Here is a 72,089-nt window from a genome sequence, read left to right on the forward strand (position 1 = left end):
AGAATGCCAGAAAGTTCAAACTGCACACCCACAAGCACCATTACACCCATGGGAGTGGCCATCATCACCATGGCAAAGAGTACATATTGATTTTTCTGGGCCATTAATGGATTCCATGTTTCTGATTGTAGTGGATGCTCATTTGAAGTGGCCTGAAGTCATACCAATGAAGTCAACTACATCAGAAAAAACTGTTTCCACCCTGAGGACTATCTTCTCCAGAAATAGCCTACCAGAATAAATTGTGAGTGTCGATGGACCATAATACACATCAGAAGAGTTCAGACTATTGTGAAAAAAATGGCTTCTAACATTTCAAGTCATCTCTCCACCAGCCAGCAACAAATGGGTTAATTGGAAGGTTTGTCCAAAGCTTCAAAAAGTCCATTAAAGCAATGGACAAGGAGGACATTTCTCTACAGCACAAGGTGGACAATTTCCTTTTTGTGTATCAGAACTCTGCTCATGTGATGACAAATCAAACACCTGCAATGCTGTTTATGAGTAGTAATCTCAGATTTCACATAGACTTCCTGAAAACAGATCTATGGAGGGACATGCAAAATAAATAGTTCAGCCAGTTACCAAGTAAATCAGCAAGGAACTTCAAGGCTAGACAGGAAGTCCTAGTGCATGATTACTGAGAAGATAAGTGGACACTGTGATGTACACAGTGGACATTAGAGATCATACATGGAGACATCATCTGGACCAGATACTGGATGCTCAGCTGAAGAACACAGCTGAGTCGAATGAATCCAACAAGATGGATACATTTCATCCACTGGACCTATCTCTCAGTGATGATCATGTCACTAACAACAACATGACAACGGCAACAGAGAAAGTTGTCTTTGACAAGACACCGGCCAACCCTGTTGCCAATCCACAGGTCCAAAGGCTATATCCTGAAAGAAAGAAGAGAGTCACCTAAAAGACCAAATCTTTGGTATAGTGTAGTTATGGACTTATTGTGAAGCATGTTTACTTGAATATGGTCTGCTAAAGAGAAATTGAATGTTTTGTTACATATATGGTTTTATGTTACATTACTCTTTGGAGAGAAGGAGGATGAGAGGAGATATGATAGAGGTCTACAAGATATTAAGAGGAATAGATAGAGTGGATAGCCAGCGCCTCTTCCCCAGGGCACCACTACTCAGTACAAGAGGACATGGCTTTAAGGTAAGGGGTGGGAAGTTCAAGGGGGATATTAGAGGAAGGTTTTTTACTCAGAGAGTGGTTGGTGCGTAGAATGCACTGCTTGAGTCAGTGGTGGAGGCAGGTACACTAGTGAAATTTAAGAGTCTGCTAGACAGGTATATGGAGGAATTTAAGGAGGGGGATTATATGGGAGGCAGGGTTTAAGGGTCAGCACAATATTGTGGGCCGAAGGGCCTGCACTGTGCTGTACTGTTCTATGTTCTATGTTCTATTAATCTAAAGGGGGGAGGAAGTGTAATGTATGTATCAATTTCTCTTAGAGCAATGACTCCCTTTGGCACTAATTATTCACTGATAAATTACGCGTGTGCATTGATTTGCTGCTCTTTCTGCAAAGTGAATACACACGTTAACTTCTTCTCCCAGTGCATACCTTTATTTATTTGATATATTGTTATACAGACACAACAAACATGATGATGATGAGACTTTCGTTTAATCTAATACAAGTCTACTTTCTCCTGGTAACCATGGCAAACCAATTTTCCTGTTGATTTTATTTTGCTTCAAAGGGATCTACAAGAATAATATGATAGTTTGGCACTTTGAGGCTTTGATAGGGCTGTGCAGGCAGCACTTCTAGGCTAACAGATAGCTCTACCCCAGCTACACTCTTAATTCACATCTTTTTATGAACGTGCAGAATGGTGTCATCAATTTTTCTGGGAACCAAGTGAGTTTAAAGAGAATATGGGAAACAGGGCTTCAGGCAGTGGAAAGGGAGCAGATATCTCAGTTGTTCTGATATCCACCAGCATGAAGTGATTTGACACGGCACTCATTAAATACACAGCCTCCCTCACAACCCTCTTTGAGAGGCTGGACATGTCACTCATTAACTTCAGACCCCCACACAAATTCACCCACTTTAATTCACCTACCATCGAAACAGGTCGATGGTAAATGCCATCTCCCTGGCCAGAAGGGCCATTTACCGTGCTGCATCTCTAAAATAAAATAAAACTCCCTGGTGGTATCATCGAACATTTCTTTCCCTAGCGCCAACATAGGCGTAATGGATGACTAGATAGTTAAAATGGTACTGTAAATAACATTATACTCTTCTCAAGCATTTAAGTAAATAATTGCAATTCATTCAACAGCTTTTATAACACTAACAGCTATCCACCAAAAAGCTTGTCATATGATTCTTAATATGACGCAAATATTATTCTGAACCTCTTGTTTTACAATTAGTCACTATTCTTCCTTGTCACAATCAGTGTCAATATGATATTAAGGATTTACTTGACAGGATTTTGTCTATGATTTATTGGAGTTCAAGGATTATAAATAATGGACTTTCTTCAAAAAAATACATAATTTCTGGCACCCGGCCGTTCCTTTCTTTGTTGCTACTTTGGGCAATTTTGATTGGGGCAGCCTGCAGATAACAAATGACACGGTGCTAGATTGAACTAAACTGAGCTGAAGTGAATATGCCTGGCTCTTTCAGTTCCCTCCTTTTTTTGCCGTTTGCACAATTCAATTTTTTTTTTGCACATGGGGGTGTGGGGCGTTGGAATCTGATGCTTTTCTTTGAACAGGTTCCAGGGTTTTCCTTGTTTTGTGGCTGTCTGTGGAAAGACGAATCTTAGGGTTGTTACTGCATATGTACTATGATAATAAATGTACTTTGAAACTTTGAAATCCAATCAGGTATTCAGAACACACATCAAAGTTGCTGGTGAATGCAGCAGGCCAGGCAGCATCTATAGGAAGAGGTACAGTCGACGTTTCAGGCCGAGACCCTTCGTCAGGACTAACTGAAGGAAGAGCTAGTAAGAGATTTGAAAGTGGGAGGGGGAGGGGGAGATCCAAAATGATAGGAGAAGACAGGAGGGGGAGGGATGGAGCCAAGAGCTGGACGGGTGATTGGCAAAAGGGATATGAGAGGATCATGGGACAGGAGGCCCAGGGAGAAGGAAATGGGGGAGGGGGGGGAAAAACCCAGAGGATGGGCAAGGGGTATAGTCAGAGGGACAGAGGGAGAAAAAGGAGAGAGAGAGAAAGAATGTGTGTATATGGCATGAACATTGACTTCTCTAACTTCTGCTAATGCCCCACCTCCCCCTCGTACCCCATCCGTTATTTATTTATATACACACATTCTTTCTCTCTCTCTCGCTCTCCTTTTTCTCCCTCTTTTTTTGCTTTCTAATCTATAATTCATGGGTTTTGCAAAATAAAAGCATGTCCTTCTTGTAGAGATACAGGAGACTGCAAACACTGGAATTTGAAGGAACTCTGTGGGTCGAGCAGCACCTGTGGAGGGAAAGGAATTGTTCTTGTTTCGGGTTAAAACTAAACATTAATAATTCCTTTCTTCCCACAGATGCTGCTCACCTTGCTGAGATCCTCCAGCAAATATCAACACTAGGGATTCTGCAGAATAACACACACAGTGGAGGAACTTAGCAGGTCAGGCAGCACCTATGGAAATGAATAAACACTCGATGCTTCAGGCCAACACCCTTCTTCAGGACTGGAAAGGGAAGAGGAAGTAGCCAGAATAAGATAGTTGGGAGAGGAGAAGGAATACAACCTGGCAGGTGATAAGTGGATATTTCTAACTTCCCGTCCCTCTTCTCTCTTCATTTTGGATCCCTTCTAATTCCTTCTTTTCTCCTCACCCACCCATCTAGCTCCCTATGGTTCACCTCCTCCTTCTCTTTTTCCCATGGTGCACTCTTCTCTCCTATCAGATTCCTTTTTTTTTAACCTTTTCCACCCATCCCCTTCTTACTTCATCAACCCACCCACCTTCACCCTCACCTGGTCTCACCTATCACCTTCCAGCTTGTACTCTCCCACCTTCTTAGTCTGGTTTCCTCCTCGTTCCTGTCCAATCTTGATGAAGGGTCTTGATCCAAAACAACTGGTTATTCACTTCCATAGACTTGTTGAGTTCCTCTGGCACTTTAGTGACTTTCCCCCCAGCAGATTGTTGGTTGCTTTCTAAACATAGGCCGTGACCAGTTTTTTTTTCACAGATCAGTGGTGATTTGGTACATTCAGTCCCCTTCCCAATAATAAGAACAAGAATTTTTAAACATCCACGACTTGTCTTTGAGGAGATTTGGTATGTCACCTAAAACACTCTTAAATTTCTACAGGTGTACCATGGACAGCATTGTAACTGACTGCATCACCGCCTGGTATTGGGGGGGGGGGCGGTGCAGAGCTGCTGCATAGAATTGAAATAAGGTGCGGAGAGTTGTAAAATTAGTCATCTCCATTATGGGTACGAGCCTCCATGTTATCCAGGACATCTTCAAGGAGAGGTGGCTGAAAAAGGCAACATCCATCATTAAAGACCTCATCACCCAGGTCATGCCTTGTTCTCATTACTATCATCAGGCAGGTGGTACAGAAGCCTGAAGGCACACATTCAAAGATTCAGGGATAGCTTCTTTCCCTCTGCAATCTGATTTCTAATGGACACAGAACCCATGAACACTACCTCACCACTTTTTCATTTCCCCTTTTGCACTTCTGATTTAATTGAACTATTTTATACACCTATATTTACTGTAGTTTACAGGTTTCTCTCTCTCTCTTATCATTGTACTGCTGCCTTAAAGTCAACGAATTTCACAACACATGCCGGTGATATAAGATGTGACTCTGAATCTGATTCTTGTGTGCTGTTTCTTTCTCCGGAAAATTAGAATACTACGGCAGAGTGCAAAATGGAAGTAGGTAATCATGGACCTCCAAAACAGGACAGTTTAGGTTGCAACACCAGACCAGGAAAATCAGGTCAAAATCGCAGAGCTGTCGGTCATTTTATTTTGTAGATTGTGAACTGTTTGTTGAACTGTGATACAATTTGTTGCTGTGAAAACATCGTTATCTCTGGCACGGATTCAGTTAATGCAGCTGCGATTGCCTAGTTTATCACTGCCTTGCAGGCTCTACTTTCCCAAGTGAGCATTTCATTTACCAGCAAGTCTGAATGTTCCCTAAAATTCTATAATCCCCGGGTTTACAAAAATATAATGAATATTATTTTCACGTGGGGGATGTTGGCCATGAAAAGCTCCATCATAGACCAACTGTATTAAATGTAATCCAGCCAATTCCCAATGATAAAGTCAGGAACTGTACGCTGAGTGGCCACTTTTTTTTAGGTATACCTGCTTGTTAATGCAAATATCTAATCAGCCTAACATGTAGCTGCATAAAAACACGAAAACATGGTCAAGGAGTTCAGTTGCAGTTCAAAGCAGATATGCGAATGGAGAAGAAATGTGTTCTAAGTGACTTTGATTGTTGGTGCCAGATGGGGTGATTTGAGTATCTCGGAAATAGCTCATCCCCTGGGGTTTTCATCTGCAGCACTCTAGAGCAATGATTCCAAATGGGGGTGTGAGGGGAACTAGAAGTCATCAGGGGGCATTCAAAACTCTTGAGGGGGGCGGTAAGCGGCTTCCTAACTTGATGCAGGAGACCTGACTATTAGCAAAGCAGGCACGTCCAAAAAAATGAGGCACAGGAACACAGAAAGAGCCATAGCTCTGCAGGTGGTGAGCACTTGACGTAACTTGGCAATCTTGTCCGACTTTTCCAACCGTACAGACATTATTGGGGATGCATAACTTAGCATCTAGGGTGCCTAACAGTTCCCCTTGACTCAGGGCGTGCAATGATTTCATGCAATTTAACAGTTGGTAAGTCAAGTACATCCTCTCAACTTTCTCTGCAGATCTACGGAAAATATGTTGTGCAATGATACCATACTAGCCGGAACCAAGTGGTGAAATAGAGCCAATCAGTGAACCTGCTGACCCCAAGGATTCCTCTTAAAGTGTTCAGTGACCTCGGCTTCCTATGTGCATTCAAGAACCATCTTTGGGGATTATGAGACCTTACGTGATTAGTCAATTGTGCTAATTGGAACAGTATAAAGGTAGCTTGCTGAACACCAGCCCTATCCCAAAGAGCATTCAGATTGTCAGCGTAATTTTTGCTGCTGTGATTGTCTTCATCTTTGCCTCACTATTCCTTTATTTGCCGCTATCATCATTCCATCATCAACATCCAATAGGTATTCCCAGTTCATGCTAATTTTTATTTTAATTCAGACCCATTAATGATGGATAAATACACACAGCGTGATCTATGAGTCTAAAGGTGGTGAAGCCTTGAATTCTAATCCTACTAAGAAACAGAAACTACAGGAAGTGTGTCAATACAATGTCACATACATACCTGGAGTATGGGTTGATTCCTTTCCCATCAGATCAGTGACACCCAATGTGTCTTATGTGTAATATTGTACCATCTAACAAAGCCATGAAACCCTCAAGATTGCAGGAACGCATCTATAAAAACACCCTGAACAGGCTACTTATGGTATTACTTAGTTCCAGAAGGTGAAAGAAGCATTTGAAAAGTGTTGCTCACTCGAATCATTTGCCAAGAAAGCGAAAAATGACCTTGACAGTGGTCTCATTGCTTCTTATAACATTTCCAAAATGATAGTAAAGTGTGGAAAATCGCATACAATTGGTGAAAGATTAATAATGCGTGCTCTATTTGAAGTACTTACCACTGTTTTCAAAATGGATACCAGCATTGTAAAATCAATTCCTCTGAGTAATAACTCTGTAGCTCGTCATATTGATGAAATGAGTATCAACTATGCACAGAGCTACTAAAAACAGAATTTGGGATACAACTTCATGAGTCAACTATGTGAGACATTGAGGCATTGCTAATGGCATCTGTATGTTTAATCAAAAGTTTATGAAGAGATTCTCTTTTGAAAAAAGTTAAAAACAAGTATCAATAGAATATCAATCTAGGGCAAGCTCAAAGTGCATACTGAGGATATAAGTATTCTGATTAAGAACATGATTTCTTATGGAACAGATGGAGCACAATATCCAGTGCCAATAAATGTATTCACTCCCTTGGAAGTTTTCATGTTTTATTGTTTTACAACATAGAATCACAATGGATTTAATTTAGCTTTTTTGACATTGATCAACAGAAAAAGACTCTTTCTTATCAAAGTGAAAACAGATCTCTACAAAGTGATATAATTTAATTACAAATATAAAACAATAATTGTTTGCATAAGTATTCACCCCCCCCCCTTAATATGACACACTGAATCATTACTAGTGCAGCCAATTAGTTTTAGAAGTCGGGAGGAGAAGGTGGCGACGCGACGCAGCTCACAGCGGTCACTCCAGTGGTGATGTCAATTATTTGTCAAGTAGGGTGCCGTGCACAATCCTGATTTGATGGAGACAGACGTGAAAGCAAGGAGGAACATCTGATGAAACTTCTGAAATGCCTGCTTTACTGCGGCTGCTACTGTGTGATCCAGAATCTCCGGAGGAGAAGGCCCCGAGTCCTTGGCTTTGCTTGTTGCTTGGTGGCCAGGGCGGGGTCAAAGCGCTCGGCAGAGGATGGTGCTTGGAGAGGCTCTGTTGGAGGGGCTGGTCGGAGGCGCGAAGTTTTTGGACGGACTCAGAGTCCGCTGCGGTCGGGTGCTTCCAATGTTGCTGTATCGGCAAGTTGGCGGCGCATGGAGGTTCATGGCAGGGAGAGTTCCTCCCTTCTGCTGCCTGCATGAGATGATGAGTCTATCGGGACTTTGAGACTGTTTTTTACTGTGCCCATGGTCTGCTGTTTGTCAAATTATGGTATTGCTTTTAAAAATGCAAACACGAGGAAATCTGCAGATGCTGGAGTTTCAAGCAACACACATAAAAGTTGCTGGTGAACACAGCAGGCCAGGCAGCATCTCTAGGAAGAGGTACGGTCGACGTTTCGGGTCACCTTATACAACACCTTATATTCCGTCTAGGTAGCCTCCAACCTGATGGCATGAACATTGACTTCTCAAACTTTCACTAATGCCCCAACTTTCCCTCGTACCCCATCCGTTATTTATATACACACATTCTTTTTTTCACTCTCTCCTTTTTCTCCCTCTGTCCCTCTCACTATATCCCTTGCCCATCCTCTGGGCTTTCCCCCCCTCCCCCTTTTCCTTCTCCCTGGGCCTCCTGTCCCATGATCCTCTCATATCCCTTTCGCCAATCACCTGTCCAGCTCTTGGCTCCATCTTGGCTCCCCCTCCTGTCTTCTCCTATCATTTTGGATCTCCCCCTCCCCCTCCAACTTTCAAATCTCTTACTATCTCTTCTTTCAGTTAGTCCTGACGAAGGGTCTCGGCCCGAAGTGTCGACTGTACCTCTTCCTGGAGATGCTGCCTGGCCTGCTGCGTTCACCAGCAACTTTGATGTGTGTTGCTTGGTATTGTTTTGCACTGTTGTAACTATATGTTATAATTATGTGGATTCGTCAGTTCTGGTCTTGGTTTGTCTTGTGTTTTCTTGTGATATCAGTCTGGAGGAATGTTGTATCATTTTTTAATGCATGCATTTCTAAATGACAATAAACGAGGACTGGATGTCTTCATAATCCAAAAAGTCACATAATTAGAGTTCTGTTTTACAAGACCTATGAGCAGTCAAGGTGTTTCAAATGATTGTGGTAAAAATATACCTGTATCTGGAAGGTCCGACTGCTGGTGATTCAGTATCCTGGCAAAAGTTACACCATGAAGACAAAAGAACACTCCAAGCAACTCCGCGAAAAGGTTATTGAAAAGCACAAACCAGCTTTTCAATAATTTGAAAGTTTTGAAAAGCACAAGTCAGTTTTTCTTGTATACGTAAAAACTTCCAAGATATAGGAAAATTTCCAAGTCACTGACTATCCTTTGCAGTACAGTGAAGTGAATCATGAAGAAATGGAAAAAATATGGTACACCTGTAAAACTGCCTAGAGCAGGTCGTCCTCAAAAACTGAGTGACAGTGCAAGAAGGGGACTAGTTGAGGAGGCCACCAAGAGACCATGATCCCCTTTCCTAGGCCCCTTCCCACTCTCAGTCCACAATAGAGACCCATATCAGAATCAGGTTTATAATTAATCACATATGTCATGAAATGTGTTTTCCTAAATTTTCCATGAAATCTTGTACCATTTATCTTCAATTAGTGCCCCCTGGTTATAGACATCTCTGTAGGGGGAAGGTTTCTCGCTATCTACTCTATGCAGCTATCTCAACCAACATAATCAAAGACCCTGCTTTGTAAATACAAGCTTCAAGGTAACTGCTATATACCTCCTTTGGAGCAAATAATGATGAGAGGACACTTGATAAAGATATATAGATTATAAGAGGCATTGATACAGTGAGTAGCCAGTGCCTTTTTTACCAGGATGCCAATGGCCAATACCTGAGGACATAAGCAGGGTGACCTGCCTTAATGACTATCATCTTGTGCACTTATATCTACGGTGATGAAGTGCTTTGGGTGGTTGGTTATGGATAGAATTTACTCCTGTCTCAGCAAGGACATGGACCCACTGCAATTAGCCTCTTGCCGCAATAGGTCTGCGGTTAATGCAATTTCATTGGCTATTCATGTGGCTTTGGATCACCTGGACAATACAACCACCTATGTCGGGGTGTGGTTTATCGACCACAGCTCAGTGTTTCACACAATCATTCCCACAATTCTAATTGAAAAGCTACAGAACCTAGGCCTCTGCACCTAACTCTGCATCAAGTTCTTTGACTTCCTAATCGAAAGACCACAATATGAGCAGATTGGAAATAACATCTCCACCTCACTGATGGTCAACACTGGTGCACTTAGCCAACTGTTCTCCTCCCTCTACACTGATATCCACATGGCTAGGCACAGCATACGTGCCAACTATAAACTTGTAGATGACACAACCATTGTTAGCAGAATCTTAGGTCATGACAAGAGGACGTACAGGAGTGAGATATAACAATTAGTTGAGCAGAGTCTCAGCAACAACCTTGCACTCAAAGCCAGTAAGACCAAAGACCTGATTGCAGACTTCAGAAAGGGTCAGGCAAGAACACTCATCATTCCTCATAGAGGGACCAGAAGTGGAAAGGACGAGCAAATTCAAGTTCCTTGGTGTCAATATCTCCGAGGAACTAACCTGGACCCAACCTATTGATGCAGCTACAATGAAGGCAACACAGTGGCTATATTTCATTAGAGGTTTGAGGAGATTTGGTATGTCACCAAAAACACTCAATAAATTCTACAGGTGTACTGTGCAGAGCATTTTAACTGGCTGCATCACTGTCTGTCCTGGGGGGAATTGGGGTGGTGGGGTGCTACTGCACAGGATCGAAGTAAACTGCAGAGAGTTGTAAACTTAGTTAGCTCCATCATGAGCTCTTGCCTCTGTAGTATCCAGGACATCTTCAAGAAGCAATATCTCAAAAAGGCAGCATCCATTGTTAAGGACAACCATCACCCAGGTCACACCTTGCTACCATCAGAAAGAAGGTACATCATTGACCCTCAATGATTCAGGAACAGCCTTTTCCTCTCTTCCAACCAATTTCTGAATAGACAGTGAACCCAGTGGATTTAATTTGTTTTTTTTTGACACTGATCAACAGACTCTTGCGTCAAAGTGATAACAGATCTCTAAGAAGTATTCAAAATTAATTACAGATTTCAAACAAAAAATAATTCATTGCATCAGTATTCACTTCCTTCAAGTCAGTATTTAGTAGATGCCCCTTTGGCAGCAATTAATGTCTTTGTGGATAGGTCTCTATCGGCTTTGCACATCTGGACACTGCAAGTTTTTTCCCATTCTTCATTATAAAACAGCTCGAGCTCTGTCAGATTCTATGGGGATCGTGAGTGAACAGCCCTTTTCAAATCCAGCCACAAATTCTCAATTGGGTTGAGGTCTGGCCTCCGACTTGGGAACTCCAGGACATTAACTTTGTAGTTTTTAAGCCATTCCAGTGTAGCTTTGGCTTTATGCTTGGAGTCATTGTCTTGCTGGAAAACAAATCTCCTCCCAAGTCACAGTTCTCTTGCAGACTGCATCAGGTTTTCATCCAGGATTTCCCTGGATTTTGCTGCATTCATTTTACCCTCTGCCTTCACAAGACTTCCAGGGTCTGTTGCAGTGAAGCATCTCCACAGCATGACGCAGCCACCACCATGCTTCACGATAGGGATGGTGTGTTTTTGATGATGTGCGGTGTTCAGCTTACCCCAAACATAGCATTTAGTCTGATGGCCAAAATGCTCAATTTTGATTTCATCAGACCATATAACCTCCTTCCAGCTGACTTCAGATTCTCCCACACGCCTTCTGCCAAATTCTAGCCGAGATTTCATGTTAGTTTTTTTTTAAACAGTGGCTTTCTCTTTGCTTCTCTCCCATAAAGATGTGACTGGTGAAGCAGTCGTTGTATGTGCAGTCTCTCTCCTTCTCAGTCATTGAAGCTTGTGACCCCTCCAGAGCTGTCAGAGCTGCGTGGCCTCCCTCACTCGTCCCCTTTGTGCACAGTCAGTTTCTGAGGACAGCCTGCTCCCTGCAGATTTACACCTGTGCCATATTCTTTCCATTTCTTGATGATTGACTTAACTGTACTCCAAGTGAAACTCAGTGACTTTGAAATACTCCTGTATCCTTCTCCTGACTTGTGCTTTTTAATAACTTTTTCGCAGAGTTGCATGGAGTCTTCTTTTGTCTTCTTGATGTAGTTTTTGCCAAGATACTGACTCACCAGCAGTTGGACCTTCCAGATACAGGTGTATTTTTTCAATTGAAACACCTTGACTGCACACAGGTCTCCAAAAACAGATCTCCATTTAACTAATTATGTGACTTATAAATCCAACTGGCTGCACCAATGATGATTAGGTTTGTCACATTAAAGGGTGGTGAATACTTATGCAATCAATTATTTTGTGTTTTATATTTGTAATTAGTTTTGATCACTTTGTAGAGATCTGTTTCCACTTTGACACAAAAGAGTCTTTTTCTTTTGATCAGTGGCAAAAAAGCCAAATTAAATTAAATTCACTGTGATTCAATGTTCATGATAGGAATGATTCAGAATATTTCCCCTCATTATTAATTGTCCTGGAATTAAACTTAACTACATCTGCATGAAATGCATCACTGCAGGTCCTTGAAGACCATGTCAAGGATCTGCAGCTGAATAAGCTTTGGTTTGTGCGGGCAAGTGAGGGATAAGCAGTCAGAGTTGCAGGAGGCAAGTAGCTGGGTGACTGTCAGGAGAAATGGAAATGTGAATAGGCAGTTAGAGCAGAGCACCCCTGTGACCATTCTCCTGTGTACCATTTTGGATATAGTTGTGAGCTATGACTTCTCAGGGGAATGACATGGAGACCAGATTACTGACACTCAGCATGGGTCTGTGGCGCAGAAGGGAAAAGGGGGAAGAGGAGTAGACAGGAGATTCTGTGGTTGTTAACGGGACACCTAGATTGTATGTTGCCTCCCAGGTGCCAGGGTCAGGGACGTCTCAGTTTGCATCTACAGCACTTCGGAGGGGGAGAGAGAGCAGCCAGATATCTCAGTACATATGGCATAAGAAGAAAAAGCAAAGAGATCCTGAAGAGAAAATTTAGAGAGCTCCGCAGAAAACTGAGAAGCGGGACCTCCAGGGTAGTAATTTCTGGATCACCGCTTGTGCCACGCCAGTAAGGGTAGAAACAAGATGATCTGGCAGATAAATGCATGGCTGAGAAGCTGGTGCAAGGGGCAGGGCTTCAGTTTCTTGGATCATTGGGATCTCTTCTGGGTAAGGTATGACCTGTACAAAAGGGATGGGTTGCACCTGAACCCAAGGGGGACCAATATTCTCACTGCTGGGTTTGTTAGAGCTGTTGAGGAGGGTTTAAACTAATTTGGCAGGGGGGTGGGAACTGGAGTGAAGGAACTCAGGACAGGACAGGTGGTAAAAAAAGTAAAGATAGCGTGAAGTCAGACTGTCAGGAATGGCAGACAGATAACAGTACAAAATTGCATACAGCAGGGTGAGTATAGTCATAGTCATAGTCATACTTTATTGATCCCAGGGGAAATTGGTTTTCGTTACAGTTGCACCATAAATAATAAATAGTTAAATAGTAATATGTAAATTATGCCAGGAAGTAAGTCCAGGACCAGCCTATTGGCTCAGGATATCTGACCCTCCAAGGGAGGAGTTGTAAAGTTTGATGGCAGGAATGACTTCCTATGACGCTCTGTGTTGCATTTCGGTGGAATGAGCCTCTGGCTGAATGTACTCCTGTGCCCAACCAGTACATTATGTAGTGGATGGGAGACATTGTCCAAGATGGCATGCAACTTGGACAGCATCCTCTTTTCAGACACCACTGTCAGAGAGTCCAGTTCCATCCCCACAACATCACTGGCCTTACGAATGAGTTTGTTGATTCTGTTGGTGTCTGCTACCCTCAGCCTGCTGCCCCAGCACACAGCAGTAAACATGATAGCACTGGCTACCACAGACTCGTAGAACATCCTCAGCATCGTCCGGCAGATGTTAAAGGACCTCAGTCTCCTCAGGAAATAGAGACGGCTTTGACCCTTCTTGTAGACAGCCTCAGTGTTCTTTGACCAGTCCAGTTTATTGTCAATTCGTATCCCCAGGTATTTGTAATCCTCCACCATGTCCACCCTGACCCCCTGGATGGAAACAGGGGTCACCAGTACCTTAGCTCTCCTCAGGTCTACCACCAGCTCCTTAGTCTTTTTCACATTAAGCTGCAGATAATTCTGCTCACACCATGTGACAAAGTTTCCTACCGTAGCCTTGCACTCAGCCTCATCTCCCTTGCTGATGCATCCAACTATGGCAGAGTCATCAGAAAACTTCTGCAGATGACAAGACTCTGTGCAGTAGTTGAAGTCCGAGGTGTAAGTGGTGAAGAGAAAGACAGTCCCCTGTGGAGCCCCAGTGCTGCTGATCACTCTGTCGGACACACGGTGTTGCAAGCACACGTACTGTGATCTGCCAGTCAGGTAATCAAGAATCCATGACACCAGGAAAGCATCCACCTGCATCGCTGTCAGCTTCTCCCCCAGCAGAGCAGGGCGGATGGTGTTGAACGCACTGGAGAAGTCAAAAAACATGACCCTCACAGTGCTCGCTGGGAGTATCAGTGCATTACGGATGTAGAATCAAAAAGGGCAGCAAATACAGCACTGAAAGTGTTATATCTCAATGCATGGAGTATAAGAAATAAGGTGGATGATCTTGTTGCTCTATTACAGATTGTCAGGTATGATGTTGTGGCCATCACTGAATTGTGGCTGAAGGATGGTTGTAGTTGGAAACTGAATGTCAAAAGTTACACATTGTATCAGAGGGATAGGAAGTGGGGCAGAGGGGGTGGTGTGGCTCTGCTGGTAAAAAATGGCATCAAATCAGTAGAAAGATGTGACATAGGATCAGAAGATTTTTTATCCTTGTGGGTTAAGTTAACAATCTGCAAGGGTAAAAAGACCCTGATGGCAGTTATATATAGGCATCCCAATAGTACATGCGATGTGGACCACAGATTACAATGGGAAATAGAAAAGGGGTGTCAAAAGGTCAATGTTATGACAGTCATGGTAGATTTTAACATGCAGACCGATTGGGAAAATTAGGTTGGTAATGGATTTCAAGAGAGTGAGCTTTGTGAATGCTTATGAGATGGCTTTTCAGAACAGTTTGTCATTGAGCCTACTAGGGGATCAAATATACTGGATTGGGTGTTATGTAATGAACCAGAGGTGATTAGAGAGCTTAAGGTAAAGGAACACTTAGGAGCCAGTGATCACAGCATTAGTGAGTTCAACTTGAAATTCGATAGGGAGAAAGTAAAGTCTGACCTAGCAGTATTTCAGTGAAGTAAGGGAAATTACAGTGGTATGAGAGGAGTTGGCCGAAGTAAATTAGAATGTGATGCTGACAGGGATGACAGCAGAGCAGCAATGGTGCGAGTTTCAGGGGGAAATGAGGAAGGCGCAGAATAGATGTATTCCAAAAACAAAGCAATATTCAAATGGCAAAATAGTACAACTGTGGCTGAAAAGGAAAGTCAAAGCTAATATAAAAGCAAAAGGGAGGGCATACAACAAAGCAAAAACATAGTGGGAGGATAGAGAATTGGGAAGCTTTTAAAAACCTACAGAGAACAACTAAAAGAATCACGAGGAGGGTAAAGATGGAATATGAAAGCAAGTTAGCAAACAATATCAAAGTGGATCGTAAAAGGGTGTGAGGGAAGAAAAATGAGTGCAATTAGTATTACAAGGGAGAAGGTGCTCAGAAAGCTGAAAGATCTAAGGGTATACAAATCACCCGGACCAGATGAACTGCACTCTAGGGTTCTGAAAGAAGTAGTAGAAGAGACTGTGGTGGCATTAGTAATGATCTTTCAAAAACCATTGGACTCTGGCATGGTGCTAGAGAACTGGAAAATTGAAATTGTCACACCGCTCTTAAAGACAGGAGGAAGGCAGCAGAAAGGAAATTATAGACCAGTTAGCCTGACCTCAGTGGTTGGGAAAATGTTGGAGTTAATTGTTAAGGATGAGGTTATGGAGTACTTGGTGACACAAGAGAAGATAGGACAAAGTCGAAGGGAACATCTTGCCTGACAAACTTGGTGGAACTCTTTGAGGAAATTACTAGTAGGATAGATAAAAGGGATGAAGTGGATGTTGTATATTTGGACTTTCAGAAGGCCTTTGACAAGGTGCCACACATGAGGCTGTTTTCTAAATCGGGAGAAAATCCTGAATTCTGAGCTGCAAAAGAACTTGGGTCCTTGTGCAGAACACCCTGAAGGTTAACTTGTAGGTTGAGTCAGTGGTAAGGAAGGCAAATGCAATGTTAGCATTCATTTCAAGATGTCTAGAATACAAGAGCAGGGATGTGATTCTGAGGCTTTACCTTGAGTTTTGTGAACAGTTTTGGGCTCCTTATCTAAAGAAAAGATGTACTGGCATTGGAAAGGGTTCAGAGGAGGTTCATAAGGGTGATTCCAGGAATAAACAAGTTATCATATAAGGAGCGTTTGATGGCTCTGTGTCTGTACTCACTGGAATTTAGAAGGATGAGGGGAGATATCATTGAAACCCCTCAAATGTTGAAAGGCCTAGACAGAATAGATATGGCAAGGGTATTTCCCATGATGGGGGAGTCTAGGACAAGAGGGAACAGCCTCAGGATAGAGGTGTGTCCATTTGAAACACAGATGTGGAGAAATTTTTTTAGCCAAAGGATGGTGAAGTTGTGGAATTTGTTACCACAAGCAACTGTGGAGGCCAAATCATTGGATGTATTTAAGGCAGAGATTAAATTCTTGATTGGACATGGCATCAAAGGCTATGGGGAGAAGGCCGTGAGCGGGACTCAGGAGGGGAAAAGTAGGATCTGCCATGAATGATGGTGGAGCACACTTGATGGGCCAAATGGCCTAATTTTGCTCCTGTGTCTTATAGTCTTATGTTCTTAATTATCCCCAAAACTGAATCAGTTGGCAAGTGTGAGTGAACCACACGGGGAAGAGTTAGAATCACTTGGGATGCAGATATCGCTGGGGGGAGGGGGAGGGGGAGGGGGTGTTATGGAGATGAACTCTCTCTGGTTATTAAATGCTCCCAATGGTGTGCATCTCAAATAGCCTCTGACAATCAAGACCAGCTCCTGGCTTTCATATGTGGCTTTACTACTAAGTTTGGCGGAACCATTTCTACTGACAGGAGATGGGGCAAAAGTGCTTTTTTTGCCCCTAAAACCAGCCTTAAAACCAGTCACTCAGGGCAGATGGGCTCATTAAGCACAGTTGGCCGTTCATCTAGGAGAAGGAAAACTCTGATATCAGTCTGACACTGTGGCTCAGAAGGGAAGGGGATAGGAGAGGACTGCAGTAGTGATAGGGGATTCCATAGTCAGAGGAGTAGACACTAGATTCTGTGGACACAATAGAGCCACCTGAAAGTATGTTGCTTCCCACGAGTTAGTGTCAGGGATGTCTCGGAATCAGGTCCACAGTATTCTAAAGGGGGAGGGTGAACAGCCACAAGTCTTGGTACATATTGGACCCAATGTCATTGGTAGGAAATGTGAGGGGCTTCTGAAGATAGATTTTAGGAGGCTAGGAAGAAAGTTGAGAAGCAGGACCTTCAAGCGAGTAATCCTTAGATTGCTGCCTGTGCCATGAGCCTGTGAGGGTAAGAGTAGGAAAATTTGGCAGATAAATGCAGGACTGAGAAACTGGTGCAGGGGGCAAGGGTTTGGATTTCTGGATCATTGGGATCTCTTCTGGGGAAGGCATGACCTGTACAAAAAAGGACGGGTTACACCTGAACCCGAGGAGAACCAATATCCTTGCCGGCAGATTTGCTAGAGCTGTTGGGATGGGTTTAAACTAATTTGGTAAGGGGTAGGGAACCAGAGTGAGAGAGCTGTTGGTTTACAAGCAGAGTCAGTGTGTAGTGAGAATGTCAGGAAGGGCAGGCAGATGATAGGGCAAAATTGCAATCAGTGGAATGAGTTTTATGTTTGGTTTTATATTTTGAAGTTAACAAACATAACAGACCCTGGCCAATGGAGGTCCTCAATGGGCATCACTGGCAGTGCCAGCATCCTAGGTGCCCTTGTGGAGGAGGTGGTCTACTCCAGCTGCTAATGTCCACGTGCTGGAGAAGATCCTCCAGTGCTGTTGAGTAGTAATTCCAAGATTTAGACCCAGTGATCAGATCACATCAAATGTGTAGTCATATGCACAAGTACAGCGAGGTACAGGTACTGTACAATGAAATGCTTGCTTGCAGCACCGTCAGGGACATGGGGGTACACATTCAGGGCAGTGAAAAGACAAGACTTGGATCTTAAAACCATAAGACATGGGTGCATTGGCTATTTGGCTCATTAAGCCTGCTTCACTATTCTGTCATGGCCGATTTATTTTCCCTCTCAACTTTCATTCTCCTGCTGTCTCCCTGTGACCTTTGACCACCCTTACTAATCAACAACCTATCAACCTCTGCTTTCAATATACTCAATGACTTGGTCCCCATGGTCATCTTTGGCAATTAATCCCACAGATTCCTCACCCTCTGGCAAAAGAATTTCCTCCTCACCTCTGTTCTAAGGGGATATCCTTCTGTTCTGGAACTGTGCCCTCTGGTCCTAGAATCCCCCACCATAGGAAACATCCTGTCCATATCCACTCTACCAACGCCTTTCATTATTCAATAGGTTTCAATGAGCTTCCTCCTTCATTCTTCTAAACTCCAGCATAGTTTAGACATTGAAGACTACAGCACAATACAGGCGCTTCAGCCCGTAATGTTGTGCCAGATTTAGCCCTCCAGATTTTTTTTCATCCATGTGCCTAACTAAGAGTTTCTTAAATATTCCTAATGTATCAGCCTCTACCACCACACCTGGCAGTGCACTCCATCACCCACCACACTCCGTGTAAGTAACCTACCTCTGACATCCATCCCTCTATAGTTTCCTCCAATCACCTTCAGACTATAACCCCTCTTATTAGCGAAAGGAAAGTTACAATCAGAGACAAGTATATGGTAGTGTAGGAGATGATCTGTTGTGGTAAGGTGAGGTAAGAGGCGGTCTGTAGTGGCAAGGTGAGGTAAAAACATAGAAACATAGAAACATAGAAAATAGGTGCAGGAGTAGGCCATTCAACCCTTCGAGCCTGCACTGTCATTCAGTATGATCATGGCTGATCATCCAACTCAGAAACCTGTACCTGCCTTCTCTCCATACCCCCTGATCCCTTTAGCCACAAGGCCATATCTAACTCACTCTTAAATATAGCCAATGAACTGGCCTCAACCGTCTCCTGTGGCAGAGAATTCCACAGATTCACCACTCTCTGTTTGAAGAAGCTTTTCCTCATCTCAGTCTTAAAAGGCTTCCCCTTTATCCTCAAACTGTGACCCCTCGTTCTGGACTTCCCCAACATCGGGAACAATCTTCCTACATCTAGCCTGTCCAATCCCTTTAGAATTTTATTTGTTTCAATAAGATCCCCCCTCAATCTTCTAAATTGTGGTGGTCTGTGGTGACAAGGTGTGGTAAGAGGTGGTCTGTAGTGACAAGGTGAGATAAGAGGTGGTTTGTAGTGACAAGGTGAGATAAGAGGTGGTTTGTAGTGACAAGGTGAGGTAAGAGGTGGTTTGTAGTGGCAAGGTGTGGTAGATGGTGTTCTGTTGTGGCAAGGTGTGGTAAGAGGTGGTCTTACACAGAGGGAAGAGCCTGGTTATGATGATGCTAAATGGTGACTCTTTTGCTTGCGTCTTTGGAAACAGCTTTATTTCTATCTTTGATATCTCTTTTTTTCCCCTTCAAGGTTCTTTTGAAGACCCTGACCTGGAGTTACACTCTGACTTCGGTTCTTTGCGAGAATGGGACCCGCTCTCAGGGCTTCACAGCTGGCCGCTTTTTGATATCCCCCTAAGGCACGGCCTGGAAGGTGAGCATTCCTTCAGGGTTTCAGATTTTCGTGGCTCTCGAAGTGTGCTGATTCTAGACTGGTGCCACCTCTGGATGCGTTGCGGGAGAACATGGAAGATCGGAAGCAGTGAGCTGGCCGCTGGCTGTGTGCCCAGAGACCTGAGTTCTTTGGGGACAGAGCTTGGAAAAAGCGACGCAACAGACTTTTAACATCATAAATCAGTGAGTTGTTTTGTTATGTCTCTCCTCTCGCTGTGAAACGGGGACACCCTTTTTCCCTTATTAGGGAGAGAGGGAGCTTGTGAACGAGTAGTCTTTGGGGTACTGCAAGTCTGTGTCTTTACTGATGCTTTGCTGCACGCTTGAGTGCTTGGTGGAGGGCGCCGATATTTTTTTGCTGGTGGGGGAGGGGGGGTCGTTGCTTTGCTGCTGCTTATGTGTGGGAGGGCGGAGCTGGGGTGGCTTTGGTGTTCTAACGTTTAACTGTCATTCATTTTTTTCGGGCACTCCTCTGTTTTTGTGGATGTTTGCAAAGAAAAAGAATTTCCAGATGTACATTTCTCTGACATTAAATGTACCTATTGAAACCTACTGAGGTGGTCTGTAGTGGCAAGACCAAATCAGGATGGTATGTGACCCGGACGGGAACCTATAGGATGTATATTCCCTTGTCCTTCAATGCCAGTGTGACTTGGTGAATAAGTGTGCCAGTATGGAGGGAATGAGTGCTTACATCAATGCAGAAGCTGCCACTCAGCTTGGTTGCTTTGCCCTGGTTTTAATTTCTTTAGTGCTATGGAAGCAAAGCCACTTCTGACTGAACTTCAGGGTTGTATATGGTGAAATATTTGTACTTTGTTAATAAATTTAACTTGAACTTCGACAGCTAAGGATACGCACAGGAAGGGAGGGGGGTACAGATAGGATAGGATAACCCTTCAATAACAACACATACAAAATGCTGAAGGAACTATGAAAGGAAATGAACATTCAACGTCTCGGGCCAAGACCCTTCATCAGGACTGAAAAAGGTGGAAGAAGAAGTCAGAGTTAGGAGGTGGGCAGATGGGGAGGAGTGCAAGCTGGCAGGTGATGGGTGAGGCCAGGTAAGGGGTAGGTTGCTGGGTGGCGGATGCGGCATGTAGAAATTTTAGAACAGAGTTAAGGAGGACTTTTTTAAGCCAGAGAGTAGTGAATCTGTGGAATACTCTCCCACAGACTGCGGTGGAGGCCAAGTCCGTGGGTCTATTTAAGGTGGAAGTTGATCGTTTCCTGATCAGACAGGGCATCAAACGATATGGTGAGAAAGCAGGTGTATGGGGTTGAGTGGGATCTGGGATCAGCCATGATGGAATGGTGGAGCAGACTTAATGGGCTGAATAGCCTACTCCTGCTCCTATATCTTATGGTCTTATGGTCTAAATCAATGTTCATACTAAAAGGTTGGAGGCTATAATCAAAATCATCATAACCCCTTCAATAATCACCTAAAAACTGTACTCTCGGATGCATGATACAACATTCAGATTGGTAAGATACAACTAATTAACGTTCCTGCATTCAATTTGGCATGCTGCTATAAATTTCTTGGTGAGTAGAACAGATGTCTGATTCTCCGCACTGCTTCATGACAAAAGGTGAATTTCTAACCCCTTCTGTTCGTTTACAATCATAGCATCTGTTTAATTCTTTCAGTCTATCAATCCAGCTGATTAACTGCAATATGCATGTACACAAGATAACTTTAAAATGGTGACTACATCATGTTGCTTATTAAGAGATCACACATGTCATTCAGCAACACATACAAAATGCTGATAGAACTCAACAGGTCAGGCAGCATGTCTGGAAGGGAATAAACAGTCTATGTTTCAGGCTGAGACCTTTTCATCAGGTCTGTCTACTCCCTTCTCAAGCTTACTCTTCGTCTCACCTGTCTATCACCTCCCTCTGGGTCCACTGCTCCTTCACTGTCTTCTTCTATTTGATTCCTTCTTTTTCAACCCTTCACCTCTTCCAACTATCCCCTTCCAGCTTCTGACTTCATCGCCTTCCCCCACTGACATACCTTCCCCCTCACCTGCCAGCTTGTACGCCTTCCCCTCCTCCCTTTCTTTTTGGGGCTTCTTCCCCCTTCCTCTCTAGTCTTGATGAAGGGTTTCAGCCAGAAATGTTGACTGTTGGTTCCCCTCAGTAGATACTGCCTGACCTGCTGAGTTCTGCTAACATTTTGTGTTTGTTGCTTCAAACTTCTAGCATCTGCAGAATCTCTTGTATTTACTCATTTCATTCAGTTTTGGAAAACTGAAAGGATGTATGGCAAAGGCAAATATTAACTCCAAATTTCTATTTTTACAGTTAACTACATAAAGAAATTCCCCGAAAGTCAATGCAACCAATTGTTCAAACCAAACATCAAAACTGAAAAGATGTGATCTGTGACTTTAACCATGGAATGATCATTGGTGACAGATTTGGTGGCTTGAGTATCTCACAATCTTCTGATCTCCTGGGGTTTTCATGTTCAACAGTCTCTCGAGTTTACAGAAAATGGTGTGAAAAACAAAGAAAAATATCCAGCGAGCAGCAGTTCTGTGGGCAAAAATACTTTGCTAATGAGAGAAGACAGAGGAGAATGACCAGACTAGTAAAAGCCGACGGGAAGGCGACAGTAACTCAAATAACCACATGTTACCACAATGGTGTGCAGGAAAGCATCTTTGAATGCACAACATGTCGAACCTTGAAATGGATGGGTGGCAGGGGCAGAAGATTATGAACATACACTTAGTGGGCACCTCCTGCACTGGGTGTACATTTTACAGATAATTACATAAACAAATTTACCAAAAGTCAATGCTGCTAATTGGATAGGATTCTCAATGCACATGTTTTTTTTGAAAAATTGTTTGATAATTTATTGGAATATATTTCTTAGATTTGTTTTATAATCAGTGATTGAATGGAGTTTGATCAACACTTGCCGTCATTATAAAATCATTGCAAAGAATACCAAGTGCCCATAAGGTCTTTGTAAGCTCCTAGTTAAGAAACGTTGCCAACTACTTTTCCCTGCTGGTTTCCTATTGCTCTATAAATTATTCTCTCTCAAGTGTCTATCCAATTTCTGTTAGAAGCCACAGACTGATTTTCCTTCCATCACCCCTACAGAGAGCGGATTCCAGATCAGAATCACTCTCCAAGTTAAATAAAAACTTTTCACTCACATCCTACCAGAGTTTGTACAATCTTTCAATGGGTTTCCTCCAAGTGCTCCAATTTTCTTCCACATTCCAAAGATGTACAAGATAAGATTAGTAAGCTGTGGGCGTGCTATGTTGGCATTAGAAGCATGGTGACACTTGCGGGCTGTCCCCAGCACATTTTGGACTGATACCAAATATTGCATTTCATTGTAAGTTTTGATATTTCGATGTACATGTGTGTTCTGTAGAGGGCGTGGCTTGTTCTGTCTGTCAAAAGCTGCTTCCGTCGTGACTGGCTAGTTTAGAAACCTCAGCAGCTTTTTCCATTTGGAAGCTACCTGGTGTCCAATTTCAAATATCCCAGGTTTAAAATAGCACGTGGAAGAGGCTTGCTCACTTTCCCTCTGTTTAAGACAAGTGGTGCAGAGAACCATTGGGAAGGTATGCTCTGCATGTGCTTTCAACTAAGTAAATGTTAAATGTATGTTTGTTGAATATTTAACTCTGTAGTTTCTGTAACTTGGAGAACATGAATGTTTGGTTGATTTTTTACTGTTTGTAAATAAATGATTAACTTACTTATTCACAGACGGTGTTTTCTGTCTCACTCACCAGACCCGAGAACCTGATTCAATATTACAATGTTACAAATAAAGCTAAACTTTTCTCTTTTAATCTTCGCAAACACGGAGAAATCTGCAGACGCTGGAATATCAAGCAACACACATGAAAGTTGCTGGTGAATGCAGCAGGCCAGGCAGCATCTCTAGGAAGAGGTACAGTCGACGTTTCGAGCTGAGACCCTTCGTTGGGACTAACTGAAAGAAGAGCTAGTAAGAGATTTGAAAGTGGGAGGGATTTGCTACTTACACTGCCTGCCCAACATTTTGAGTCGGTGCTCCTAGTCATTAAACTATTTCCTCTTTTTCAGAGCTATGTAACTCAATCATGATATTTGCACATTTCAATCAAATCTCCTGAACCTTCTTGCTCCAAGCATAATGTCCCCAGTCTCTCCAATATAATTTGAAATCTTGAATGTAGGTATTTCCACTGGAAACACAATAGTTTGAAGATTGGTGGGTTCTTTAGCAATAAACACTCCGTGGGTTGAGCAGCGCCTGTAGGGGATAAACAAATTGTCAATGTTTCAGGACTTGTGCAGGATTTTTGACCTGAAATGTCACCAATTTACTTCTACTCCATTGATGCTTCTTGACCCACTGACTGGTCGTTGCCACACCTGATTTTAAATAACAGAAGACAACTTAGGAAGTAAAGATAAAGGTAAAGATTAAATTTGTTTGTCACATATACATTGAAACATCAATACATAGAGTGAAATGGGTTATTTGCACCAATGACGGACACAGTCTGAGGAAGTGCTGGGCGCAGCCTACAAGATCCACCATGCTTTCGGCACCAGCATAACATGCCCAGAACTCATTAACCCTAAACTGTACGTCTTTGGAATGAGGGAGGAGACTGGAGCACTTGGACGAACCCCACGTGGTCACTGCGAGAATGTACAAACTCCCTACAGACAACAGTGAGAATTGAACCCCAACTTCTGGCACGGTAAAGCATTACAGTAGCTACCTCACTACCATAAGAACATAACATAGGAGCGGAATTAGACCATTCAGTCATTCCATCATGGCTGATTTAGTTTCCCTCTCAACCCTTTCTCCTGTCTTCTCCCCATAACCTTTGATGCCCTGATTAATCTAAAACCTATCACCCTCTGCTTTAAACATATTCATTGACATGGTCTCCACAGCCGTCTGTGGCAATGAGTTCAAGAGATCCACCACACAGTAGCTGAAGAAATTCCTCCTCATTTCTGTTCTAAGTGGATGTTCCTCTATTCTAAGGTTGACCCCTCTGGTCCTAGACTCCCCCACTACAGGAAACATCATCTCCACATCCATGCTATCTATGTTTTTCAATCAATAGTTTCAATTAGCCGCTCTAATACAGGGAATAGATATCCACCCAATAGCAGTGTTACAACTTGAACCATTTGCGACTTGAAAATGGGAGTATCATTCCAGCATTTAGACTGCTCAGCTATGCTACTATACAGCACTGTATAGGAAATGACCAGGTTCCAACGGAGTTTTCTTTCTGATTGTGAAGCAAACTGTTCATACATCGGGAGTGAATAACAGCAGTGTGTGGAACAGGGTCACAAAAACTGTAGTGACGCGAGAGCGAGCAGGCACAGGAAGATCAGCCGCCAGCCGCCAGCCGCTCTCACTGACTCACTGAGAGACCGAGCGAGTGTGTCTGTTCAGCGGTCACTGTCCTGCTCAGCTCAACCCCAGTCTCTCTGTCTGTAGCACAGAGGGCAAGAGGGTGGCGTGGGGTGGGAGCGAGAGAAGGCATTTCGAAGTCTCCCATTCCCACTGGCCAGAAGGTGCCAACACCATCCACCTCATCAATCTCCCAAACATTTGCTCGTATAAACGGAGGTTTCCATAAATTGAATGTTCATAAGGCCATAGTAAGAGACCATAAGACGTAAGAGCAGAATTAAACCATTCAGCCTGGATTACCCAGCAAAAGGTCTGCAGTTAACTTGACATAGACGAAACAGATCCTGAAAGAAAAAATTAAACACTTGAAAATATGCATTTTCATGTCTTTGAACCCAAAATAATAGGTTAATTTTTGGAACCTCTCTGAAGCCCCATACATAAGTGAAATTAGCAGAAACTCTAAATGGTCTTGCCACTGTGTGTGGCCAGTTCTTGCTTTCACTGTTGTGTTTTTTTGTAAGTTTATTATCACTCAACTATACCTGAATACTGCCAAATGAAACAGCACTCCCTTGAGTCCAAGGTGCCAAACCTGGCACCAGCAGCACACAACACACAGCAATGTCACATATAGTTGTCGATAGCAGAAAAACATATAGTCAATATAAAAAATATAGCTCAAGTCCCTGAGACCCATGGACCATAAATTGATGATGTATGGAATTTGTCCTGGTCCAGCTTGTCTTCTACTGAGTGAGCACTGGAGGACAGCATGAACGGGAGCCATCAGCCCTCAATCCTGTATCGATTGCAGCATGCCCACAGAGACCTCTACTCTCCCCCACACCACCTTGGCATCTCCTTTCCTGGACGACTGCAACAGTCCACACCATGGCATGAGGCCAGGTCTGCATGAGAACCGAGGAAATGCAGCTCCCTCGCCACCAGTCTCACCAATGAACCAGTGAACCAGACTTGCAGTGTTCCATATTACCAACAACTATGACACTAAAGACTACCAAAGCTCCAAAAGTTATTAAAATCTCATGGTCCTTAGGCCAACTAGACAGTGAAAAACATTGGAGTACAAACTGAACTTACCTCTAGTTGTTGGAGGAACTCAGCAGGCCAGGCTAAATGCTGCCAGGCCTGCTGAGTTCCTCCAGCATTTTGTGTGTGTTGCTCAGATTTCCAGCATCTGCAGATTTTCTTTTGTTTACCTCTAATTGTTCCAGTTTGATTAGTAAAGCCACAAGATTTCACCACCTGAAGTAGAGAGGGTCTACTAGTAAATCCGCAAGTGTTTAAAATCATCAAATCAGACAGGCTGGCCATACCAAGCAGTGAACACATGGAAATAGGAGCAAGATTAGGCCACTTGGCCCTTCAAGCCCGCCCCACAATTCAATATGATAGTGTTGTTCTACATTGATCTCAACTCTTCTTCTGTGTCAATTCCCCATAATGCTCCAAATGGTCAGGATGGGAAACAATTTCTTCCCTCAGGCCATTAGGCTTCTAAACTCCCTGTCTCATCGCATTCAAAGCGTCACTGGTTAATCTGCCCTGTACCTTACAATATTCAATTTATGCACTTTAGTTCGTTCATTTATGTGTAATCCACCTGTAAGTGTTTTCCTTAGTTTCATAAGTTATTGTGTGTAATGTATACTACAGTGCTTTACACCCTGGTTCGGAGAAATGTTATCTCGTTTGATGGTATATATGTATATAGTTAATAAACTTGACTTGACTTAAAATATACAGTATAATGATCTGGTAGCCACCATTCTCTGGGACAGAGAGTACCAGAGATTCACTGCCCTCACAGAGATTAAATATTTAAACACCTCAGTCTTAAATGGCCGGTCAAGATAGTGCCGAGCCTCAATATCCAATCGAGGTCGTGGCTTAGACTTAGGTGATTTTTTAGGTTTGTGGGGATGGTTTTGAAGACAGTGTGGGGAGCGAAGGGTCAGGTTAGGGTTTTGAGCCAGGGATGAGGGAGGTTTAGAAGTCAGGGGCAGGAGGTAATGTTCAGCGTTCCGATCAGAGCACTCTGAAGTCAAAGTTTAGCAATCCCAGAGAGTGGAAGTCGTTGAGGAGACGAGCACCTCCCAGATCGGCGAGTCCAAACAAGCAGGAGTCACAAGGGCTGCTGACAACCCCTCCTCCCTCACCCAAGGTCAGAGGTCCGTGTAAGTCTGGGAGTCGAAGCTCAAAATTCAAACACATAATCAGTGAGAACTGGAGTTGAGGCCCAAAGGTCAAAATACCATGCCTGCAAAGTCTTGAGGGTTTAGTGAAGTCTGGAAGGCAAAACTTAGGGCCAGAATCCAGAGGTTCATGTGTCTAGAGGTAGAATCTCGAAGATAAATCACTCTATGAATCATCTCTTAGAGTTTTGTGTGCATTATGTGAGTAAATACATTTTACACAGTAAAACTGTGGGACCCTTAACTCCCCACACTGTCTTCAAAACCATCCCCACAAACCTAAAAAATCACCTAAGTCTAAGCCACAACTTCGATTGGATATTGAGGCTTGACACTATCTTGACCGGCCATTTAAGACTGAGGTGTGTAAATATTTCATCTCTGTGAGGGCAGCGAATCTCTGGTGTTCTCTGTCCCAGAGAATGGTGGCTACCAGATCATTATATATTTTAAGTCAAGTCAAGTTTATTATCCATATACATATATACCATCAAACGAGATAATGTTTCTCTGAACCAAGGTGTAAACCAAAATCAGGGATTCCAGAGGCAGAAGCCTGAAGTTTGAAGCTCCTGGGATTAGAAGCCCAATGTCTGCAGATCTGTGAGTCCACAATAGGGAATACAGGTTGGAGGACTGACGTCTGAGTGTCAGGGGCCAAGTGCTGAAGGCCTGGAGGTGGCCTATCCTGGGGTTGGAGGCCTGTCTGTCTGTGTGAGTAGGGGAGGTGGGTGAGCAGGAAAGGGGCTTGTTTTGCTGTTTGTATTGTTCTGCTAATCATTGTGGGCATGCCATATCGGCACCGGAATGTGTGCTGACACTTGCAAGCTGCACAGTCTTGGGTGTGCTGATTATTAATGCAAATAATGCATTCCACTGTATGTTCTGACGTGCACGTCGTATAATAACTAAGTCTGAATCTGAAATAACCGGGGAACACTGTTTAACTCTGTTCCTCTGGTCATGACACAAACGATTAATTGCCATGGGAATTTTTTACTAATTACTCTCATTTTGGGCATTAAAGAATATTCTAAAAAGTATTGATGGATTTTTTTTTGCCACAAGGGCTTTTCTAAACATGTTCAACAGACTCCACAATAAACTATTACAAGAATGTGAGCAACACACATCAAAGTTGCTGGTGAACGCAGCAGGCCAGACAGCATCTCCAGGAAGAGGTACAGTCGAAGTTTCGGGCCGAGACCCTTCGTCAGGACTAACTGAAGGAAGAGCTAGTAAGAGATTTGAAAGTGGGAGGGGGAGGGGGAGATCCAAAATGATAGGAGAAGACAGGAGAGGGAGGGATGGAGCCAAGAGCTGGACAGGTGATTGGCAAAAGGGATATGAGAGGATCATGGGACAGGAGGCTCAGGGAGAAGGAAAAGGGGGAGAGGGGGGAAAACCCAGAGGATGGGCAAGGGGTATAGGTGTTTTGCTGAACACCTACACTCTGTCCGCCAGAGAAAGCATGATCTCCCAGTGGCCACACATTTTAATTCCACATCCCATTCCCATTCTGATATGCCTATCCACGGCCTCCTCTACTGTAAAGATGAAGCCACACTCAGGCTGAAGGAACAACAACTTATATTCTGTCTGGGTAGCCTCCAACCTGATGGCATTAACATTGACTTCTCTAACTTCCGCTAATGCCCCACCTCCCCCTCGTACCCCATCTGTTACTTATTTTTATACACACATTCTTTCCCTCACTCTCCTTTTTCTCCCTCTGTCCCTCTGTCTATACCCCTTGCCCATCCTCTGGGTTTTTTCCCCCCTCTCCCTTTTCCTTCTCCCTGGGCCTCCTGCCTGATCCTCTCATATCCCTTTTGCCAATCACCTGTCCAGCTCTTGGCTCCATCCCTCCCCCTCCTGTCTTCTCCTATCATTTTGGATCTCCCCCTCCCCCTCCCACTTTCAAATCTCTTACTAGTTCTTCCTTCAGTTAGTCCTGACGAAGGGTCTCGGCCCGAAACGTCGACTGTGCCTCTTCCTAGAGATGCTGCCTGGCCTGCTGCGTTCACCAGCAACTTTGATGTGTTTTGCTTGAATTTCCAGCATCTGCAGAATTCCTCGTGTTTACAAGAATATGACCCCGGTTTGGCATTAGATAAATCATGATTGGCCTGAATTTGTGTTCTCCTGCTTTGGTCTCAAATACCTTATGAAGTTGATCCAACGGAAGAAATTGGTATTTTAATAAATAGCGATAATGAATGGAAAGAAGTATTATTTATTATTATTTTATTATTTACTAATTTATTTGTGGTAATATTACTTTATGTGTTGTGCGTGTGAGTTACATGTACTGTGTTGTGCATCTTGGTGTGGAGGAATGTTGTTTTGTTTGGCGGTGTGCAGGTATACGGTTGAATGACAATAAACTCGAGCGTGAAAAACCTCAGTTGTGAAGCAGTGTGGGTGGAAGCTCAGGGGACTGTTGGTCAATAGTTCAGTTGCTGCGTATTCTCGGCCACTGGAAATATCCTTGGACAAAGTACCCCAGAACCTTTTAAGCAGAATTGTTTTCCATATTATTTCCGCAAGAACTTATTGTACTTTCAAAAGTTCTGCCTCTTTCAAAGTGATTTAACAAGCTTTTCTCCTCACTTACAGTGTGTGGAGTTTTACTGTGTAAAACGTATTTACTCACATAATGCACACAAAATTCTAAAAGATGATTCATAGAGTGACAAATACTTTGAGAATACCTTTGACACCTGAGAAGATTTGAAAGAGGCTTAAGAGAATGAATGCTTCAATTCAAGTTGCAGTCCTCTGAGTTTCTTCAGCATAGATCCTGCTACATGGGGCAAACCACGATATGCATCTTCCATGCAAGGTACAAGATTACAAACCTGCTAGTTTAGTGGGGCTAAAGAAAATGAGGCACCATCATAGCAATATCTCACCCTTCTGTATGATTGACGTTATAGTGGAACTAGATTAGATTAGATTCATTTTATTTGTCACTTGTACATCAAAACATCAAAAATTCAGTGAAATGTCTCATTTATGTCAACAACTACCACAGACTGAGGATGTGCTGGGAGAAGCCTACCATGCTTCCAGCACCAATATTGCCATAACTTACAACCCTAAACCTTACATCTGTTCGAATGTACAAACTCCTTACAGACAGTGCTGGCAATTGAACCCTGATCTTCCAAATGCTGGCACTGTAAACCGTTACACTAACTGCTTCACCACCGTGCCAGAGGGCTCACGACCCGTAGTTCAGATGCTGTGTATTTGGACACAAACTTGCATAGTGCATTGTGCATGTATTGGGATGCAAAGAGTTATTAAACATTTCACACTGCTTCTAAATTTGTTTTTAAATTATTCTGGCATCAGCATTTTAACAAAGAATAGTACATAAAACCCTAGTGGTTCCTGACCTGTGTGTTCCTCCAGAACTTTGGGTGTGGTTCCTTAAATGCTAGACCACGCTTGGAATATTGAGTTCACTTCTGGTTGCTTCATTGTAGGTTGACCGAGGAAGCTTTACGGAGGGTGCAGAGGAGATGTACTGTACCAGGATGCTGCCTGGATTAGAGAGTACATCTAATAAGGAAACATTGAGCGAGCTTGGGCATTTCTCATTGGAAAGAAGGAGGATGAGAACTGACTTGATAGAGATGAGTAAAAGATGAGAAGAGGCCTAGATTGAGTGGGCAGCCAATAACTATCTCTCAGGGTGCAAGTGGCTAATATGAATGGGCATAACTTTAAGGTGACTGGAGGAAGGTATGAGATGTCAGAGTTAGTATTTTTTATACACAGAGAGGGTAGGTGCATGGAACACCCTGCGATGGGTGGTGGTAGAGACAGATACATTAGGGACAGTTTAGAAACAAATAGGCACATGGATGTCAGAAAAATGGAGGGCTATGTGGGTGGGAAGGGTTAGGGTGATCTTAGAGTTGGTTAAAAGATCAGCACAACATCGTGGACTGAAGGGCTGTATTGGTCTGCTGTCCCTTCTAAGTTCATGTCATATTTGCATATCTAAGCATCCTAATTTGTTCAGGTCTTCTATAATATCTTAGCATAATAGTGTCATGGTGCATATTCATTTCTGCAATGAACATCTTCACTTTCTTGTTGTGACTTTAACAGCAGAACTTCACAGCACAACTTATTTTACAAAGAGACACTGCAGTACCACAATAAATTGTCCATTTACATAGCCCAGTTTGAAGTAAAGGTTAAAGTGTGATTTGGGAATTTCACTAGTTAATAAAGTCCTCATTTATGCACCCATCTAGAAAATTAATTTACTAGAAATACGTAGTGCGACAAATCCTCAAGTTTGCATTTGAATTACTAAAGCTGAAAATAAATTATCTTAGACAAAAAGAGGAATTGTAATGAGCTGGGGATTAGCCTCCATGGCCTCGATCGCAAGTGGAATAAGTTGTGAAATGTTATATTGCAATTCTGTTTTTCTAAAGAAAACTGCTGCATTAATCGTGGCTTAAGTAGATCAGAAAATTAACACAAACTCTTAAAATTAGTTCAAAATTGGGCTGTCTTAATGCACTGGCCTTCTCACCAGTAAGAAAAATGCATGTTGATCATGACTTTGCCATGCGTTATCCAGGGTAATTATGCCTGTGATAGACTGGAATCAGTCAGGTTAATTGTGTTTGCCTGCTTCAAAAAATATGCAAGTGATATTACAAACAATATATGCTGGAACTGCTGACCCGTTAAAATATCCACCATTTTCTGTTAGACAGCATCTCTAGCCTTTTGCTATTTGTGCAGGACACCCTGCTATCTTTTTTAGTTGTCTCAGAAAAATTGGACAGTACCTCCTCAATATCCACCCAAACTTCCTTCAGCAATTTAGTAGGACCTAGTGGACTCACCAACCATAGTCACTGCCAGACCTCCCAGTAATCAACAACTTTGAGCTCTTTCAATATCATCTAAGAGCTGTGATTATTGATGACATCTTAGAGTCAGAGAGCAATACCCCAGGAAAACACGGTCAACACATGCAAAATGCTGGAGAGATTCAGCAGGTCAGGCAGCAGCTTTGGAGAGGAATAAATTGTCAATGTTTATTCAGTTGATGAAGCATTTGATGAAAGGTCTTGGCTCGACAGGTTGACTGTTTATTTCTCCCCCATAGATGCTGCCTGACCTGCTGAGTTTCTCCAGCATCTTGTGTGTTTAACTCTGGAGGTTCAGCATGCATTTTGGGAAATTCCTCTCAGCCCAGCTTGTCAAGATGCCCATCTAAGCCAGTCCTATTTAAGACAATAGAACATAAAACCATAATATATGGAACCTTTTGGCCCATCGAGTCTGCTCCGAAATGTCATCATGGCTGATCCATTTTCTCCTCAGCCTCAATCTCCTGCCTTCTCGCCGTTTCTCTTCATGTCATGACTAATCTAGAATCTATTAATCTCTGCCTAAATATACCCAATGACTTGTCCTCCACAGCCACCTGAGGCAATGAATTCCACAGATTCACCTCTCTCTGGCTAAAGAAATTCCTCCTGATCTCCATTCTAAATGGACATCCCTCTATTCTGAGGCTGCACCCTCCAGTCCTAGACTCCCCCACCATAGGAAACATCCTCTCCACATCCACTCTATTCAATAAGTTTCAATGAGATCCACCCCCCCCCCATTCTTCTGAATTCAAGTGAGTACAGGCCCAGAGTTGTCAAATAGTCCTCATATAGTAACCCTTTCATTCCCAGACTCATTCTTGTGAACCTCTTTTGAACCCTCTCCAATGTCAGCACATCCTTTCTTAGATATGCCAAGTGAGGCCTTACCAATGCCTTGTAAAACCTCAACATTAAATCCAAAATGTAGTACTTCAATTTCAGTGTTGAGGAGTATTTACATATACATAGATATACATACACCTATATTATGAATTGACAAAACAAATACATCTTAAACTATGTATTAAGAGGCAGGAATATGTCCTTAACTATGTGTTGATACAGGACATTGTCTTTACTACCTTCCCTGAATTCAGTCTGGGAGTTTTAATGAGGGCTGATTGGCATTAATATTAAGTTGTCTTTCACTGCACGGTTCCAATGGTGCAGGATCAGAATGTCCCACAACCCATGGCTAGTTTCAATGTAATTTAAGTATCAATTAATATTAAAGTATTGTTGGATGAGGGCCATTAAAAGATATTGCCTTGTCAGTTTCCAAAGCAAACCTCTTAAGTGGCTTCCTGCTACGAACTGGCAGCAACTATTTGGTGGCTGGTGGAATGTTACATGTAAACAGACTTTTTTTGAAAGACTGTTTTATATCAAATGGCTGTTGAAACTATCCTGTAACTTCTGAAAAATGCAATAGTGATCATTGTCACAAAATATATTCGATCACAGAACATCAAATAGACCATTTGGTTCCCGCTGTCTATTCCGAACATGATGCCAGATTGAGCTAAATCTCTTCTGCCTCTGCATGATCCATATTTCTCCATTCCCTGCTTGTTCATGTGACTGTCTAAAGGCATCTTAAACAACTCCATTGTATTTGCTTCTGCCACTACACCGGAGCTCTCGTAAAGTTCAAAGCTTCTAATCCGTGGACATTTCTTTCCTGTAATGGAACAACGAGAATGCACAAAGTCCATCAGAATGGATGGACATGATCCCATTGAGAGTGGTGCCCAAGAATTCTGGACGCAGGAACGCCGGCTGCAAGATTCTTTCACAGACAAAGCCCAACAAGCAGGAAGGTACTGAGCGGTAAGCGTAAAGGAGTTGGGTGCTTACTGTTCTGCTTAACAACAGATGGTGCAATCAGGGTCATATTACGATCGAGGAACGTGTTTGTAGACCAGATACTGAACTGTTTACTTTGGACTTCAGCCATATTCCACTGAGATACAACACTGGGCGGCACGGGAGGTCGATCCTGCCTGTGGCCATCGAACTTGCAGCTCCTCCCGTGGAGGGTCAGACACCCTGAGCCAATAGACTGGTCCTGGACTTATCTTCCATCTGGCACAGTTTGCATTTTGTTGTTTGATTGTTTGTGGTTTTTGTATTGCTATATTTATGCTCTATTCTTGGTTGGTGCGGCTGTAACGAAACCCAATTTCCCTTGGGATCAATAAAGTATATATCTATCTATCTCTCTTTACACTGCTCCCGTGACTAAGTGGATCAGACTCAGTCATAGTGACTTACAGTCAAGCAGGCCCTTTGAAACAAAGGAACACCATGGAACCCATTCAGAGAAAAACATCACACCACCCCCCCCATGTGCAAAAAGCAAATTACACAAATGGCAATGAGAAAAAACAAGTGAAAACACAAAATCAAAAGAATCCAATCAAACTACAGTCCAATCCACAAACTGTAGACCCAGAGCTTTGTACTATCCTCTGATAGCATTGAGAGGGAGATAATTTGAGTGCAGGGACTTCCCTCTGAGAGTAGTGAGGGAGAGGGGGAGACAGAGACTGTCACACACAGACACAGCAGCGAGTGAGAAGCTGGTAGACGGCACTGAACACTTATAAGCCTTCCACACTTGCCTTGATGTTTTCAATCTTCCTCAATGCTTTAATTGACCAGATCAGCTAGAAATGGAGTCAATCACGGGCTCGCACCCCATCCCTAAACTTCTTGGTCTTGAGGCCATACGCCTCCCAGAATCTTCTCAGAGACAGCAAAGAGCCAGATCGCTCAATCGGCCGGAAAACACACCATCAAAATGTAGATCACAGGCTCCAACAGAACCAGAACCACATTTAAAAGAAAAAAAAAATAGACATAAAAGAAATGAAAGAAACAGCTTTGTGGACCATGTGGAAGATGTCGCTCAAGGTAGTGTTGTTTGCTACCCACCATCTTGTCAGATTCAAGAGCTTGTCTAGAGTTGAGGGCATCACAAGTTGGGGACACTACTGTCTGGTAGGATTGAGGATATGAAGTGCAGTCAGGGGTGAACAGGGCACAGCATGAAGACGTTTAGACAAGCATGTGAGAATGCTTGGGAAAGTGTACTAGAATGAACAAGAAGTGGAATTCTTGAAGGAGGATCAGCTTACAGAAGACAGACACCTTCAGTTTTATGAATTTCCTTGGATAAGGCTAGTTCCCTTGGAATAGTGGTTAGTGTAACAGTATTACAGCACCAGTAACCCAGGTTCAATTCCTGCCACTGTGTGTAAAGAGTTTCTACATTCTCCCTGTGACTACGTGAGTTTCATCCGGGTGCTCTGGTATCCTCCCACATTCCAAAGACATATGGGTTAGGCTTAATAAATTGTGGGCATGCTATGTTAACACCAGAAGCATGGTGATACTTGTAGGCTGCACCCAGCATATACTTGGACAGTATTAGTTGATATGTAAGTGATGATGGAAGAAACCAGAAAGGAAGGGGGCAAAAGCCAGATGCTGTCTCACCTGCTGAATTTCTCCAGTATTTCTGTGTGTTGTTCTGGATTTCCAGCATTTGCAGAATCTCTTGTGTTTATGCTCTTGTTTGGATTTCTTTGCATGACGTGCTTGATGATACTTAATAAGGCCAACAACCTTAGGTTATACCTTACATTAAGAGTTGCTCCTCTGTGAATAACTAGGATCACTCAGTGTTAAATGAATTGTGCACGAGAGGTGTCAATTAGTGCACTGTACAACCTTTGCCATCACTCAGTATGAATACAGATGCATACAAAGTACCCACAACTTTCTGAAGTTTACACAAAAGAATTTCCTTTTCTTCTCCTGGTTCCTTCCCTTCCTCCTTTCTCTGCATCTTAAGCTTTCCCCGCTTTCTAATTTAAAAAAATCATTATACTCTTTTCCAATCTATGCTTCCCTCCGCACAATTTTGGCCTGACCACAGTTGGGTGTCTCCAGGATTTACTGGTTTTAATTAGAAATGGATCAGTCTCTAAAATCCCTCTCTATTTTATTTCCATCAATTAAAAGATGGAAATAAAGACTGGGAGAGGTGTAAAATAAACCACAATTTCATTATTGTGTATTTTGCACTTCCTCTAAAGTTTAATTTGCAGATTGAATTGGTGGTTAGGAAGGCAAAGGCAATGTTAGAATTTATTTCAAGAGGACTAAACTATAAAAGCAAGTATGTAATGTTGAGGCTGTATAAAGCACAAGGGAGGCCTTACTTGGAGTATTGTGAGCAGTTAAGGGGGTCCCTTATCTAAGAAAGGATGTGCTGACATTAAAGGGTTCAAGGGAGATTCACGAAAATGATTCTGGGATTGAAAGGCTTATCATATGAAAAGTGTTTGATGGCCCTGGGTCTGTACTCACTAGAATTCAGAAGAATGAGAGGAGATCTCAGTGAAACCTATCGAATGTAGAAAGGCTTTGACAGAGTGGATGTGGAGATATTAGGGGAGTCTAAGACCAGAGCACACAGCCTCAGAATAGAGGAATATCCATTTAAAGAGATGAGGAGGTACCAGGGGTGATTGATAAGTTCGTGGCCTAAGGTAGAAGAAGTCAATTTTAGAAAACCTAGCACATTTATTTTTCAACGTAGTCCCCTCCTACATGTACACACCTAGTCCAGTGGTCATGGAGCATACGGATCCCTTCTTTGTAGAAGTGGTCCACAGCAAGGGCAATTGATAAGTTCATGGCATAAGGTAGAATGAGATAAGTTATACAGCTCTCGTTACATGCACATGCTGTTCAACTCTTTGAGTGAAAATGCAGAAAGTTTGAAGTTAATAACTCATCTCCTTCTACCATAGGCCACGAACTTATCAATCACCCCTGCCGTGGACCACTCCTGGAGGTCCGAGATGCTGACTTCTACAAAGAAGGGATCCGTATGCTCCACGACCGCTGGACTAAATGTGTAAATGTAGGAAAAATAAATGTGTTAGGTTTTCTAAAATTGACTCCTTCTACCTTAAGCCACGAACTTGTCAATCACCCTTGTATTTCTTTAACCAGAGAGTGGTGAATCTGTGGAATTCATTGTCACCGGCAGCTGTGGAGGCCAACTCATTGGGTATATTTAAGGCAGAGTTGGATAGATTCTTGATTAGTCATGGCGTGAAGGGATACGAGGAGAAGGCAGGAGATTGAGGCTGAGAGGGAAATGGATCAGCCATGATGAGATGGCAGAGAAAACTTGATGGGCCGAATGGCCTAATTCTGCTGCTATATCTTGAGGTCTTACAAATTTACTCCAAAATACTTTGGCTGTAGAAGATTGAAATTTCAAGTAACAAGTAGCACAATTCATATTCTATGTTGATAAACCAGTACTTGATGTGCAGATGTTCCAGAATTGAGTCAAGAGCCAATGAGATGGCATCTGTTATAGGAGTTGTTATGTTTCAAAACTGACCTTTCAAAACACTTCATCACTGTGGATGTAAGTGCTACTGGACAATAGTCACTGAGGCAGCTTACCATATTCTTAGGCACCGGTATGGACACTACTTTGAAGGATATAACGAGATTGCAAACTGGCCTAACAGCACCACCTTCAGATCAGAATATAGTTTACACTGAACCACTGCTCACTCTTATAGAGTTCAAATTAACCAAGTGATAAAAAGGCTTGTTGTTCCAGCCAACTTGTCATAGGCACCTGTACCATTCTGGCTACCTACCTACAGGAAAGATAGTAATACAATTGAAAGAGTGCAGAGAATATCTACAAGAATTTTGTTGAGACTTGAGAACCTGAGTTATAGGGAAAGGTTGAACAGGTTATGATTTTATTCCCTGAAGCGTAGAAAGATAAGGGGAGATTTGATACAAAATTATGACGGGTATAGACAGGGTAAATGCAAGCAAGCTTTTTCCACTGCGGTTGGGTGGTCTAGAACTAGTGGTTATAGGTTAAGAATGAAAGAAGAAATATTTGAGGAGAACCTGAAGGGAGAACTTGTTCACTCAAAGGGAGGTGTGAGCGTTGAATGAACTGCCAATGGAAGTGGTAGATGTGGGCTCCAATGCAACATTTAAGAGAAGTTTGGATAGGTACATGGATGGAAGAAGTATGAAGGGCTACGTCCAGGTGCAACTCAATGGGACTAGGCAGAATAACATTTCAGCATGGACTAGATGGGCTGAATGAACTCTTTCTGGGCTGCAGTACTCGATGACTCTATGACTGCACTGAGATCTCACCACAACATTATATGTTCATGAATGGATCATGAAGCTAACAATGAAGTTACGCCTGAGCATCAGTCTCAGCCTCATTATCGGCAGCAAGCTCTCAGGATGTACGGTGAACCATATCGGATCAGTTGCGAGAATGAGGTAAGCATGCATGCGGATGACTGATCATGCAGTGAATTGATTGTGCCTCCTACGCATGGAAGGCCCCTCTCTTTGTGAGCGAGCTGTCGAGTGCACACACTTTTGTCTCAGCACATCGCTCCTGCACTATAAGTTGCCCCATGTGTACATGACTAAGCATCAACGTACATTTATTATCCAAGTACGTATACAGTGTGTGTGGGTGGGAGTATTTGCTCACAGGGTGTGTGTGAAGCGTCTAGTGCAGTAGTGTAGTAGTGCTTGTAGTTAGTTCATGCTGCATGCTGTATGCGGTATAGTGCTCTCTGCTTACTGCTATTGCCACTGGATAGCCTTCTTAACAGAGGGTGAAAAGAGGAGCCAAGTGTGTAAACCTCCTCCTGCCAGTACAGAGCCGCTCCACCACCACGACTCCTGCAGTGCCTCCTCGGGACCACACACAGAAACTGAGTATCTTACGGTCCCAGGCTAAACTACAGGGGATCTCAGAGCAGCAGTGGGACCCAGAGACGTGGCGTGCAGGCCCACCACTGTATAGACACGCCCTGGCGCCCATCAACCACTGTCCCAGCTATGAGCAAATAGCCCCACTGCCTTGTGGTAAGTCTGTTGAGACGAGGCTAAGGGAGTACACTCTGACAGAAAAGCAATGTGCCGGCGGCGTGCAATAGGCCTTAATGGGCCTTAACAGACAAAGGACCCGGCAGCTTCCTGCAGCCAGGATGTGGGACTGGTTGTCCTGGGATCACCCTTGACACCGGGATTTACCTCATCATGGTGAAGATAGTGCTACTGGGGATGGTGCACCCCCTGTGGCACTTTAAAATCTACCTTGCGCAGGTCTCCACCTCTGACCACGGTGAACAATACCTGAATCTTACACATGGTTGAAGTCTGACGGCGATGGGGCGTCTGGCAATGGGAGCAGGCACGAATGGACTGGGAGCTCCTAGTCAGAACCCTGCACGGCAGTGGCACAGGGTATTTGGTCGCTAGCAGCTGGGACTGAGTGGCAGCTGTATTCTGCAGACCCCTGCGTGACTGAGCAGCCCTATTGGGGAAGGGCCTAGAAAAGGTGGCCATAAAATTGCCCATTCAATCACTCACCTGGATAGGTTATCGCGCCTATTGGGCTATTCCACTACTGCGGTCGAAATAAGAAACAATACAACCTAAAACTGGCAACATGGAATGTAAGGACTCTCCTGGACTCATCTGGCATCTCTGACAGACCTCACCGGAGAACAGCCTTGATCGCTGCTGAGCTGAGGGGCTACAACATCGACATTGTTGCCCTGAGTGAGACCAGGCTCCTGGATAAAGGCTCTTTAACAGAGGAAGGGATGGGTTACACCTTCTTCTGGAAAGGTTTCCCCCCAGGTGGACATCTCCATGGAGTAGGCTTGGCCATCAAGAACACCTTTCTACCAAGTCTTACAGAAGCACCTGTTGGCATTAGTGAAAAACTAATGACTCTCCGTATCCCCCTGGCAAAGAAACGTTATGCCATGTTTCTCAGTGCCTATGCACCAACTTTGCCATCTGAGAATGAGGCCAAGGAAGGCTTTTATCTGACATTGGATGAAGCAATTTGCCGGATCCCTAAGAATGATAAGATCCTTTTGCTTGGGGACTTCAACGCTAGGGTGGGACAGAACAACAGGATATGGAGTGGAGTGCTTGGTAGGCATGGTATTGGCAAGATGAATGCAAATGGCATGAGGCTAGTTACTATTTGCTCTGAGCATAACCTTACCATAACCAACACCATCTTCCAGCAGAAGGCAAAATATACGACTTCGTGGATGCACCCTCGCTCTAGACATTAGCACATGATTGACTTCATCATTGTGAGACGTAGTGACAGCAAGGATGTTCTTATCACCCGTGCCATGAGAGGTGCAGAGTGCTGGACTGACCACCATATCATTGTGGCCAAGCTCCATATGAAAGTGAGTCCCCCCTTGCGGCTGCAAAAACCCAATAAAAAGCGGCTAAATTGCAACCGCCTGAGAAACACAGAAGCAAGAAGTGAGTTTTGAAACATCCTAGCTAAGCAACTAAGGGAGTTGGAACCTTGTCTGAGCTCAGAACATACCATGGAACAACAGTGGACCTATATCAGCTCTGCGCTCTACGAGGCAGCAGCCCAATCCATCGGCCATAAGAGTAGGAACCACCAAGACTGGTTTGACGGTAACTCAGACACCATCCACAACTTGCTTAAGGACATGCACAAAGCACACCAGGCAACTTTAGACAACCTGTCATCCACCAGCATCAGACATCTCGGAGGAAAGTGCAAAAGGCAATACGGGCCATACAGAATGATTGGTGGACTGAAAAGGCACATGAAATCCAGTCCTTTGCCGATAATAATGACATGCATAATTTTTACAATGCTGTCAAAACCATCTATGGCCCAATAAATCGATGTGTTACTCTCCTGAAAACAGCTGATGGTCTAACACTTCTGAAGAATCAGAATACCATTCTGCTGAGGTGGGCTGAGCATTTCAACACCCTGCTTAATCAGGACTCTGACGCAGACCCTACCATCCTGGACGAACTGCCTGAACTTCCTCCTATCTACGACCTCAGTCTACCACCAACCTTCCAGGAGGTTCTATCAGCTGTCCATTCCCTTAAGAACAACAAGTCCCCTGGCACTGACGATATCCCTGCTGAGGTACTGAAGAACGGAGGGTACATGTGTATGTGCACCCTCTACCAGTACATCACCAAGGCCTGGACTGATGAGAACATCCCACAGCAATGGAGAAATGCAAACATCGTTGTCATTTATAAGAACAAGGGTGACAAGGCCATCTGCGGCAATTGTAGGGGCATATCACTCCTTTCTGTTTCTGGAAAGGTCCTGGCTAAGGTGATGCTTCAGAGACTCATTAGCAACATCACCGAGTCAATGCTGCCTGAATCGCAGTGTGGATTTAGGAAGAACAGGAGCACGATCGACATGATCTTCACAGCCCGGCAGCTTCAGGAAAAGTGCCAGGTCCTGTTTATGGCCTTTGTTGACCTCTCCAAAGCATGTGCAAAGAGAGCATGTCCAAAACACTGTGCAAAGAGAGCTCTTACGGGATGTCCTCCTTAAGTTTGGCTATCCCAATAAATTTGTTAACATCCTCTGCCAGTTCCACGATGGGATGACTGCTTGGGTGATCATAGGAGGACAAGAGTCCGCGCCCTTGTACGCACAGGGGTGAGGCAGGGGTGTGTGCTAGCGCCAGTGCTCTTTAACATCTTCCTCTTGTGTGTTACCAAGCTTCTCCATAATGAGATCGAAGACAGCAGCGGTGGGGCAATGGACGTCAGATTAGATGGCAACGCCTTTGACATCAGGAGGCTCCGCGCAGCCACCAAACTCCGTAGAGAGCGGGTCCTGGAGCTGCAGTATGCAGACGACTGTGCTCTTGTGACCCATACTCCGGAGGATCTTCAGACTGTCCTTGCTGTGGTGGTGAGAGCGTACAGCAGGATGGGGCTGACTGTCAATACCACCAAAACATAAGTGGTTTGCCAGTGAAGTACCAGTGTCCCACCCACTCTACCTACCTTCATTGTTGGTGATGAAAAGCTGTCAGTAGTGCCATCTTTCAAATATCTGGGGAGCATTCTCTCTGAGGATAGCGGCATTGACAACGACATTCAGAGCCGCATTAAACAGGCATCAGCTGCCTTTAGGAGACTTCGGCGTAGAGTCTTTTAGAACAGGAGCCTTCATCCCTCCACAAAGGTTGCCGAATACCAAGCATAAGCTGCCTCCAGCGCATCCCGGGAATTACCTGGCGTGAGCGGGTGCCTCATATTGAAATACTTGTAAAGACCAACTGCAGGAGTATTGAGGCCATGATCACCCAGCGCCAGCTGCAGTGGCTGGGGCATGTGATAAGGATGCCCCCATGTCGGCTACCCCGCAGAGTGTTATACGGCCAGCTACATCATGGTTGACGCTCAGCTGGAGGGCCAAAGAAGCACTATAAGGATCAGACGAAGAATACTTTAAGGAAGTGCAAGATCAGACCCGAGAACCCGGAGGAGGTTGCTGCTGACCATACCACTTGGCGACAGCTGTGTAGGGATGGGGTTTGTATTCTGGAGATGGAAAGAATAACCAGGAGACAGCAGAAGAGAGCCAGGAGAAATGCAGCCATGGTTGCCACCACTACCACATATACATGTCCCACCTGCAATAGAGCTTGTGGGTCCAGGATAGGACTGTATAGTCATCAAAGATCTCACCGTTAAAGGAGTGGACGTCATCATTGGATTTTGACAGACAACCGAAGAGAAGATGATGTATACAGTACACAATCCTGAGATTTGGCCTACAGAAGGCAGCCACGAATCAAAGAAACACCATGGAACCCTTTTGAAGAAAACATCAAATACTCAATACACACAAAAAAATAACAAAATAACACACAGAATATTAAACATCAAACCAGAGTCCCCAAAACAGTCCAGGAGCCACAGCCATGAAGTCAGTTCAGTTCCACACCAAAGGCAGTTTGGCACATGGATGATAGAATAATGGGGGGCTATGTAGGAGGGAAGGGTTGGATTGATCTTAGAGTAGGTTAAAAGGTCAGCACAGGATTGAGGCCAAAAGGCTGGTACTGTGCTGTAATTTTCTATGTTTGAAGTATAGAACGAGCTGTCAGTGGAAGCGGTGGATGTAGGTTCAATTGTAAAATTTAAGGGAAGTTTGTATCGGTACATGGATAAGAGAGGTATGGATGGCTACGGTCTGGATGCAGCTCGATGGTACTAGGTAGAAAAGTAGGCCAGCTTGGACTATAGAGGTCGAAGGGCCTTTTTTGTTGTATAATGTTCTATGGGAAGGCAGGTAAGGGATACAGATGCTAGTGGGACAATGACTAAAGTGGTAAAAATAAATTAGAAATTAATCATAAAAATCTGGTGTTGAATAAGAGAAACAAAATTGAATTTTTAAATATAGTTCCTGTGGCAATGTTGGGAACAGGCAACTTTCACACGGCAAGCTCCCACAAACAACAATACAGTAAAATCACATTTGTTTCAGTAATAATAAAAAGAGGTAAGTATTGCCCAAACACTGGCTTATTCTGTAAACAGTGGTTCAATTCAGGTTCAGTCTGTAAGGTGTTTGTACGTTCTCCTCCGGGTGCTCCAGTTTCCTCCCACAGTCCAAAGATGTACATGTTGGGAGGTTAATTGGTCCTGTGGGTATAATTGTCTGGCATGGGCTCATTGGGTTGCAAGGGTCTTTTACCATAAATCTCTGAATAAAACAAATAAAAACATGAAGAAAGCAGCAACTGTGTGGCCAAAGGTAAAGAGCATGGAAGTGGAACCAGCACAAGCGTGATACCTCAAATTGTCTTCTGCTGTGCGAGGCTGGATTACAATTGATCTAATTAACTTACTCTTATTACTTTGCAGAAGCATTTCCTTTGCTTTTAAAGATTCTGTCAGCGTTTGAGCTCATTATGTAACTTTACAGCACTTAATCTTAGTGTTTTTGAGATAGTTACACACTCGATGAATGGTTGGTATCAGTGAAGCAAATGTGATAGACTTAATTGGCATGCCAAATGTAACAAGAAAATCAATATCACAACACAGTTCATTATAGGGGTCATTAGTGCTGATGCTAATTGAATTCCGCACAAAGTATGCGGTCATAAGAATATAAATTGAATATAATTGATTTATTACTCTTTCAATCTTTTTTTCAAAGTTTTAGATTTGATCAGGAAGTCTTTCTTTTTTTTTTTGGTCGTGTCCTCAAAATGGATTGCCCAGTCCTTTTCATCTTTCGTTTATTTTTGTTTTTTTTATCGTGCAGTGGGTTTTTTCTCTTTTCATTTAAAACCCAATGTTTTTTCTTTTCTCTTCATATACTGGTAAGAGAAGAATTGTTATTTTCATTTTTTTAATTATGTATTTTATATTAGTTTAACAATATCTATGATTTTGACAACGTCTGTCTTAATCTTGGTTTATATTGTTGCTGATATATATATTTGAAATAATTCTCCTCTTGATTGTATTTATACTCCTTTTAAATCAATAAAAAGATTAATAAAGAAAGAATATAAAGGTGATAGCATTTTGTGGCATCATCACAACTGTTAACAAACATAACTCAGTTTTTTTAATGCAAAATCTCTGAGAGGAGTAGTGTTACTAATATCAGATGCTAAGGTTTTATTCCTGAACCGGTGTGGCTAACTTCACTCAGCTGCTTCCATCTGCAGATGATGGAAATCCAAGCGACACACGCAAAACGCTGGAGGAACTCAGCAGGCCAGGCAGCATCTATGGAAAAGAGTGCAGTCAGCTTTTCAGGCCGAGACCCTTCATTAGGACTGGATAAAAAGATGAGGAGTCAGAGTAAGAAAGTGGGGGGAGGGGAGGGAGATGAGTGAAACTGGGGGGGGGGGAGATGAAGAAAAGAGCTGGGAAGTTGATTGGTGAAAGAGATACAGGGCTGGAGAAGGGGGAATCTGATAGGAGAAAACGGGAAGCCATGGAAGAAAGGAGAGCACCAGAGGGAGGTGATCGACTGGTAAGGAGATGAGGTGAGAGAGGGAAATTGGAATGGGGAATGGTGAAGTGGGCGGGAGGGGTGGGGTGGGGGGGACATAACCAGAAGTTTGAGAAGTCAATGTTCATGCCATCAGGTTGGAGGATACGCAGACGGAATATAAGGTGTTGCTACTCCATCCTGAATGTAGCCTCATCGTGACGGTAGAGCGGACTGACATATTGGATTGGGAATGGAAAGTAGAATTGAAATGGGAGGTCTCTGAGAGATCCTGCTTTTTCTAGCAGGTGGAGCGTAGGTGCTCAGCAAAGCAGTCTTCCAATCTGCGTTGAGTCTTATCGATATACAGCAGGCCACACCAGGAGCACTGGACTCAGCAGAATCCCCCAACAGACTCACAACTGAAGTGTCATCTCACCTGGAAGGACTGTTTGGGGCCCTGAATGGCAGTGAGGGAGGAGGTGTAGGGGCAGGCATAGCACTTGTTCTGGTGCAAGGATAAGTGCCAGGAGTGAGATCAGTCGGGAGGGATGAATCTCTCATAGGGCGGTGGAAGGATGGGGTGAAGGCAGACGTGCACAAAATGGAAGATGTGCAATTGAAGGCAGTGCTGATGGTGGAGGAAGGGCATCTCCTTAGTTCTCGAATGAAAAGCCTCATCCTGAGAACAGATGCGGTGGAGTCAGGGGAATTGAGAGAAGGGGACAGTGTTTTTACAGGTAACAGGGTAGCTGTGAGAGCCAGTGGGTTTATAATGGACAACCTGTCTCCAGAGATAGAGACAGAGAGGTTGAGAAATGAACCAGATAAATTTGAGGGCAGGGTGGAAGTTGGAAGCAAAGTTGTTGAAGTCGACGAGCTCCTCATGTGTGCAGGAAGCCGCACCACAGCAGTTGTCGATGTAGCGTAGGAAAAGTGCGGGACAGCCACCAGTAGAGGCTTGGAATATAGACTGTTCCATGCAGCTAACAAACAAGCAGGCATAGCTGGGACCCATGCGAGTGCCAATGGCTACACTTTTTGTTTGAAGGAATTGGGAGGAGTTGAAGGAGAAATTATTGAGAGATTTATATTAATTATTAAGAAATTATTCCACAACCTATGGACTCACTTTCAAGGACTCTATAACTCATGTTATCAGCACTATTTATTTATGTATTTGCTTGTTTGTTTGTTTATTTATTTATTTGAATAAATAAATAGTGAAAAAGAGGAACAGTGAGCTAGAAGTCACATGTTCATGGACCATTCAGAATCCAGGATATCTTCGAGGAGTGATGCCTCAAAAAGGCAGCATCCATCATTAAAGACCCCCATCACCCAGGACAGGACGTGATACCATCAGGGAGGAGGTACGGGAGCCTGAAGGCACTTACTGAACAATTCAGAAACAGCCTCTTCCCCTAGGCTATCCAATTTCTAAATGGACATTGAACCCATGAACACCACCTCACTATTTTTCTGCACTACTTATTAAATTTAACTTTTTAATATATTTTTAATATATATATTTATATCTTACTATAATTCACAGTTTTTATTATTATATGTTGCAATGTCCTGTTGCCGCACAACACATTTCATGACATATAATACTTGTGATATTAAACCTGATTCTGATTGTGGTTAAGACAGCAGAGGAGAAGATGGTGTTACATTAAGTGTGAATCTTCAAGTCCCTGTACCTCCTCCCTGATGGTAGTAATAAGAAGAGAGAATGTCCCAGATAGTGAAGGTCCTTTGACTCACTTGAGGCCCAATTTACTCAAGGAAGACTAGTACGCAAATTTCATGAATATTCAAATACCCTTCATTCCTATTTTGACATCCAGCAGGTTTCCTCGAAAAAGTAAGCCCAAAATAAAAATAAAAAGTTTAGGAGAACAGTCCATTGATTACTCACGCTGAATTCCATGTCTGCTAAATGGACACCAGGACGCATTGTATATATCATTCTGCAATATGGTTCGTGCTCCTTTAAGAATGTTATTGTTTCACGGTTAGTCAGAATTTTATTGTTTGTTCAGGAAAACCTGCTGGAGGTCAAAGAGGCAATGTGGGGTATTTATTTCAACAGTGGGAGAATCTGAAACTCATTATCCCTTCTGCTGCTTCACTGAGTCAAGAAGTTCTATCCGACTGCATGGCATCAGTGTGAGAACTGCATCTGCATCTGAGAGGAACTGAGTGAAATTTCTTTCCTCTTTCTCCTCATTTCTCCAGTTAGAACATAGAACACAGAAAATTTACAGCACATTACAGGCCCTTTGGCCCACAATGTTGTGCCGACCATGTAACCTACTCTAGAAACTGCCTAGAATTTCCCTAGCGCATAGTCCTCTATTTTTCTAAGCACCATGTACCATCTAAGAGACTCGTAAAAGACCCGGTTGTATCCACTTCCACCACCGTCACCGGCAGTACATTCCACGCACCCACCAATCTCTGTGTTCTTTTTTTTCACTTTGTTGCACGGCCCTGCCGAACGCACACCAAATGCAAAGGGGACTCCACTGTGGCAGCTGGGGACAAAGTAATACCACTTGTCTTATTCTTTATTTTCTCTTTGTTGGTGAGATCCTAACAACATCACTGTTCTCTCAATCGGATCCAAAGTTTTGAGTGAATCATGAGTTGCTGCTTCTGTTTTGTAAGGTAGCTGAAATACCCAATGGACAGTGGGTAAAGACACTGCCTGACATCTCCAGAGAGTAGAACGCAGTCCTTCATCTGGTAGAACTGGTCCTCACCCTCAACAATTTCTCCTTTGGATCCTCCCACCTTTCTTCAGACTCGAGGATTAGCCATGGGCACCCACATGGGCACCTACATGGGCCCCAGCTACGCCAAGCTTTCCACTGGCTATGTAGAACAGTCCATGTTTCAAGCCTTCCCCAGTAAGGTTCTACAACTCTTCCTCTGCTATAACGACAACTGATTTAGTACTGTGCTTGTCAACCATGCTGACCTTGTCAATTTCATTAAATTTCCCTCCAACTTCCAACCTTTCCTCCAACCTGATGGTATGAACACTGATTTCTCCTTCCAGTTAAAAAACATTCCCTTGTTCTACTCCCCATTCTGGCTCTTACCTCTTTTTACCTGCCTGTCATCTCCCCCTGGGGCCGTCCTCTTCCCTTTCTCCTGTGGTGCATTCTCCTCTCCTACCAGATTCCTTCATCTCCAGCCCTTTACCTTTCCCACCCACCTGGTTTCACCCATCACCTTCTCGCTATCCTCCTTCCCCTCCTCCCATCTTTTTATTCCGGTGTCTTCCCCCTTCCTTTCCAGTCCTGGAGAAGGGTCTCGGCCCAAAATATCGACTGTTTGTCCATTTCCATAGATCTGCTTGGCCTGTTGTGTTCCTCCAGCATATGTGTGTGTCTTTCTTCAGATTTCCAGCATCTGGAGAATTTCTTGTGTTTATGAGAGATACAGAGGTTGAGCAGTGAAACAGGATCTCACTGAACTCCTGTCAAAGTGAAGATCTAACTTTGGTTTTGTGTTCTGTCCCAAATTTAATTACCCTCCTATGACAGCTGAGATTTTACCTACATAGACCCAAATTTTGGAACGCCTTCCCCATTAAAAACATTTCATTTAGATGCATCACTTTAACCAAGCTTTTAATTTTTAATCTGCCCTATTATCTCTTGACAAATTTTGTCAGAAGACATTCCTGCGCAGTATTCATGGGCAGTTCACTAATTTAAGAAACATCAGAAGATGCAGGATGGTGGGATGGAGATACATCTCTACCAAAGGAGGTGTAAGGTGTTCCTTCCCTCCGCTACCCTGCAGGTCACCCTTGGGCAACGTGTAGCACCTGCTTATCCCCTTGGTCAGGGTCACGTGAAACCATGGGAGCAGGTGGTGGATGGTCATGTGAACAGCTGGTGCATATCACAAGTCCTGGTTATGCGACCACTGAGTCCAGGCAGACAAACTCTGAGGAATATTGATAATTTATTTATTGAGATACATCACAGAATAGGCCCTTCGAGCCATGCCACCCAGCAATCCCCTGATTTAACCCTAGCCTAATCACAGGACAATTTACAATTAACCTATCAACCTGTATGTCTTTGGACTGTGGGAGGAAACCAGAGCATCCGGAGAAAACCTACGTGGTCACAGAGAGAACGTACAAACTCCTTACAGCCAGCAGCAGAATTGAACCTGGGTCACCTGCACTATAAAGTACTGTGCTAACCATAACGTTACTGTGCCGGCTGGGGTCACCCATCTTGTAATGACACTGCCCAGAAGCAGGCAATGGCAAACCACTTCTGTAGAAAGATATGCCAAGAACAACCATGGTCAAGACCATGATTGCCCACGTCATATGACACAGCACAAAATGATTGAATGAATGAAAGAAACTGCAGATGCTGGATTCTGGAGCAAACAGAAACAAAGTGCTGGAGGAATTCATTGGGTCAATCAGCATCTGTGGAGGGAAATGGACAGTCGATGTTTTGAGTTGGGACTCGATTTCGGACTGGTACTATCTGTTAGCGTCCTAATTAGCAAAAGTTCTGTACTTGTTTTATGTCTTCCCCGTTTATTCACAGCCTGCAGATAGGATTCTCCTTTGTTTTGGATATCACCATATATTCTGTCTTTTTGAAATTGTTAGATTGACCCATTTTTGCACTTTCTTCAACAACTATATCAATTAAGTTTTGTAGTTCTTCCTCCGTACTTGCAATTAACACAGTGTCATCCACCTATCTAAAATTATTGATGTTTTCACCGCCAACTTTGATTCCCAAGATGTCTCTAATTTTTTGTAATGTTGTTTCACTGTACACATTAAATAAATCAGGGGAGAAAACACACCCTTGTCTAATGCCTCTTTTGATTTTCATAAACTGACTCACTTCTCCATCTATTCTTACAGCGGCAGTTTGTTCCCAGTACAGATTTCTGATTAGGTGGAGGTCTTTCGAATCTAGATCTAGAGTTTCCTGTAATATTTTGAATAGCTTATTGTGCTTCACTTTATCAAATACTTTTGTGTAGTCGATAAAACAAACAAACAAACCTTTTTGCACTTGAATAACTCATTCTGATAGTATCTTTAACATCAATATCGCATTTCTTGTACCTTTGTCTTTCACAAAACCACATTGTTTACCTATTTCAGCTTGTATCTTACTTCTAGCTCTTGTCATCAAAATTCTTAGAAGTATCTTAGTGATATGACTCATTAAACTTATGGTCCTTTGTAATTCACATTCTATTGCTCCAGGTTTCTTAGGAAGAGTGATAAGTACTGATTTTTTTCATCTCTTCTGGTATTACTCCAGTCTCATAAATGTCATTGATTAAATCAGTAAGTTTTTCAATTCCATAATCTTCAAGGGCGATAATTTATTCTATTACTAATTCATCAGGACCTGCTGTTTTTCCTTTCTTCATCTTATATATTGCAGTACGAACTTCAGATTTTAAAATACTTGGACCTTCAATGTTCTTCTTAATTTCTGGTTTTTTGCCTCGATCGTATTCAAACAATTCCTGAATATACTCAGTCCATCTGTTCATAATCTCATCTTTTTCCATGATAATGATACTGTCTTTTGCTTTCAAACATCCACCTGAAGAACAGAGGAGCTTTTTACCAGTGATATTCTTGATTTGTTGATGTAACCTTTTTGGATCAGTAATAGGGATCCTTTCTAACTACTCACGTTCCTGGTTTAACCATTCTTCAGGTGTGACATGGACATCAAAAGAAGAATAGAGATGGCAAAAGACACCTTTACAAGAATGAAGAGTATACTGACCAATATCAAACTAGGCATGACAACCCACCTCAGAGCACTGAAATGTTATGTTTATCCAGTTCTTTTATACGGCTCAGAATGTTGGACAATATCTAGTAACATGAGGAAACAAATTGAAGCAGCAGAGATGTGGTTTTCGAGGAGGATGCAAAGAATATCATGGACGAAACGAATATCTGATGAGGATGTCATGAACAGAGCAAGCACAAAAAGTGAAATAATGTATGAGATCATGAAAAGGCAACATGACTTCATTGGACATGTGATTAGGAAAGAGGAGTTAGAATGCACAGTAATCATGGGAAAGATTGAAGGGAAGGCAAAGACAAATGATGATGGAGACAGCATCCAGAGAACTGGAAATGAATACCAATGAACTGATGCACTTGACCTGGAACAGGAGTGTGTGGGCCATGGCAGTCAAAGATCAAACTGGGCACGGCACCTGATGATGATGATGACTATCTGTTAGCATCTCTGATAGCTTTACGGAGGTCATAACTTGATACACGTTGAGTAGCCCTTATCTAAAGTTCCGAGTCCAATTTTTTTTTGAATGCTGACAAGATGTCACAAATGGAAAATTCCGTAAGACGCTGGGAAGGTTCCCAGACAATGCACTTGTCTCTGTACACCACAGACAATTATGAAACATGACCTCACAAACGTAATGAACAAAAGTTAATGAGAAATAGAAAACACTGCATAACGTGAAAAATGAAGACCTCGATCATACGTCACCAGTGTTGGAGTGAACTTATGCTGCTGAATGGTATGCTGATCAGGAAACAATTTCACAACAAACTGAAAATTGAAGGTAATTGTGAATATTCATCAGACTGTTTGCAGAAATTTAAGAAAACGCACGGCATTAAATTTTTAAAGTGTCTGTTGATCACAAAGATCTAACGCCAGAACAAGTCTATGTTGCTGATTGTTTTTATGCCATACGTAACAGCATGACATTTCTAAAATGTCATCTATGAAATCTAGCACCAGAACAAGTCCACAATGCTGATTTTTTTATACTTTACCTAAAACCTATAAAAAGTAAAATACAAGTATGCTGTACTGTAACCTTTTAACCGAGACACACATTCCAGGTCTACAGGGTAGGAGCTGAGAAGAAAGATTGAAAGAATCAAATCGTTTTAGCCTAAGCAGATTTAACCTCGTAGAATGAGAGGAGACATGATAGAAGTGTTCAAAGTAATTAAGGGTATGTGTGAGGTGGATGCCAGCTGCAATTTCAAATTTAATCCATCAACGAAGACACGGGACCAAAGGTGGAGACTAGTTAAAGGGAGATTTCAGACTAACATCAGGAAGCATTTCTTTACACAGCAAGTTGTGGATACATGGAACAACTTATCTCATTGTGTCGTTGAGAGAAGTACCTTAGAGACTTCCAAATCTAAGCTCAACAGTTATTTCAACACACTGTGTGAATGGGAATTAGGTAAGCTTTGTTGAGTCCAGTGGCCTATTCTTGTCAAAAAACTTTCCAATGTTCTAATCGTAGATGGAGACTGAAAGCCTGCCATTGTTTGTTGTTGTTCAATAACTGATTCAGGTATTCTCCCGATGCTGCTTTTATTACCCCGCACACATTTATTTTCATGATATTAATGGTATTAGCAATTTTTACTGTTACGTACGTATATCTGATGAACATGTGTAAGATAAAGACTGCTTACCAGTAACACATAAATCCAGAGTCAGAAGTGATGGCGATCCCAAGCTATCTCATTAAATACTCCAAAAATCCAAAAACAATCTGAAATCCGAAACACTTCTGGCCCCAAGCATTTCAGAGAGGGGGTACTCAACCTGTATTTCCAACTGACCAAATGGCATTCTTAATATGGGGAAAGGGGGAAAATAGGCCATCATCACTCATTTTATGCTTAAGACCTGAGTCAAAGTTAAGCAATTTAAATGTCACTATGAATGAAATATACAGAGTTTTGTTTAGTTAAAAATTAATTGTTATTAACTGGTGAAAAATCTCTCTTCACTAATGAGCACATTTTCAAGGAGCACTGCCACAAGAAAGCAACATCCATCACCATGGACCACCCACCATCAAAGCCATGCCCTCTTCTCTCTGCTGCCATCGGGAAGGAGATAGAGAAGCCTTGGGTCTCACACCACCTGGTTCTGCAACAGTTATTACCCTTCAACCATCAGGCTCCTGAACCAATGTGGATAACTTCACTCTCCTCAACTCCGAACTGGTTCCACAACCAGAAACTCACTCTCAAGGATTCTACAATTCAAGTTCACCATTTTTGTAGTTGTTCTTGTTACTATTACTATTAATATTATTAACTTGTTTGCTTGTTTGTTTATCTGTTTATTATTCCTTGTTTCATTTTGTATTTCGTGTGCACGATTTGTCAATCTTTGCTTGTGTGTACTTCCCATTGATTCTGTTGTATTTCTTTGTTCTACTGTGAATGCCTGCAAGGAAATGATCTCAGGCTAGTACTTGGTGACATATATGGTACATACTTTGATCATAAAATTAACCTTGAACTTTGAAGAGAAAAGGTCAGTTGGAGCACTGCTGAAAATATTTGAACAGTTTCTCTGCAGGTTTGAAATACTTTTGATGGAATTTCTTGTTGCATGAACAAAGACACTAGAGAGAAGTACTGGTAGATCTGAAGTAGTCTCTTTATTCAAAAAAATGAGACAGAGCAGGCTTCATATTGAGACCCCTTCTGGAGGAAAAAGGCCTGTTTGACCCAACACTACACAACAGTTTATATGTTAAAGATCAAAGGACAATTCCATATTTACAATGCATACTTTGAACTATACACCAACTTCACACCCAAGTGACATCCAAAGACACACAACCTTCACATTTCCCTCTTTGCACCCACACAACAGACACCCAAATAGTGAATTTAAATCAGCATTGTCTAATCTTCCTATTAACTGTTTTCTTAGGAACCCCTTGTTCAGAGCTGCATTTTAGATTTAATCCACAGTTCATCCACAGTGAAGATTGGTGACTGAAGTCAGTTGCACATATTTGTTATATATTCTAACAAAAACACTCAAACAAAATTAATTGTTTTAACTTTATTTTCAGGTCAAGCTTAAGTTTGTGCAATTCACTCAGACAAATGCAAAATAAAGGTAGATGTTGGCGAGTCCTGAAGAAGGGTCTTGGCTGAAAACATTGACTGTATTAATTTCCATAGATGCTGCCCGACCTGCTGAGTTTCTCCAGCATTTTTATGTGTGTTGTGCCTGTGCGTCAGATGCATATCATTAAGATTGAGCAACTACACCAGAGTTCTGATGCAATTTTAATACATAATATAATTTATCATTACTGCTTGTGAAAGAATTATTCTGTCTATTGATGAAATTCCACATCATATTCAATAATCTTTAAAGCAGACTGATTTCTGACTCTGACCTTGCTGAGTAACTAGATTAGGGGCAATCTTTATTTGCTGTGCAGTCATCTTTGTTTTGCTATCCACTAATATGGAAATATCTAGCAATTCTCTGGCATGGAGACAAACAGTAATCATCTTCTCTTCCAGCTCAGCTGAGATTGGCAATAAACACTCTGGAGAAAGAAATTAAAGTATGGAAATAGAAAAGCCTTGCCTTAACACTAAAATTGTGATGGAGATCTAACTCCGTCGTGATTTACTCATGATTGGGTTAGAACTAAAACTCCATTTAATTCCTTGAAGGAAATTCTAAGCAAATCTTAAAACCAGTTGCATTACCTCATAGGTGAACATTTGTCAATTCACATCCCCTCTATACGGTTTGTGCATTTAATCACTTCCAACCCTTCTGCCTCTTACTCTGTCCTGATACCTTTATCCAACCACACTGTCTTATATTTATTCAGCAGAGAATCCTAGATGTCTGTATAAGCTATGTCCACTCTGTTATTTCTTCAGCAAGGTGGCAGTGTGCTCAAACACAGCAGCCTGCCTGGGTCCAAACAATGGTGTAATTATTCATCCTTAATGTTTTTTACAATCACTAGACAATGCTGGTTATTAAGAACATCACGTACTGCAGGACTACCCCGCTAGTGAGTTGCTCGAAAGCAGAGGAGCTGGGCTTGTTGTGCGCCATGATGCAGCCTGTTTCAGCCACTCGGGGAAGAAGGCACCAGAGCTGGGTGCATGGTCCAGTGGACTGTGCAGGTGATAGTCTTGGATGTTATTGCTGTGATCGCGGGACTCTGTTGGACATTGGAAATGTAGAATACTGTGAGTCTGATTCATTGACAAGACTGACAGCAGCGGGGAGCTGTATGACCTTGGTTGTTGCATGGACTAGGCTCTCAGGCCTCGGGGCCACCTGTTGCAGCCACTGGAGCAGGTGATGCTGGAACTGGCTTACGTGCTGCTGCATTCCGTACTGGGCCAGTGGCTGGCCCCGCCAGTGTTCACTTGGTGGAAGACAAGCCGGATTGCGTTCACCTGCAGCTGCATGTGCGCGAGATGAGGAACTGCCGCAGGCTTGTTCTTGCAGAAAAATGGCTCCAGGACAACATCCCAGCACCATCAATCCACAGGTCATATCACTCAGGGACATGGGCTATATTATTGTTTTTGTAATATGTTTTGTAACTGTATGTTTTTGTGCTATCATAATTCTACCCATGTGCTATATGCACTGTGTGCTGTATGTGACCGTTGGTGTTGTGTTTTGCATCTTGGCCTCAGAGGAACACGACTTCATTTGACTGCATTCATGTGTATGTTTGAAAGACAATTGAACTTCATTTTACAGGACATGGGCATCACTAGAAAGGTCATGATTTATTGCCCATCCATAAACATCCTTGAGAAGGAGATGGTTGTACTCCAGGGCAGAGTTTTGGATTTCTTAGTGTGAGGAGATGACAAGTGCAGTCTCTTATTCACCTCTGGGAGTAGATGAGGAAGCATCAGTGAAGATCAATCCACCATTGTGGCTGTTAGAATCAGGAGATCTGCTACTCACTGGATGATTTTTTTTTCTCGCACCATTCTCTGTAAACTCTAGAGACTGTTATACATGAAAAATAGCAGCTTCTGAGATAATCAAACCACCCCGTCAGGCACCAATAATCGCTCTATGGTCAAAGTCACTTAGATCACATTTCTTCCTCATTATGATATTTGGTCTGAACAACAACTGCACCGCTTGACCATGTCTGCATGTTTTCATGCATTGCATTGCTACCACATGAGTGGCTAATTAGATGTTTGCATTAACAAGCAGTTGTACAGATATACCTAATAAAATGGCCACTGAGCTACAAGGCTACTCTCAGAATGCTGTTGGTTTGAGTGTTCCAGGACAGTACTCTGACCAAATCTCTAGAAATCCAACATGCATTTTTCTGCTTGTGCAACCAATCCAGGAATTCAACTATACAAAGACTCATTCCTCGGCACTGAACGGCTGAGCTCCTCCAGTATTTTGTGTGTTGTCAAAATCAGAAGAGTGTATGAAGAAGTTATGGATTAGATGAAATTACCAAAATTATATATGAAGTCTTAAAGGATTTGATTTAAAGGAATTTTGCCTGCGAGTATCACAAGTTCTAGTTGCAAGCAACTGAAAATTGTTAAATTTAATTACCACCTAAAATTTTCAAGTTAAAGTTCATGTATTAGCTTTGAAGATTACTCCCGGGGGCCATGACAATATTTAATCTGTGATAATGGGAATAGCTGAGTTAATAGTGTAATTATAATAATGACTGTAACTGTTTAGTGAATGTGAGAATTGCCTGGGTACCTTACGTTTTAAGTAGTTTGTGTTATTCTATTATTATTTTTTATTTTTTGCCCTGGTTGCCTTAGGAGGAAAGTGATTGGAAAAAGTGTATATTGGCGGGAGGAGGAGGGAAGAATGATGGGTTGTTTGAGCTTGTCATCAAATATCTCTATAATACTGTGGCTGGTTGTCCCGAAACATTCTTCTTCTGTGGGGTGGGGAGATATTTGGCACTTTATGATTCCGATTCTAGAAGGTCCAAGAGTCATAAAGCTGATGTCTGTAAGTATGGACCAGGGACTGGAGCTCCGAGATCTGATGTCTGAGAGTTCGGGGCCAAGGACTGGAGACACGGAGGCTGCCTGTCCTGGGACTGGAGCCCTGTATGTGTGTGTGAATGAGTGGATGAGATGGTGGGAAAGGGGTTTATTTTGCTGTTGTTTTGTTATTGTTGCTGCTTGTGTTGTTCTGCTGAATATTGTGAGCTTGCTATGTTGGTGCCAGAGTGTGTGGAATATGGGCATACATGAAAGAGAATAATTTACGGAAGAGTGGGAATGGACTACTCTCTTTGGAACTGTCATGGCCCGGTCCATGAAGTCCGCATTCTGGTTCACAGTCCAGTCCGTGGACTCAGGAATCCGAGTCTTCCAGCCGTCCCTTATTTGAGTTAATCATAGGCACCTGATTCCCATCTTTAGGTTTGCAATATAAATAGCCTTGGGATTGAGTGTGGACTGCTGGTTTGTCTTGTCAGTCCTCCTTGGAGCAACCTGCTGAAAGAAGGCTAGTGAAACTATTTGTGATCTCTAGGCCTGGTTGGAGGACCACTGCTTCATGGAGCCTTGTTGCCACTTGTTGGAGTTGTCTTTGTGGTATGGATTTGGCTGTTTCCTGGGCCAGCTGAGTGGCTGCCAGCCACTCCAAGCTAGGTAGGGATCTGGCTGTTTCTGTAGCCAGCTGAGGTTGCTGGCTGATCTGAGACTTGGAGCTTCCCCAGAGCAGAGATGGAACTGTCTGTTGTTCTTTGATGTTTGTCTCTTCTTGTCCTTGCCTCTGTCGGGTAAGCCAGGCTGTTTTGCCATTGCTCTGTGGGAGGAACCTGTTTTGTCTTGTCCTTACCTCTGTTGGGTAAGTCCTGCTGTTCTGCTGTTACCTGAAGGAGAGACCTGTCCCACCTTGGTGTGGAGATGAAGTTGAGTCCTGACTTGTTGTAGGATAAGTCCTGGCTCTATGTCTATGTTCTGTCCTGTCTCATCTTTGTGTTGTGTTAAAGATGAGTCCTGGCTTGTCAAAGGATGAGTCCCAGCTCTATGTTGATGTTCAGTTCCCAGTCTGTCTCTCAGCTCCAGTCTGAGTTATCAGCCTCTGCATTTTAAGACAAAGATCCTGCAGCCAAGCTCCAAGACCCCAAGCCTCGATGATCCCGCAGCCATCCTCAAGAATCAAGGACCCAAGCCTCAAGCCATGTCATGTCCTTGCCTGGTTCTGGGGTCCGAGCCTGAGGCAAGACCCAGGTCCTGGGTCCTTGTCCTGTCTCGGGCTCAGAGTCCAAGCCTTGTCTCTTAGTCCATGGTTCCTAGTCCTAGTCCTGCTTTCCCAAGCCCAAGTCTGCATTCTTGTCCCTGCTCCTTGCCTGAATCCAGTCACGTCCCTACTCTAGTCAAGTCCTGTTCCTTGTACTTCAGTGTCTGTGTCTTGCATTTGGGTCCATTCCCAGCACCCCATTGTGACAGGAACTGGAATTAATATAATGATTCCTGCCCTGCCTTTCCATCTCTGTGCTGCTATAAGACATATTCTTATATATGACATGTTAAGATAGAACATAGACTTGGGCATGTCCAAAAACATATGAATAAATGTTACAGCTATCACAGTAGGGAGATATATCTGCATGAAAATGAGATAACTTATCCTTGGTCATATAAGCCCTATTTGAACCACTTTAAATTGTAGGAAGGAATGATGAGCACATAATAATGAAGTATTAACCAATTTAAAAATCTTATTCCAAGTTTCTTCAGAAATTGAAGTCTGTAAATCCTGTTCTCAAAGATTTTTGATTTTGTCCAAAGAATCATTTCTCATTCCCAACAACATATCATAAATATTGGATATTGAACCATTATAAAATGATTTTGTATTAAGAATTTCATCTGATACGTTCTTCTCAGGACTATTGGGAAATGTATATAATTGAGATAGCAGAAAATCTCTAATTTTTAAATATCGAAAAAAATGGGTTTTTGGTGAACTATATTTAGTTGACAATTCGAATCAAGAAAGACTTCCTCCAACAAACAGATCCCGGAAACACGTAATGCCTAATCCTTCCCATTGTTTAAAAACTACATTAGTCATAGAAGGCTTAAAAAGACAATTTTAAAAAATGGGACTAGAAAGGGAGAATTTCAATAAACCGAAGTGTTTTCTAAATTGTATCCAAATCCTCAAAGTATGTTTAACTATTACATTTCTGTACTCTTTAAAGTAAATTTTAAGCCTAATCCTTTGACTGTCCTATTTGGTATTGTTGGAAGGGAAAGATATCATCTTGAAGACATCTGATCTCATTCTGGCTTTTATCCCTCTTACGGCTAGGAGGGCGCTTTTGTTTAAATGGAAGGATGCTGTTCCGCCTAATCATGCTCAGTGGTTACGGGATGCTATGGCATGCCTAAATTTAGAAAAGATTCATTGTTCAATTTCTGAATCTAAACAAGATTTTCAAAATTTGTGGGGCCGTTCTTATTAAATTATTTTCATAATCTTTGACTTCTCGTTAAGGTACAGAAGTTGGTTAATAGCATATTTTATTATCTGATAAGGTTTTTTCTTTTTTTCCCCCAAACAGCTTCAACTTTGGTAGTGGGTGTAGCTCTTTTTATAAAATTGTTTATATTCTAATATATGAATTAATCTAATCTATATGAATATAGAGTAAGGAGTTCATTAATGTGATTTAATATACTGTGGTATTATTATATTTTTCTTTTGTTTTATAATATGTATTCTCCTGGACTCTGTATTTTTCTATATAGAAATCAATAAACATATTGAAAAAGAAAGAAAAGACATAGAACATAGAACACAAAGCATACAGTAGAAAATTACAGCACAGTACAGGCACTTTGACCCATGACGTTGTGCTATCTAACCCTTCCCTTCTTCATAGCCATCCATTTTTCTATCATTCATGTGCTGAGACAGTGTTTTTTATTGTTAACTTACTTGTATTTCTTTCCGTTATTGCTCATTGCTACTTTCCTCTGGGCAGGTGGTGACAATCCAGTTTCTAACTCAGCAGCTATCCCAAGATGACGGTATCTCATTGGTGCTGCTAGGAAGGAGGTCTTGAAGTTAATTCTAATTATAGTGATGGAAGTGTGATGTGTGACTTACAGGCAAACCTGCCAGCTTCAATCTTTCCAGATAGTGCAGATTGTGGGGTTAAGAGGAACATAAAAACATAGAAAGAAAGAAAACCTACAGTACAACACAGGCCCTTCCGCCCACAATGTTGTGCCGAACATGTACTTACTTTAGAAATTACCTAGGGTTACCCATAGCCCTCTATTTTTCTGAGCTCCATGTACCTGTCCAAGAGTCTCTCAAAAGACCCTATTGTACCCACCTCCAACACTGTTGCTGGCAGCCCATTCCATGTACTAACCACTCTGTTTTTCTTAAAAAAAAACAAACTTGCCCCTGATATCTCCTCCGTACCTACTTCTAAGCACCTTAGAACTGTGCCCTCTCACCTTAGCCATTTCAGCCCTGGGAAAAAGCCTCTGACTATCAATACGATCAATGCCTCTCATCGTCTTACACACCTCTATCAGGTCACCATCAGGAACTTGACATTAACACAAAAATTATTCATAACATATTTAAGCAGCTGTAATGCAATAAGTTCACACATGTCAGGAATAAATCTTCATGATGATGACATGAAACAGTAGCGTAGCTGTTGGTGTAACATTATTAAGGTGCCACTGACCTGGGTTCCCTTCCACTCTATATTTTTATCTTTATAAACAAAATTTTAAATCGGTCACCTGTTATGCTTTCAACATTCACTATTCAGAATATTGCCTATTGTTCACCCTGTCTAAACCAATCATGAGCAACACACACACACACACACACACACACACACACACACATATATGCTGGAGGTACTCAGCAGGTCAGGCAACATCTATGGAGGGGGATAAACAGTTGATGTTTCAGGCTGAGACCCTTCATCAGGGCTGGAAAGGAAGAAGCCAGAATAGGAAGGTGGAGCAGAGAGAGCAGAAGCTGGCAGGTAATAGGTGAGGCCAGGTGGGTGGATGAAATGAGAAGATAGAAGAGGTAAAGGGCTAAAGAAGGAATCTAGTAGGAGAGAACAGTGGACCTTGGGAGAAAAGAAACAAGGTGCAGAACCGATAAGAGGTCATGATTGTGGGGAGGAGAAGATAAGGGGTGAGAGAGTAACCAGAATAGAAAATAGAAAAAGTGAGGAAGGGGGAGGGGACAAGAATTACCAGACAATAGAGTAATTGATGTTCGTACCATCAGGTTGGAGGCTACCAAAAAGGATAGCCTCGTATTCTCTTCCAGGAATATGAGATGTTGCTCCTCCAGTCTGCATTTGGCCTCATCATGGCAATAGGAGAGACCATGGACAGATAGATGTCAGTATGGGAATGGGGAAGTCAATCTTCTCCAACTCTACTAAGCATCCTTTTAAGCTTCTTTAAGGAGAATAATCCTAGCTTTACCAGCCTTAATACATGGCTAAAATCTTTTGTTCTCAAATCATTTCTCCATTTTATTGGCTGCTTGCTGTGCTACTCTCCTTGGCATTATGGGGGCTGCAAATAAAAGAGCCATCAGGACTGTCAGAGGCTGCTAAGCAAGCCTCCAGATGGCTATGGATCAAGAGGTGGAATACAAGCCAGGGTCTGATCAACCCTGGATGGGTCTCCTGGACAGGATTGTCTGATGTTGAAAGACCCGAAACACCGATGACCCAGGTTACGTAACCTATGATACGTACCAGTGAATCCTGGGATGTACCTCGGCATCAGTGCCCTTCATCGCTGGCTTTTGGTCTAAATTTCTAACCATATGTCTTAGATCTTGCTGATTAAGAAGTGCTTTCAGTTATTCCATTGAGTTAATTTCAGATATTGATTCAAACTATATAACTAACAATGAAATATTTTGTTTTTTTAATTAATTCAATATATCGTGGCAGGAGTGTACTCTTTTCTATTAGCCTTCATTGTGATCCAGTAACACAAATTACTTTTATCCTTTTCCTTGACAGTGTTGAGCTTAATAGTAATGGTTACCCTGAGGAAATTTTTACACCTGACAATATTGCAATGCAATTAATTAAATGGGGCGAGAGCAGCCTATGTGATCTGTCATTTAAATGTTATGATCATTTTTGAATCAAACTTGGTTACTACTTAAGATTCAGGCATTGTCAAGCAATCAGAACTCTTGGTCATAAATAATCCTTTATGATATTTGAACTAAAGATAAAACATATAAATCTGCAATAAAATAAACAATTTTTAAAAACGATAAACAATGTCCCTTAGGCAACAAGTATGACAAACATTGATAATGGAATTTAATTTAACATTTCAAACCACATTTTATCCTCTGTCAGTGACAACTTAATGAAAGTTCAAAGAATCTTGGATGGTGGTTTTAACAAGATTCAGATAGTTTTCTGTTTTTATTTAGAGATACGGCACAGTAACAGGCTCCTCTGGCCAGCAAGCCCAAACTGCCCAAATATACCCACATGACAAATTAACCTTCTAAATCGTATGTCTTTGGAATGTGGGAGCAAAATTGGAGCATGCAGAAGGAACCCATGTGATCACAGGGAGAATGCAGGAACTCCTTGCAGACACTGGGGTTGCTGGTGCTGTAATGGCGTTAAGCTAACTGTTACACTACTGTACCATTTTATGTCTGCATAAAACTATCAAAAAGTTCAAAGTAAATTTATTATCAAAGTAAATACAGTACTGCGCAAAAGTCTTGGGCACATACATACACCGAGATTGCCTAAGACTTTTGCACACTACTGTATTTGTCAACGTGGAGCGGAGAGCGAGTTTGTAAACCTGACGGGAGCAAAGGACGTTGGGCATGGAGAGGGTGGAGTGTCGCAGGAAAGGTTTGGGACAGGTGGCAGAGTAGAAGTGTCAAGGGTGGGAGGTGGCATGGGTGTGGACATGCCCAGGCCTGAGGCAGCAGGCAAGATCATTTGACTCCAAACAATTGACATTGATCATGACAGAATGTCTCTCTGGTGCTTCCTGCTCCCTTCCCCTTTTCCCAACCATGATAAACCTTTCCCTGCTCACCTCCTACAACAGAGATCCATATCTGATCAGGTCTATCGTCACACATGTATGTTATTATTATGGGTTTTGATTCCTGTGGATGTCATGTGATATTAGTTTCATTTACTAAGTGCGATGTATCTATAGTCTTGTTTTGTTGGAAGCTTGTAGTTTCGATTCCTAGGGGTGTCACATGATCATAGTTTCGCTTTACTAGGAATCCACGACTTTGTTTCTGTGAGAGTCACGTGATAACATATTCCTGATGGTATAAAAAGAGTCACAGTCCTTCAGCGGACAGTCGCTCATTAGGGTGTTGCTCATTGGGGAGTTTCTCAGTAAGGAGTCGTTAAGAAATCGACGGGAGGAGAGTGAGAGTGAAGATTGCAGGCTTTGAACGAACCCAAAGGCTTGAGTTAGCCGGCAGCACTCCGTGCATTTCGACTGTGACTGACATTTTGTATGATCCATACGTGGATTGTGACACACACTTTTGGTTAACCCCTGCATGGTCTCGGGTGTTGTGTGGTGACCATTTTGGCGAAAGGGACATTCCCTGTCAGTTACTCTATGAAATCTCTCTCTTCTTGGACTCCACGGCTGAAAACTCTGGTAACTGTTTTTTCAAGATCACTCTCCGCTGTATTGTGAATCTCCAAGATCGTCTCTTTGTTACATCGTGAAATTATAAGTCCCTCCTCTCACTCATTTCATGAATCACCTGGACTTCCTGAACTGCCACTCTAAGACTGTGCTTGAGTAAGACTTTGTTAAGAATTGTTTCTAAGTTTGGCTGCTTGGGAACTATAGACGCATAACGCCGTTAACTTCTGTTTAAATTAGCCGTTTGTTTAATTTTCTATATTTCTGCATAAATGTTAATAAATTTAGTTGTTTTGCATTAATTCCCCAACTCCATTCTACATCTATTGTTGCTGGTCCGTAACAGTCATGAAATATGTTTTTTTAAGCAGCAGTACAGTGCAATACATAAAATTACAACAATACTGTGCAAAAGACATAGGCACCTTAGCTATATATATGTGCCTATGACTTTTGCACAGTACTGTAAATCTCACCATGTATTACTCTTGTGGGCATTGACAGTGGATGCAAGGGAACACAATAAACTCAGTGTAAAACTACACACAAAGATGGACATATAACTAATGTAGAAAAGATGCCAATCAGTGCAAATACAAAAAGAAAATCAAAATAATAATAATAATAAATAATATTAAGAACATGAGCTGTAAGGTCCTTGAAAGTACGTCCAAAAAAAGGCATAAATGAATCCTTCACATTTTGCCCATCAGTTTACAACCTACAGAGTGTACAGACTGGATTTAGGATGGATTAAGTTTTCATTTCAGGACTTTGAGTTTCACTGTTGTATCGTCACACAAAGCTGACAAACCAACATGGATGCCTCGAGTGAGCACATGGTGTTAGCTCCAGTTTTCTCACCTAACCAAGGCTAAGTTAGATAATGAGCCAAATAATACAGAACCTTCAGAGAACAGTGCTGATTTGGGCTAAGCAATTCAAGTGCTCATTTAGGTGGATTGCAGGAGAAATGGGGACGGGCTAACCCCTATTGACATCAGTGGATCTGAGGCTGACAGGGTAAACAGCTTCAAGTTCCTCAGCATCCACATCACCGAGGACCTCACGTGGTCTGTACACACCAGCTGTGTGGTGGAAAGGCACAACAGTGCCTCTTTCACCTCAGACGGTTGAGGAAATTTGGTATGGGGGCCCAAATCCTAAGAACTTTCTACAGGGGCACAATTAAGAGCAACCTAACTGGCTGTATCACTGCCTGGCATGGAAACTGTACCTCCCTTAATTTCAGGATTCTGCAAAGAGTGGTGCGGACAGCCCAGTGCATCTGTAGTTGTGAACTTCCCATGATTCAGGACATTGATAAAGGCAAATGTGTGAAAAGGGCCCAAAGGATCATTGGGGACCAGAGTCACCTCAACCACAATCCATCCGGGAAATGGTACCACAGCATAATAGCCAGGACCAACAGGCTCCGGGACAGCTTCTTCCACCAGGCCATCAGACTGATTAGCTCACGCTGATTTGAGTGCATTTCTATGTTACATTGACTTATTATAAATTATTATAAATTACTATGATGGCACATTGCACATTCAGATGGAGAGGTAATGTAAAGGTTTTTACTCCTCATGTATGTATGTGAAGGATGTAAGAAATCAAGTCAATTCAGTTCAATTCTTAAACGCTATCATTTACTCATCTTCAACCGATTTCTCAGGCAGTGTGTTCCAGGTATACACCACTGCCTGAATCAGAAGCAAGTTTATTAGTACAAAGTTCAAAGAAAATTTATTATCAATGCATGTATATAACATCATATACTACCCTGAGATTCATTTTCTTGCAGGTATTCACAGTAGAAAGAAGAAATGCAATAGATTTAATGAAAAGCTACACACAAAGACTGAAAATTAACTATGTGCAAAAGAATCAGAATCAGGTTTATTATCACCGGCATGTGATGTGAAATTTGTTAACTTAGCAGCAGCAGTTCAATGCAATACATAATCTAGCAGAGAGAGAAAAAAATAATAATAAATAAAATAAAACATTATAAATAAACAAGTAAATCAATTATGTACATTGAATATATTTTTAAAAAGTGCAAAAACAGAAATAATGTATATTTTTTAAAAAAGTGAGGTAGTGTCCAAAGCTTCAATGTCCATTTTGGAATCGGATGGCAGAGGGGAAGAAGCTGTTCCTGAATCGTTGAGTGTGTGCCTTCAGGCTTCTGTATCTCCTTCCTGATGGTAACAGTGGAAAAAAGGGCATGCTCTGGGTGCTGGAGGTCCTTAGTAATGGATGCTGCCTTTCTGAGACACCGCTCCCTAAAGATGTCCTGGGTACTTTGTAGGCCAGTGCCCAAGATGGAGCTGACTAGATTTACAACCTTCTGCAGCTTCTTTCGGTCCTGTGCAGTAGCCCCTCCATACCAGACAGTGATGCACCCTGTCAGAATGCTCTCCATGGTACAACTATAGAAGTTTTTGAGTGTATTTGTTGACATGCCAAATCTCTTCAAACTCCTATTAAAGTATAGCCACTGCCTTGCCTTCTTTATAATTAAATCGATATGTTCGGACCAGGTTGGGTCCTCAGAGATCTTGACACCCAGGAACTTGAAATGGCTCACTCTCGCCACTTCTGATCCCTTTATGAGGATTGGAATGTGTTCCTTCATCTTACCCTTCCTGAAGTCCACAATCAGCTCTTTCGTCTTACTGACGTTGAGTGCCAGGTTGTTGCTGTGGCACCACTCCACTAGTTGGCATATCTCACTCCTGTACGCCCTCTTGTCACTACCTGAGATTCTACCAACACTGGTTGTATTGTCAGCAAATTTATAGATGCTATTTGGTATTGACACATTGAGTAAATACAAAAAACATAATAATAATAAAAAATAGATAATATTGATATCAGGAGTTGTAGAGCTCTTGAAAGTGAGTCCATAGGTTGTGTTCAGTGATCAATTCAGTATTCTGGTGAATAAAGTTATCCACGCTGTCTCAGGTGCCTGATGGTTGAAGAGTAATAACTGTTACTGAACCTGGTGGTGTGGGATCAAAATCATCAGTGAAACAAATTTCATGGCATATGTCATGAAATTTGTTGTCTTGTGGTAGCAATGCAGTGTAATACATAAAATATATTATAAATTACAATTTTTTTTTTCATGCCGCACGAGACAGTCAGTCATTCTTGTCTGACCTGTTGTGTCAGGATTGGTCTCCTTTCAGGTTAACCGGGTCACGATATGAACGTTCCTGACTCAACACTTTTTTTAACGAGGCCGAGTGGCTAACTTGATGCTCAACTCGGCACAGATGGAAGGCGTGCTCGGGGGGTGGCTCGACTTCGATTTGAACTCAGGAGCCTTTGCTCCAGAATCCGGAGCTGATGCCATTGCGCCACCAGCCGGATATAAATTACAATAAGAAATATATACAATAAGCTAAATAAGTGATGTGGGCACGTGGCCAAGAGGTTAAGGCATTGGACTAGCAATCTGAAGGTCGTGAGTTCGAGCCCCAGCCGAGGCAGCGTGTTGTGTCCTTGAGCAAGGCACTTAACCACACAGTGCTCTGCAATGACACTGGTGCCAAGCTGTATTGGCCCTTGCCCTTCCCTTGGACAACATCAGTGTCGTGGAGAGGGGAGACTTGCAAATGAGTAACTGCCGGTCTTCCATACAAACTTGCCCAGGCCTGCGCCGTAGAGAGTGAAGACTTTCCAGGTGCAGATCCATGGTCTCGCAAGACTAACGGATGCCTAAAACTAAATAAGCAGTGCAATAGTGAGCAAAAATAGTGAGGCAGGGTTCATACATTGCTTCACTGTTCATTCAGAAATCTGATAGTGGAGGGGAAGAAGCTGTTCCTAAAATGTTGAAGAATTGATGAAGAAGGTCTCCCTCTTCCCTCTTATTGTAAACCTATGACATCTAGTTTTATCTGTCTCTGATATGGGGAAAAGTTTGCTCAGCCTACCATGACAATCTTTTTAAGAATGTTTTCATTACAATAATCATTAAAACTGAGTGTCAGGTCACTCAGTGAGAGAGCATTTTGGAGATCGTGATCACAAGTCTATCTCTTTTACCATAGCACTGGAGAAGGATAGGAACAGACAAGTCAGGAAAATGTTTAATTGGAGTAAGGGGAAATATGAGGCTATCCGGCAGGAACTTGGAAGCATAAATTGGGAACAGATGTTCTCAAGGAAATGTATGGCAGAAATGTGGCAAATGTTCAGGGGATATTTGCGTGGCGTCCTGCATAGATATGTTCCAATGAGGCAGGGAAAGGATGGTAGGGCACAAAAACCATGGTGTACAAAGGCTGTTGAAAATCTAGTCAAGAAAAGCTGATATAAGGGGTTTCTTCTTTTATGGTACTGCTAAGGCTAATAAAAATGGCTTCTCTGTCATGTTAACTGCTGAGACAGTCATTCTCGCTAGCAGTTTGTTTGGGTTATAATTACTGATAAAGAGAATTGTATTCATTTGCTAACCAATTGGGATAGATGTTATTCTTTCTTGTGTAAGCTATTGTTTTCGCGGGCTTTGGGGCAGAAGGCATGATGGGGACAGAGAGAGGAGACGCAAGCTGTAAGCTGGGCGACAGATCAGACCATGAGTGGGAGTCCGAGGCCCAGGGTTTTCGGGAGGAGAACCGAAGAGGAAGGACATGCTGGACACACTCTGGTTGACCACCGTGGTTGGTCCCAGGCAGCGAGTTGAGGGGGTCGGAGGAGATTGCATGGTGGAAACAAGACCCCGTTCATTGAGCTCCAACAGTTGTGCACGAAGTGGTTGAACTTTGATAAGACTGGCGCCTTTTACTTTCCTTTTATATTGTATCTCTATTAATTATATAGTCAAAGTAAGAGTTATAAAGTGTAATCACTTAATTGCATATGGTGTATTGTCTGTTATTTGGTGGGGTGGGGTACATCACACAGCATCTACACAAACTTGATTACCCAGTTTGGTGGGGCCGAAGGCTGCTCCCCCTAGACAAAAGCGAGCTGAGCGAGCCTAAGGCTTACCAGGGTACTACACTTACACAAATGTTTCAAAAAGCTAGGTAGTGATAGAGATCTAGAAGATTATAAGGCTAGCAGGAAGGAGCTTAAGAATGTAATTAGGAGAGCCAGAAGGGGCATGAGAAGGACTTGGAGAGTAGGATTAAGGAAATCCCCAAGGTATTTGACAAGTATGTGAAGACCAAGAAGATAAGACTTGAGAGATTAGGACCAATCAAGTGTGGTAGTGGAAAAGTGTGTTATGGAACCGGAGGAGGTAGTGGAGGTAATTAGTGAATACTTTGCTTCAGTATTCACTATGGAAAATGACCTTGGCAATTGTAGGGATGATTTACAGCAGATTGAAAAGCTTGAGCATATAGACATTAAGAAAGAAGATGTGCTGGAACTTTTGGAAAGCATCAAGTTGGATAAGTCACCAGGACCAGATGAGATATACCCCAGGCTACTGTGGGAGGTGAGGGAGGAAATCACTGAGGCTCTGGCAATGATCTTTGCATCATCAGTGGGGATGGGAGAGGTTCCAGAGGATTGGAGGGTTGCAGGTGTTGTTCCCTTATTCAAGAAAAGGAGTAGAGATAGCCTAGGAAATTATAGACCAGTGAGTCTTGCTTCAGTGGTTGGTAAGTTGATGGAGAAGATCCTCAGAGGCAGGATTTATGAACATTTGGAGAAGTATAATATTATTAGGAATAGCCAGCATGGCTTTGTCAAGGGCAGGTTGTGCCTTATGAGCCTGATTGAGTTTTTTGACGATGTGACTAAACATGTTGATGAAGCTAGAGCAGTAGATGTAGTGTATATGTAGTATCTAAGGTATTTGATAAGGTACCCCATGCAAGGCTTATTGAGAAAGTAAGGAAGCATGGGATTCAGGGGGACCTTGCTTTGTGAATCCAGAATTGGCTTGCTCACAGAAGGCAAAGAGTGGTTGTAGATGGGTGATTCTCTGCATGGAGGTCAGTGACCGATGGTGTGCCTCAGGGATCTGTTTTGGGACCCCTTCTCGTCATGATTTTTATAAATGACCTGGATGAGGAAGTGGAGGGATGGGTTAGTAAATTTGCTGATGACACAAAGGTTGGGGATGTTGTGGATAGTGTGGAGGGCTGTCAGAGGTTACAGCGGGACGTCAATAGGAAGTAAAAGTGGGCTGAGAAGTGGCAGATGGAGTTCAACCCAGATAAGTGTGAAGTGGTTCATTTTGGTAGGTCAAATATGATGGCAGAATATAGTATTAATGGTAAGACTCGGCAGTGTGGAGGATCAGAAGGATCTTGGGGTCCAAGACCATGGGACACTCAAAGCGGCTGTGCAGGTTGACTGTGTGGTTAAGAAGGCATATGGTGTATTGGCCTTTATCAACCGTGGGATTGAGTTCAAGAGCCAAGAGGTAATGTTACAGCTATATAGGACCCCGGTCAGACCCCACTTGGAGTACTGTGCTCAGTTCTGGTCACCTCACTACAGGAAGGATGTGGAAACTACAGAAAGGGTGCAGAGGAGATTTACAAGGATGTTGCCTGGATTGGGGAGCATGCTGTATGAGAATAGTTCAGTGACTTTGGCCTTTTCTCCTTGGAGTGACGTAGGATGAGAGGTGACCTGATAGAGGGTCTTAAGAGATTCCTAGTCAAGTATATGCAGCTTAGCAAAATAGAGGGCTGTGGGTAACCTTAGGTAATTTCTGAAGTAAGTATATGTTCAGCACAGCTTTGTAGGCCGAAGGGCCTGTACTGTGCTGTAGGTTTTCTATTTTTCTATATTTCTTAATAATATCGCCTACTCTTCTAAATTCCAGTGATTATATGCCGAACCTGTCCAATTACATATCACAAGAAAACCTCTGAACCTCAAGAATCAATTTACCCAACCTTCTATGAATTCCAACCAATGCCAGCATAAATTTCCTTACATAAGAAATCAATCATTGCCTATAAGGGTCTAAGTTTCTCTCAACAATTTTAACAGAGCTCTAGAAAGACTTCTCTGCTTTGGAAACCATTTCCTTTGCTATACATTCCAACATTCTATATATTGCAGATCTATAAAACTTTGATTAGTCCACAACTTTTGATTAGTGGACATTTGGAATATTGTATCCAGTTCTGGTCCTCTCATTATCTGAAGGAGAAGGAGGCTTTAGGGAGGATACAGAGAAGATTTACCAGGATGCTGCCTCGATTGCAGAACATGTCTTATGAAGATAGTTTGAGCAAGCTGGGGACTTTTCTTTTTGGAGAGGAGGAGGATGAGAGGTGATTTGATAGAAATGTTCGCTCATTGTGCACCGTGTCATATGATGTGAGTAATCATGGTCTTTCCATGACCGTGATGGTTGGCAAATTCTCCTACAGAAGTGGTTTGCCATTGCTTTCTTCTGGGAAGTGTCTTTACAAGACAGGTGACCCCAGTCACTATCAATACTTTCCAGAGATAATCTGCCTGGTGTAAGTGGTCACATAACCAGGACTTGTGATATGCACCAGTCGCTCATATGACCATTCACCACCTTCACCATGGCTTTATGTGACCCTTATCGTGGGGCTAAGCAGGTGCTACACCTTGCCCAGTCTAGTGGAGGGAAGGAGTGTTGCATACTGCCTTTGGTAGAGATGTATCTCCTGGTGTACAAGATGAGAATGTCATGGTCCTGTCTGGCAATTCTCCACCTTGGTATTACCTCAGTAATTGGGCCTCAATCCCTTTGTCTAATTTCCAATCATTCCCAGTTCCACTAATTGCACATACCTGCCTTCTATCAGTAAATGCAGGACCTAAAAACCCTGTATCACAACAAGGAGCTGCCAGTTCGTTGGTCAACTCTTGTATGAGTCCTGATGAAGGATCTCGGCCTGAAACGTCGACTGTACCTCTTCCTAGAGGTGCTGCCTGGCCTGCTGCGTTCACCAGCAACTTTGATGTGTGTTGCTTGAATTTCCAGTATCTGTAGAATTCCTCATGTTCTTGTATGAGTAACCTCGTTTCATGGTTCTTTAGGACTGTCAGTGCTAAGTTCCGCATCGTTTTCCTGGATTCTCTACATGAACCTTGTCTCTGTGTCAAGACTCTCCTGGATACCAATTCCACGCTCATGACTGTGCTAACGCCTCTCGATCCTGCCTCCATGCCTGTGTCCAGCACTTGGGTTCCCCCCGCAGCCACGTCCTTGCAACAGAACGAACTGGCCAAGAATGAGCCCAGCGGACACGGACCCCGTGCAACAGGCCCTCGCCAGCCAGGGCTACTTACTGGGCCCCCGTGACCAACTGCTCGGGGAGGTCACGGAAAACCTTTGTACGCTATCCATGAGTGTGAGGAAGGTTAGTGAACAAGTGGACCGGGTATCCGCTTCCCTTACTCTGTCCCCTCCAAGAACCCCGACTGCCCAAACCACACAGCCAGGGATGGCTACGCCCCTGGGATCGGCAACACAATCCCCTCGTGAGCCGTACGTACCCGAGCCGGAACTCTACAGTGAGGACCTAGGGAGG

The sequence above is a fragment of the Mobula hypostoma genome, chromosome 10, assembly GCF_963921235.1.
Source record: "Mobula hypostoma chromosome 10, sMobHyp1.1, whole genome shotgun sequence".
Taxonomy (NCBI): Eukaryota; Metazoa; Chordata; class Chondrichthyes; order Myliobatiformes; family Myliobatidae; genus Mobula; species Mobula hypostoma.